Below are 72,089 nucleotides of genomic sequence, written 5' to 3' on the forward strand. Positions count from 1 at the left end.
AAAGTGAAATAAATAATGAAAAAATAAATAAATGAATAATGAAATAAAAAACATTATTTATTTCACTTATTCATTTTTTTTTATTTCATTATTTATTTCACTTTTTCTTTTTGGTGGTTTAATCTGAACCCCTTATTTCATATATATGTGTGCGTGATCACATTTATTTAGTAATTGTACTGATATGAGTAGCACAGATTTCACATTAGTGTCATAACTTAGTCCATGGCCAGTCCATCCATCCATGTCCATGTCCCCGTCCCACTCCCCTACCTTAGTGTCACACAAGTCAAGCCGGGAAGCAGCATGGCACATCTTCTCCACCCAGTGTGCTTGCCAGAGCCCAGAGCACAGCGTGACACGTCTCCCCGCCTCAGCGCACTGACTACAGAAGTCAACACGCTGAGGCGGGGAGGCGTGTCACGCTGTGCTCTGGGCTCTGGCAAGCACACTGGGTGGAGCAAGATGGCCGCCGCTCCGGAGCTAGGACAAAGCCGGGGACTTTCCTAGGCTCCGGAGCGCTCCGCGGATCGATCGCGGGGTCCCCTACAACCGGGACAAGTCCCGGCAGTCTAAATTAGCAGGGACTAGGTCCCAAATAACGGGACTGTCCCGTTAAAAACGGGACAGTTGGCAAGTATGCATGAGCAGATGTGTGCACTAGGTTGTCCCCGCAATCCTCACACGCATGTCCCACCACATCATCAAACCCACCCATGAGCATCTGCGGCAGAAGGCAATGCAGGATTTCTACAGAATTGCCTGATTCCCACGCACCGTTGGGGCCATTGATTGCGTACATGTGCAATCGCAAGCAGTGGCATTCCATCAACGTACAGGTGATAGCCGATGCCCAATGCCTCATATGGCACGTCCGTGCCAAACACCCAGGGGCCAGCCACGACAGCTACATATACCGTCAAAGCAACATCCCAACAAAATTCGAACAGAACGTGTACAGGGACAGCTGGCTGGTTGGTGAGTGACATGGGTGTCAGGCATGACTGTCCGACCCCATGATGCAGACATCACGAGGGGCACATGCACGACTAACATCCTCCTGTCTTTTGCCTTCCAGGTGACTCTGCATATGCACTTGGGCCCCATCTCCTGACTCCATACTGGAATCCCCAAACCAGAGGAGAGAGAAGATACAATGCTGCACACATAAGCACCTGTGGAGCGCAAATTTGGCATCCTGAAGTCCCGTTTCCGATGCCTGGATAAGTCCAGGGGGGACCCTGTTGTATTCCCCAAACTTTGTGGGCCAGATCATCGGTGCATGTTGTGTGCTGCACAACTACGCCATGAGAAAGGGCCTGGAGATTGACATATGCGATGACTTGACCCCCGAACCAGACAGTCCCCCCCTAACCAAGGCTACCCCGTCTGCTGAGGAAACAGCAGTCAGGAGTTGCCTCGTGGAACGCATCTTTGCACGTTAAACACACACATTCATCATGGCACATGGACAATGCACGCATGCACACCACTGTGGTCCCTAGCTCACACACACCACATCCAGCCCAAGTCCACTGTGCAGGACTTGGGAGCAGCAATGCCACGCCACGCCAAGGCCCCAATGGTGTTGCTGTTTATTCATACCACATTCACACGGTCGTGGGGATAACCTCTCCCCGACGACCCAAGGTGACACGCCTTGCTGGCAGAAATGTCACCCACACATTCACACACCAGTCACACTGTAGCCTGCACTACTGACCGTGTGCAGTGACTACAAAAAAAAATAAAAGGGATCATGCCATTGGCCGACATGGCATGCCCTTATAGGAGGACGGCACATCCTTCTGTGCACGTCTCTACAAAAAAAAAAAAGCTCATAGTCTGCGCAAAAAAAAAAAAAAAGAGCACTCATTTGCCCTCTCGTGGGCCAGGCCTGGTGCCAAGGGTATGGCTCCTCAGTTGTCTGGGGGGAGCCTCGGGTGGGTGGGTGGGGCATCAGGAGGAGGATCATCCCCTGGTCTGTCACTCCTGGCAGATGCTGGCTGCATGCCCTCCAACGCAAGGGCAATGCGGGTTAGGACAGAGTTCGTCTCCGCCTGCATCCACAGCTGGCGGGTGGTGGTCTGCCGCTGGTGGCGCCTGGTCTGCCTTCCCTCCGCCTCGATGGCAGCAGTGTTGGCCTGTATAGCCACTCCCAGGCTCTTCATCTCTGCCACGAGGCCTGCTGCTGTGGCCTGCAACTCCCTAATGGCCAGGGTATGTCGCTCCAGGCTGGCCTGCACATTCGTGCCCTGGTCACCAGATGGTGAGGGACTATCAGGAAGCGTACTTACCGAGACCGAGATGCTGCGGAAGGCTCACCTTTGCGAACTGGCGCTAACCTCCCTCTGAGGGTGGAGACAGAGAGAGGGAAGCACCAGAAGGCACCGGTACCGGAAGCGGGTAGCTGGGTTGCGGACCTGGTGATGACCACAGGTGAGGGATCAGGAACCACAGGATTCACTGGGAGCTGGAAACCAAATGCCAAGTCAATCAGGAGCAGTGATTGAAGAGGGGAGCAAGTCCAGGAAGCTTAGCCGGGTTCAGGGGTCGGAGACAGCAGCAAGTCCGAGATTCAAGCCGGGATCAGGGGTAACAGAGAGAAGCAAGTCCAAAGTCCAGAGCCGGGGTCAGGGGTTGGAGAATGCAGCAATCCGTTAATCAAGCAGAAGTCAGGTATCCAATCAAGAAGTCAGGCAATCCGGGTCAAAAGGGTAAGTTCAACAGGTAAGGCACATACAGGAGCTGATGACAAACCAGCAACCTGTCATGTGTCAAGGGCAGGTTTAAATAGGGCGGTCAAAGTTCTGATTGGCCCCGAGGGAGCCGCGTGCGTGCCCGTGTGCGCTACCGTGTGCGCGTTCCTGTACCCGACGTCGTCCAGGTGCTGGCGAAATATGTCATTGACTAAATGTTGGAAGGTGGCAGGGGCGTTACAAAGCCCGAAGGGCATGACTAAGTATTCGAAATGTCCGAATCTGGATCTGAACGCCGTCTTCCACTCGTCTCCTGCCCTGATCCGGACGAGTTTTGAGAAGATACGGGCCAAGCGAAAATGTCGAAACAGCTCTGGGATGAGTGGTAGAGGATACCTGTTTTTAATGGTGATCTTATTGAGCTCCCTATAGTCTATGCAAGGTCGGAGTGAGCCATCCTTCTTCTCGACAAAGAAAATCCCAGCCCCGGCGGGAGAGGAAGAGGGGTGAATACATTTTTTCTTGAGATTCTCGTCTATGTAGGCTTTGAGAGCCTTCAATTCCGTTTCGGAAAGGGGAAAAATACGGCCGAAGGGGATCTCAGAGCCAGGCAGGAGGTCAATAGGGCAGTCGTACGGCCGATGTGGGGGTCTGCTTGCTGTTTGTCAAAAACGTCTCTGAACCCCAGATAGGCAGAAGGGACGTGTAGAAGGTTTTCCGAAGGGCTAATGAGGGTGGAGCAGGAATCAGGAGGAGGTAGCAGGCAATGCTGGGAGCAGTAAGAAGACGTGAAACTGATGTCTCTGGTGAGCCAGTTAATACATGGTTAATGGAGCTGAAGCCATGGAAGCCCCAGGATGATAGGGAACATGGGGGATGGGATGAGGTCCAACCGAAGATGTTCTTGATGTCCAAGATCAGAGATGACATGCAGGGGAAGTGTCTCGTGAGTGACCAATCCGGAACGGGGGAGAGACCCATCTGCCAGGTGGACTTGAAGGTGAGTATCTTTAGTGCGGCGGGGAATGCGCAGCTTCTGGGCCAGGGCTGAGTCCAAGAAGCAGCTGCATGCTCCCGAGTCAATGATCGCCGGTAGGCGGGTTGCCCCTTCCGGAAGCTGCAGAGAAAGGAAAAGCACAATGTAAGTCTGTGATAGATGCGCAACATGGTAATTGAGGGTTGGTGCAGGTTTCAACTTACAGGGTCTCACCGGACAGTTGCGCAAGAAGTGGCCGTCCCCACCGCAATAGAGGCAAAGGTTTGCTCGACGCCTGCGTAGTCTTTCCTCAGGAGTGAGGGATGGACGTACTAAGCCAAGTTGCATAGGCTCTGGATCAGGTAATGAAGTAGTTGGTGGGACAGAAGGAGGTGCAGGCACTGAAGGCAGTCGTGGCGGAGCCCAGCTGAGACGGTTGGACTGAAAACGTTCAGAACGCCTCTCTCGGAGGCGTCGGTCCAACTGGGTGGCGGACTGGATCAAACCCTCTAGTGTAGCAGGGGTTTTAGATTGTGCCAATTCATCTTTGAGGGCCTCGGAGAGACCCTCGGTACTGATATTTTAGGGCCACCTCGTTCCACCCGATATCGGCGGACCACTTCCTGTACTCGGCGGTGTAATCCTCCACAGGGCGTCTACCCTGGTTCAGATTGTGGAGGGTGGATTCAGCAGTGGAAGAACGCAGAGGATCATCATAGAGCTTGGCCATGTGAATAAAGAACTCGTCAATGGTGTCTAAAACGGGACTCCTCTGCTCCATTAGACCATGAGCCCAGGCCTGGGGTTCATCCGAGAGGAGGGAAATGACAAATCCCACTTTTACCGCTTCAGAGCAAAAAGTCCTGGGCTGTAAGCCAAAATAAAGGGTACAGGCGTTTTTGAAAGCTCGGTACTTCCTACAGTCACCAGAGAAGCGTTCAGGAGTGGGTACTCGGGTTTCCGGGTTCGTGGTCAGCACTGCTGGAGCCATAGTGGCCTGAGGAGCGGAATGTCCCGTGAGAGGGGCTGTAGGTCCAGCAGATGGTCCTGGTGGGGCGGCTAGTTGTTGCAGGCGGCCATCCATCTGGAGATAGCCTTGTTGAAGTTTTTGCACTGCATCGGTTAAGGCAGAGACCTGCTGGCACAGGGTCTCAAAAGGTGAGCGCACCCGGTCGGTCTCAGACATCTGGCTGGTTTGTACTATCAGGAAGCGTACTTACCGAGACCGAGATGCTGCGGATGGCTCACCTTTGCGAACTGGCGCTAACCTCCCTCTGAGGGTGGAGACAGAGAGAGGGAAGCACCAGAAGGCACCGGTACCGGAAGCGGGTAGCTGGGTTGCGGACCTGGTGATGACCACAGGTGAGGGATCAGGAACCACAGGATTCACTGGGAGCTGGAAACCAAATGCCAAGTCAATCAGGAGCAGTGATTGAAGAGGGGAGCAAGTCCAGGAAGCTTAGCCGGGTTCAGGGGTCGGAGACAGCAGCAAGTCCGAGATTCAAGCCGGGATCAGGGGTAACAGAGAGAAGCAAGTCCAAAGTCCAGAGCCGGGGTCAGGGGTTGGAGAAGGCAACAATCCGTTAATCAAGCAGAAGTCAGGTATCCAATCAAGAAGTCAGGCAATCCGGGTCAAAAGGGTAAGTTCAACAGGTAAGGCACATACAGGAGCTGATGACAAACCAGCAACCTGTCATGTGTCAAGGGCAGGTTTAAATAGGGTGGTCAGAGTTCTGATTGGCCCTGAGGGAGCCGCGCGCGCTACCGTGCGCGCTACCGTGCGCGCGTTCCCGTACCCGACGCGCCGCTACGCCGCGCGTGCACGCGCGCTGCAATGATGTGCCCGAGAGCGCCGTTCTTCTGCGCGTGTGCGCGAAGCCGTGGGCAACTGGACTGGTGTCCTGACAGGGACCCCCTGCCATCATTTAGTGACGCATGGCCTCCAGGGTCTGGGCTTGGTCACCCATGGATGTCACCATGGCAGCGCAGTTTGCGCTCACATCCTGGAGGCAGTCAGAGATCGCGCTGCTCTGCTCAGCCCAACGGCGGATCCAGGGGGGGCAACAGGGCAATTGCCCCCCCCCCCGAGACAATCATGTCACATTGGCTTTAAAATTGTCTTGAGGCTTCTTTGAGCTGTAGCTGACTGCAGCGCTCCCCCTCTCTCCTGCGTGTATGACACCGGGCATCTCTCGCTGTGTGTGAGAGCTGGGTCTGTGTTCGGCTGTGCTGCCTGTGCTAGACCTGCTTGTGTGCTGCCTGTGCTACACCTGATTGAATCAGTGTTTTGCCTATCACACAAGCCCGTCTGGGGGGGGACCTTGCTAGAGCACACTGCCCTGCCAAACACAGACCTACAGCTCCTGTTTGTTCCATGACACACGTCGGTAGAGGAGATACCTGCTGTGTGTGATCGAGGCAATGCCATGGTGAGTGCCATGGACAGTGAGGCTTCATTCATATACAAAAGTGGGGCTGCATTAATATACAAAAGTGGGGCTGCATTAATATACAAAGTGGGGCTGCATTCATATACAAAATGGGGCTGCATTCATATAAAAAGTAGGGCTGCATTCATATACAAAGTGGGGCTGCATTCATATACAAAGTGGGGCTGCATTAATATACAAAAGTGAGACTGCATTAATATACAAAAGTGAGACTGCATTAATATACAAAAGCGAGACTGCATTCATAGACAAAAGTGGGACTGCATTCATAGACAAAAGTGGGACTGCATTCATAGACAAAGTGGGGCTGCATTAATATACAAAAGTGGGGCTGCATTAATATACAAAAGTGGGGCTGCATTCATATACAAAAGTGGGGCTGCATTTATATACAAAAGTGGGACTGCATTTATATACAAAAGTGGGACTGCATTTATATACAAAAGTGGGGCTTTATTTATATACAAAAGTGGGACTGCATTTATATACAAAAGTGGGACTGAATTTATTTACAAAAGTGGGACTGAATTTATTTACAAAAGTGGGACTGAATTTATATACAAAAGTGGGACTGCATTTATATACAAAAGTGGGACTGCACTTATATACAAAAGTGGGGCTATATTTATATACAAAAGTGGGGCTATATTTATATACACAAGTGGGACTGCATTTATATACAAAAGTGGGACTGAATTTATTTACAAAAGTGGGACTGAATTTATTTACAAAAGTGGGACTGAATTTATATACAAAAGTGGGACTGCATTTATATACAAAAGTGGGACTGCATTAATATACAAAAGTGGGGCTGCATTCATATGTACAGTGAGGCTGCAATGATGGGCACTGATGAGGCTGCATTGATGTCTTGTACCATGTCTTCAGTCTCTGACCATCTCTTGTACCATGTCTCCAGTCTCTGACCATCCCTTGTACCATGACCATCACTTGTACCACGTCTGCAGTCTCTGACCATCCCTTGTACCATGTCTGCAGTCTCTGACAATCCCTTGTACCATGTCTGCAGTCTCTGACCATCTCTTGTACCATGTCTGCAGTCTCTGACCATCTCTTGTACCATGTCTGCAGTCTCTGACCATCTCTTGTACCATGTCTGCAGTCTTTGACCATCTCTTGTACCATGTCTGCAGTCTCTGACCATCTCTTGTACCATGTCTGCAGTCTCTGACCATCTCTTGTACCATGTCTGCAGTCTCTGACCATCTCTTGTACCATGTCTGCAGTCTCTGACCATCCCTTGTACCAAGTTTGCAGTCTCTGACCATCTCTTGTACCATGTCTGCAGTCTCTGACCATCTCTTGTACCATGTCTTCAGTCTCTGACCATCTCTTGTACCATGTCTCCAGTTTCTGACCATTCCTTGTACCATGACCATCCCTTGTACCACGTCTGCAGTCTCTGACCATCCCTTGTACCATGTCTGCAGTCTCTGACCATCCCTTGTACCATATCTGCAGTCTCTGACCATCTATTGTACCATGTCTGCAGTCTCTGACCATCTCTTGCACCATGTCTGCAGTCTCTGACCATACCTTGTACCATGTCTGCAGTCTCTGACCATCTCTTGTACCATGTCTGCAGTCTCTGACCATCTCTTGTACCATGTCTGCAGTCTCTGACCATCTCTTGTACCATGTCTGCAGTCTCTGACCATCTCTTGTACCATGTCTGCAGTCTCTGACCATCCCTTCTACCACGTCTGCAGTCTCTGACCATCTCCTGTATCATGTCTGCATTCTCTGACCATCTCTTGTACCACGTCTGCAGTCTCTGACCATCTCTTGTACCACGTCTGCAGTCTCTGACCATCTCTTGTACCACGTCTGCAGTCTCTGACCATCTCTTGTACCATGTCTGCAGTCCCTGACAATCGTCTACAAACTATGGGATAGATTTATGGCATTTATATTTAAATATTTTTTACTAGTAATGGCGGCGATCATTGATTTTTTTGCGGTACTGCAACATTGCAGCGGACACACCGGACACCTAATTGATTTCTGAAAGCAACACCTTATTTTCTGGCAGTGCCCCTCCCGAGACTAGACTCTGGATCCGCCCTTGGCTCAGCCTGCTGAGCGAGGCACTGCTGCACAGTGGCTGCGGTGCCCTGCACAGCCAGTGTGCATTCAGCCTGGGTCTTGGCCGAGGAGGCCAGGCTGTCAGCCACACGGCACAGGTCACTGGCTAGAGCACCCATGTGGCGTGTCTGCTGGGCCTGCTCCCTCTGTAGCCCTTCATGGAGGGATCCAGCTACACCCCTGGTCTTCCGTAAAGCCTTCCTGGGGGATGGAGAGGCTTGTGCCCATCTGGAAGGGGTAGCCCTGGAGGGGGTTCCCCTGGATGGAGTAGCCCTGGAGGTGGTTCAGAGGGTCCGGGGAAGGTGGAAGCCTCCTCAAAATAGAGGCATTCCTCCTGGTGGACATCCACCGGCTCCTCCTCAACTATCTCTAGAGGAGAGGTGTGGGCACTCCCCTCCACCGATATTACCAGGCTTCCCAGGGGGTCAGACTGAGGCCGAGGATGTTCCGGGGATGGCATAGGTCCGGCACCGGCAGACGACGGCCCAGCTCCCTCCAGCACATCTGTGGATGACACAAAACATTCACATGTTGGTGGACCCACACACTTGTCACATGTTCCCTTCCACCCCCTCACATGCTACACACCGGATGGGGGATAAAACACACTTACCTCTCCTTAAGTCCTGATCAGTGGAGTCAAAGCCCTCCATGCCCTCCACCTGCTCCCGCTGCAGACAGCTGGCGATGACCTCCTCCTCATCAGTCAACCTCAGAGATGAAGCTGGTCCTCCTCCCGTGCCCCTGACGTACCTTCTCATACTGGCCAGCTTATCCCGGACCTGACGTCTCATATCGTTTATCTTCTTCTGGATATCGTCGGGGGTCCTGGTCTCATGCCCAAGGGCATTGACATCCAGGGTGATCTTCTCCAGGATCTTCCTCTTGCGTGCCTTGCTGGTCTTGGTACTGTGGGCACCATGGAGGTACGCATCATATTGGGCTATTGCAGATGTCAGTATAGCCCCCTCTTCCATGGAGAAGTTTCTCTTCCTCCTCTCCTTGTCCACCTTAGAAGCTGCCATGGCTCCACAAAAGTACTTTGCTCCAGGGGGGAAACAAGCAAACGGATGTACTTTTGCGCTGGACAGGCGTATGGCTGGGCGTATTTATGCGCTCGGCGTAAGCCGGTGGGCCGGCGTATCTCAGGAAGTTGCGCCGGCGTAGTTGTGAGCATGCGCACAGGGGTGTTGGGCAGGCGTCAGCATCACTGCACATGCGCTGTTCATGATACGCCGGGTGGAAAACACTGCACCCCGCTCGGACCATCATTTGCATGGGGTCACACCCACTTCCACCTACGCCGGCTTACGCCTTTGAAATCTAAGCCACGCCGACGCAGCTTTGAGAGCACTGGCTTCCTGAATTTCAATGCTTGCCTCTCTGCGCTGCGTCGGCATAGCGTAAAGGATATATGCTACGGCGGCATAAATATGCGCCGATGTATGTGAATCCGGGCCAATATATATAAATTGGGAGTCGGTGTAAAACAAAACCTGACCAAGAACCATTTTGGTGTGGACAACAATGTCCAAAACTTACATAAGGAGTCCTATCTATTAAAACAATAGATAACATGTTCAGTCGCATAAGAATCGCTGTGGACTGGACAATATTTTGGGATCCCATTGTGAGTAGAGGGACAAACTAACTGAAACAGTGCAGATCAGCCTCAACAAAGAATCTATAAAACAAAAAAGTGCATGCTGTATATCATATAGTGAAAAAGAAAAATATATATATTCTTATAAAAGGTAATATAAAATATCAACTAGTGTCCTTTTAAAGGAGTAGATCAGCTATTAACTTTAAGCTTAAACTTGCAACCTTTCATAACCTTAATAACTTCTCTTTTAGCTTGATGGAAAAAGTGGAAATCTTTGATCCTTATTTGCTTTTAGTTCCTATCTTTTTCTTGATGTAGTATTTTAGAAGACGGGAAGTCATGTTAGCCGAAGGAATTAGACATCTTCAGGCGTGCATATTTCTGAAGGATTGACGCCCAAATAGGTGAAGTGTGGGGAGAAGTAGAAGGTCTTGCTTCTGCAACCGAATCCAAAAGTCCTAACTTCACCAAGAGATCTTTACCTTCCAAGACATTAAAGACGGTGTATATAGTGCCATTGTGGGGCACTGTTAATTTAAATGGAAATCCCCACCGTTATCTTATGTGAGTTGATTGTAACACCAAGGTTATTTCCATCATTTTGCGCCCTCTTTCTAGGGAAATGTCAGGAAATATTTGGATTTTTGTGCCATCCAATTTGATGTTGTGCATGTTTCTGGATGCTCTCAATATGCTTTCTTTTGTGATGAAATCTTTCATGCACAGAATGATGTCACCTGGGGGCTTGTCTGGAAGGTGGTTTACACAAAGCCCTATGGATTCTGTCACAAGCAAATAAGGAAGGTGGTGACTCAGGAAGGAGATTGTGACAGTTTGAATACTGCAGGCATCAGGTCAGAAACTGATTCTGGGATACCGCATATCTTTAAGTTGTTCCTACGGTTCCGATTATCCAAATCTTCCACTTGCGATTGCAAATGAGTAGTTTTCAGCCAGAAGTTTAAAGTATTTTCTAAGATCATTGGCCCGGATTCAGAAACGTGCGTCCGCCTGGCGCATTTTTTTTACGTCGTTTGCGTAAGGCTTTTTCCAGCGTATAGTTACCCCTGCTATATGAGGCGCAGCCAATGTTAAGTATGGATGTCGGGACAGCGTAGAATTTTCCGTCGTTTGCGTAACTCGTCCATGAATGGGGCTGGGCGTAAGTGATGCTCACGTCGAAAGCATTGACTATTTGCGACGTTTGCATTTCGAGAATGCGCACTGGGATACATCCACGGACGGCGCATGCGCCGTTCGTAAAGAGCGTCAATTACGTGGGGTCATGATAGATTAACATACAACACGCCCACTACTAGCCAAATTTGAATTAGGCGGGCTTACGCCGACACATTTACACTACGCCGCCGTAACTTAGGGCGCAAGTTCTTTCTGAATATGGAACTTGCGCCCTAAATTACGGCAGCGTAGTGTATCTGAGATACGCTACGCCCGCCTACAACTTAGATTATTCTTTCTGAATCCGGGCCTCTATGTGCAACTGATAGCTCATGATGCTTAGTTTCTGAATGTCTGTGTGACCCCCGAGGGTTGATATTTCTTGTGAGAGTGTGCGTGTTGATTTTTGGAGCTCATATTCTGCAGTCGTGGGAGCAGAAAGATTCTTCTGGTTATAACTACTGGTGTTAGTCTTTCAGGCTAGATAACTTGGTGTCATGAATATGCAGTAATGTCTGGCAGCTTACCTTCCTCTCCATGTGTTCACCTTAGAGGCCAGACCCTCTCACCTGGCTGCCTTTATCATCTCTTCTTCCTCTATGGCTCCACCCCAGGCCATATCAGGAACTCTATATTAACCAGTGAACTGCAGGTCTGCCTTGCTGATCAACGTTGTTTGTTAAGCATTGTGTGTTTGGGTTCCAGCTTGCCGTGTGCTACGTTTATCTCTGTGTACCGATCTTGGCTTGTCCCCGACTCTTCCTGTGTGCCTGTGACCCTGACCCTTGGCTTGTCCCTTGTTTATCCTTGTCTGCTTGTTGACCCCAACATTGGCTTAATCTCTTGTGACCTGAGTGGCTGCTTCCCCTCTCTCTCTACGGAGCTTGACTTAGGGGACTCGACCTGGATTCAGTTGCAGCTAAGGCCATCCTCACCACTAGAGGCTCTGGTGAATACCAGCTGGATCTTAGACACCATGCCCTGGGGAATCTTGGGCTAAAGCTTCTTGTGGGATCCCTGCTTGTGCTCCAGTGGACCTGCCCTCCATATACACTCTGTGTTCCATCCGCAGCAGTCTGCCATAGGGTTCACTACCATAAGGGAGATCCCAGCAACACTATGGCCAGGTGCAGCAAGATGGCCGCCACACGTGTCTATGGGATCAGGGACGCTGCTCCCATCTGCCCCACAAATAGGGAAGGGATCCCTCTTTTATTCACTACTGGAGCCTTGCTCTTTCCGATCGGGATGCTCCGGTGGTGGGATGGGGCCTGAATCAAGCTCAGAGGGGATGGGAAGGCCTCGAGCATCTGCAAGGGTGCAGCAAGACAGCCACCGTTTACCTGCTGAGTCCTGTGAGAATTACCCGGCCAGTATGCAGATGCTGTATTACCAGGACCACAGGCTGCGGATGTCTTGTTGGTGAGCCTGTGAGGAGGCAGCCAGATGCAGAAGATCCAGGAAGGCCGGGAGGGAGTAAGGCACAGTTGCTGGGTGGAGCAAGATGGCTGCCGCTCCCCTGTATATAGGCTGGAGCCGCGGACCTCAAGTGGCTAGCGCAACGGCCTCTGGTGGTGAGTAGCTTGCCCAAGGGAGATAACAGTCTGTGGGGATGTCCGATGTGATCTGTTGGGGAGTGATCAAGGACGATCTTGTCTAAAACAGCTGAAGCTCTTCCCAGGCACGTCTGTGCAGTCTGATTTCTGGACAAAACACGTGTTTTTTAATCAACTGTTATTAAGAAAATATCCGGTGCTGGGTCCCAGGACACGTGTATCACCATACACAACCTAAAAGAACCAGCGCTGCTACCAGCAGGAAATTGGTAACTTATTCATATTGCTTCTTTTGCACAAACTTGGATTTTTGTTACTCAGGTTCAATTACTGTGGAACCGAGTAAAAAATCCCCTGTTTTACTGGGACCCTTGTGTCCTGGGACCCCCACCTCCTTCATCTGTGTACACCTGTTTAAGCACTTGGGTTGCCCCAAGAAATTTTCTTGGCTTTCTGGGAGCATATATTACCCACTGTCTATCTCGGATCTTGTAGGGACCATAGGACGATGTGCCGCTAGACTGTCTCCTGACGAAGCGACAAATTGAGGTCGCGAAACTAGTAGAGACCAAGAGACTGTTGTCTCATGACCCCAACTGCCTCACTATGACCCGCATGCTTGGCCAATCACAGCATGCAAAAAATGGAGAGCCATAATTGGCCAAAGCCAGGGTGGCTTTGGCCAATTATGGCTCAGGGCTTTAGTACACGCGCCCACACTATAAAAGGCCGCCTGCAGTGTGTTGCGGCACTGGTTAGAGATCTGTCAGAGAGAGAGAGAGTGTCTATTTTTCTAGGTAGATAGAGCAGGCAGGCTAGTCAGTTAAAATTAGTGTGTAGAGGATATATACATCCCAGGTGTTGTACATATATTTATACACTGTATAGTTTAGCTAGATCGGTTCTTCCTAATTTACTGTTAGGCAGTTGATTGTGCTAGCTGCAGTATTCTCACATGGTGTATTGCCCGTGTGCTCTGTAGTTTGCACCTAAAGCTACTTGGTGTGTGCTGCCCGTGTCCTCTGTAGTTTGCACCTAAAGCTACTTGGTGTGTACTGCACGTGTCCTTTGTAGTTTGCACCTAAAGCTACTTGGTGTGTACTGCACGTGTCCTCTGTAGTTTGCACCTAAAGCTACTTGGTGTGTACTGCACGTGTCCTCTGAAGTTTGCACCTAAAGCTACTTTGTGTGTACTGCACGTGTCCTCTGTAGTTTGCACCTAAAGCTACTTGGTGTGTACTGCCCGTATACTCTGTAGTTTGCACCTAAAGCTACTTGGTGTGTACTGGCCGTGTCCTCTGTAGTTTGCACCTAAAGCTATTTGGTCGGTACTGCACGTGTCCTCTGTAGTTTGCACCTAAAGCTACTTGGTGTGTACTGCACGTGTCCTCTATAGTTTGCACCTAAAGCTTCTTGGTGTGTACTGCAGTGTCCTCTGTAGTTTGCACCTAAAGCTACTTGGTGTGTACTGCATGTATCATCTGTAGTTTGCACCTAAAGCTACTTGGTGTGTACTGGCCGTGTCCTCTGTAGTTTGCACCTAAAGCTACTTGGTGTGTACTGGCCGTGTCCTTTGTAGTTTGCACCTAAAGCTACTTGGTGTGTACTGCCCATGTCCTCTGTAGTTTGCACCTAAAGCTACTTGGTGTGTACTGGACGTGTCCTCTGTAGTTTGCACCTAAAGCTACTTGGTGTGTGCTGGCCATGTCCTCTGTAGTTTGCACCTAAAGCTACTTGGTGTGTACTGGCCGTGTCCTCTGTAGTATGCACCTAAAGCTACTTGGTGTGTACTGGTACTGGCCGTGTCCTCTGTAGTTTGCACCTAAAGCTACTTGGTGTGTACTGGCCGTGTCCTCTGTAGTTTGCACCTAAAGCTACTTAGTGTGTACTGCACGTGTCCTCTGTAGTTTGCACCTAAAGCTACTTGGTGTGTACTGCACGTGTCCTTTGTAGTTTGCACCTAAAGCTACTTGGTGTGTACTGCCCGTATCCTCTGCAGTTTTCACCTAAAGCTACGAGGTGTGTGTACTGCCTTTGTCCTCTGCAGGCCATTAGTATGTCTGGAAGGACAACAAAGAGAGGCAGAGAGTCAAGAGGGCAGGCAGGCTCTTCGTCTAGAGGCAATAGTGCTGGTCGTAGACACGGTGCATCCTCACACGCTCGTCCTTGTTTTCGGCAGCTGGCCCTGTTGATCTGCAACATGCCGAAGACTTGGTAGAGTGGATAACCAAGCCATCCTCATCCTCTCTCACCCAGGCTCAGGGTACTTTGTCTGGCAAAGTAGCTGCCAAGGCATCCTCTTCCCTCTGCTCAATGGCATCACTCACTCCTTCCCTAGCCCCACCATGTCCTCCTGAGAAGTTCCCCGAACTGTTTGACCACAGTGTTGGGTACATGCTGCATGAGGATGCGCAGCGTTTTGAAGGCTCCGATGATGGTACACAGATAGAGGAAGGCAGTAACGTGAGCTCAGAGAGAGGGGGTGTCCAAGAAGGACAGCAATCTGGCAGTCATGTTCCCCCAGCTGCAGCATACTGCCAGGTTTTCTACAGTGATGAGGTCCCTGACTACGTGGGTGCCTGATAGGAGAGAGGAGGAGGAGGAGGCACAGGCACATCTCCAACGAGGCAGGATGCCCTCCAGTGGCCAGCTTAAGGGCAGCACACTGACTTCATCACAACGTAGAGCTACGCATGTGCAGGGCGCTGCTGTGTCTCAGCATTATTCCAAAAGTTCTTTGGTGTGGGCCTTTTTTGAGACAAGTGCATCAGATCGCACCGCTGCTATTTGCAACATATGTCTCAAGCGTATCTCGCGTAACCAAAACATCACCCGCTTTGGGCACCAGATGCTTGACCAGACATATGTCGACCTGCCAAGCAGTTCATTGGCAAGCGTACCTCAAAGACCCACACCAAAGAACAAAGCGGACCTCCCCTTGCCCCTCATCTCCAACCCCACTATACTCTCAGGCCTCGTACACACGGCCGAGGAACTCGACGTGCCAAACACATCGAGTTCCTCGGCGAGTTCAGCCCTGAAGCCGCCGAGGAGCTCGGCGGGCCGAGTTCTCCCATAGAACAACGAGAAAATAGAGAACATGTTCTCTATTTTCTCGACGAGTTCCTCGGCGGCTCCATCGGGCCGAAAGTGTACACACGACAGAGTTTCTCGGCAGAATCCGGCTCTGACCGAGTTTCTCGCTGAATTATGCCGAGAAACTCTGTCGTGTGTACGGGGCCTCAGTCCTCTCTGAAGCCTGCACTGATGGGACTGAAGGTGTAGAATTAGGTGTGTCACAGCCTAGCACATGCGGGCAATCTACTATCGGTACACCGATGGCAGATTGTACCAGGCAAATTTCCCTGCCCCAGCTGCTGCAGCGCCAAAAGAAGCTCTCTCCCAGCCATCCACATGCCCAGCGGTTGAATGCTAGCTTAACTAAATTGCTAGCACTTCAACTGCTGCATTTTCAGTTGGTAGATTCTGCCCCTTTCCGTGAGTTTGTGGAATGTGCAGTACCTCAGTGGCAAGTTCCAAAACGCCACTTTTTCTCATGGAAGGCGGTTCCGGCTCTCTACCGCCATGTGGAAAGCAGTCCTGAAAAAAGCGACAGTTTTTAAAACTTTTTTTCCATTGATACATGTTCCCTGGGGCAAGACCCAGGTTCTCAAAGACGTTTTCACAGGCATACTATAGCTTTAGGTGCAAACTACAGAGCACACGGCCAGTACACACCAAGTAGCTTTAGGTGCAAACTACAGAGGACACAGGCAATAAACCATGTAAGAATACTGCAGCTAGCACAATCACCTACCTGCCAGTAAATTAGGAAGAACTGATCTAGCTAAACTATACAGTGTATAAATATATGTACAACACCTGGGATGTATATATATCCTCTACACACTGTAACATTAACTGACTAGCCTGCCTGCTCTATCTACCTGCAAAAAATTACACTCTCTCTGTCCTCTCTTAACCACCGCAACACACTTCACAAGGCTGACCTGCAGGCGGCCTTTTACAGTGAAATGAAATAAGTGATAATAGCTGTGCTGTGTGGATATGGAGGGATAGAGCGAGAAACAAAAAAAACAATAAACAAAAAAGCAAAACAAAACAGTGATCAATAAGTCCCACCAATTGGGCGGGGTGGACTGTACAAGCAGTGTGCAATCTGAACTGTGAAGGTGGGTGATCTGGAAAAGGTTAACACTATGCAGCAAAATCCTTATAAGGAAATATAATAAACATGGAAATAAGTAAACACAATTATCAAAATAAATGTCCAGGATTGGTACTAAAGACCAAAGGTAAGTGATCCCAACACATAATAAAGGGTAAAAATCCAGTGAAATCAAGTGCAAATAAAAGTCTCGCATCCAAAAAGCATATATTTAAAGGTGCAGTCCTTGATAGCTGTGAATAGTAAGTGATGAGAAACCAGGAAATCCAATATTTCAGAGAAGAGCAAGCTTCGGTGCGCACACCTCTAGTGGTATAGAATGCTCACCTCAAGGCCATAGCACGGATAGCCTAGATACCACTCAAGATGTACTCAAAGATCCAGCAGGATGAGGGCTAGATATAGTCTCCACATTAAATGACCATATTGGAAGAAACAAGAAAGAGAGGAAGATATGGCGTAATACTGGAAGCAAGGGTCTAAAAAACGATGATCAATCACATGCACTCACATGGAGGCCGTGAGCAGTGGGCCTATCTCCTACGAACGGCGAGTTCGTGCGACCCAGTCTGTGATCTTGATTGTATGCTGATCCTCTCTCTTTGACCTCCACCTAAACGTCCACGGATACTGGCACTAAATGCTCAGCAGGTATAGATGGGCAAAGAGAGAAGAAAGCACATAGTACAGCTCCGCTTCAAAAAGTGTTTAATATAAAAACATATAAAAAACTCACATTTAAAATGTCAGAAATATCCAAACAAAACGAGCAGCGAGCTCATATCTCTCCCTTCAGAGTGTGTGAGGTCTGGTACTTCCTGTCTCTACGCGTGGCGTCATGTCACATGACTTCATCAGGGGGGCGTGTAACATAACACACATTTATTAGAGAAAAAGATATTAGTCTATCTAATATACTACATACATTTACAGTCTTTAAAGTAAGGGAGTAAAAGTTAGTTTCAAATACAAGATAAGTACATCACACTAAAAGTATTAAGAAAACTAATTATGACAACGTATATGGTAAGTGCATGGGAGATAGATTCTGATAATTTACCTTGCTACTGATGTCCCGGGCCCGGGAGATCTCATCACCTCCCTCTCCTCACTATTAATGAGAACCCCTGATTTTATAGCCCAGATGTCACTTCTGATTGGCTAAAGTTGGCTTTTCCAAATATGGGCAACTTCCTTCTATCTTTAGGGATGCATAGATTTGAAGTTTAAACTAATTACATCTTAGCTTGTTAACTTCATGTCTATTCATGGAAGAGCACAGCCACTCAAGTCGACGCTGTATAGTCTACCGATTCCCGCTGTGAAGTTACATAGTTACATAGTTACATAGTTAGTCAGGTTGAAAAAAGACACAAGTCCATCCAGTTCAACCACAAAAAACAAAAAAACAAAATAAAAAACACAGTAAAATCCTATACACCCAACTCCATACCCACAGTTGATCCAGAGGAAGGCAAAAAACCCCAGCGGAGCATGATCCAATTTGCTACAGCAGGGGAAAAAATTCCTTCCTGATCCCCCGAGAGGCAATCGGATTTACCCTGGATCAACTATACCTACAAATCTTAGTACTCAGTTATATTCTGTACATTTAGGAAAGAATCCAGACCTTTCTTAAAGCAATCTACTGAGCTGGCCAGAACCACCTCTGGAGGGAGTCTGTTCCACATTTTCACAGCTCTTACTGTGAAAAAACCTTTCCGTATTTGGAGGTGAAATCTCTTTTCCTCTAGACGTAAAGAGTGCCCCCTTGTCCTCAGTGATGACCGTAAAGTGAATAACTCAACACCAAGTTCACTGTATGGACCTCTTATATATTTGTACATGTTGATCATATCCCCCCTTATTCTCCTCTTCTCAAGAGTGAATAAATGTAGTTCTTCTAATCTTTCCTCATAGCTGAGCTCCTCCATGCCTCTTATCAGTTTGGTTGCTCTTCTCTGCACTTTCTCCAGTTCTCCTATATCCTTTTTGAGAACTGGTGCCCAAAACTGAACTGCATATTCCAGATGAGGTCTTACTAATGATTTGTACAGGGGCAAAATTATATCTCTGTCTCTGGAGTCCATACCTCTCTTAATACAAGAAAGGACTTTGCTCGCTTTGGAAACCGCAGCTTGGCATTGCATGCCATTATTGAGCTTATGATCAACTAAAACCCCCAGATCCTTCTCCACTACAGATTCCCCCAGTTGTACTCCCCCTAGTATGTATGATGCATGCATATTCTTAGCCCCCAAGTGCATAACTTTACATTTATCTACATTAAACCTCATCTGCCACTTAGTCGCCCAATCAGACAGAGCATTGAGGTCGGCTTGTAAATTGGAGACATCCTGTAAGGACGTTATTCCACTGCATAGCTTGGTGTCATCTGCAAAGACAGAAATGTTACTTTTGATCTCAGACCCAACATCATTTATAAATATATTGAAAAGTAAGGGTCCCAGCACTGAACCTTGGGGTACACCACTGATAACCTTGGACCATTCAGAGTAAGAATCATTAACCACGACTCTCTGAATTCTGTCTTTCAGCCAGTTTTCTATCCATTTACAAACTGATATATCCAATCCTGTAGACCTTACCTTACACATGAGCCGTGTGTGCAGAACTGTATCGAACGCTTTTGCAAAATCCAAATATATCACGTCCACAGCCACTCCTCTGTCCAGGGTTTTACTTACCTCTTCATAAAAGGAAATCAGGTTTGTCTGACAACTTCTGTCTTTCATGAATCCATGTTGTCTGCTGCTTAAATAGTTTTTTTCCTGCAAAAACTCATCCATGTGGTCTTTTATTAAACGTTCCAGTATCTTCCCAACTATAGAAGTTAAACTAACAGGTCTATAGTTACTTGGTAAAGACTTTGTTCCCTTTTTAAATATGGGCACCACATTGGCCCTGCGCCAATCCAGTGGTACTATTCCTGTCTTTAAGTTCTTCCTTGATTGTTTGTATACCAAAAGGTGTACGAGACTGAGCGTCTCTGTGATACCTTTTCACAAAGCAATCATGCATATCAAACACGGAGAGTGCTGATTAGATATATTCAAGCTCTAACTGTCAGCCTATTTAAATTATCAGAAATTCTTTCTCACTCACGACACATTTACCCTTATCGTAGAATATATATATATATATATATATATATATATATGTACAATTATGGCGATTAGACATACCAATTTCTCCTCAGGCAACAGATGACCCCTTGGGGCAAGTTGAGACAGATGAGACGAGGCCACACTTAAGTGAGTAATTGTTTATGTCTAATCTCCATTAGAATGCTAAGTTTCTCCTTCTGCCATTTTAGAAGTCGGCTCAGATATATCACCATGCCCGTCATGAAAATCAATACCCCACATTGCAATATGAGAAGACCTTTTATTCCCATTTCCATCCAGGTCCTAGTGGTGACTAAGCTAAAATCCCCATCATGTAAAAGTTCATTCAACCTTTCCTCTGTTTTCACCATATCATTACTAATTTGAATTATATGGGTATCCTTCCTTGCAAGCAGATTGTGGAGGTTTACTGACAAAGTATACTTTTTTACATCAAAATGGGGTATGTATGTGCTAGGATCTGGGACATCAGGGGTACTCTCAATGATATAGTCTTATGTTAACACTGGTATGGGGGTTACTATAGTTTCCCAATAGTAGTGTACTCATGTGGAATGAAGCAAAAATTTGGATAGGGTATTGGACACGACTGACCCCCATAGAGAAATGTCTGGTGATTGGTAACGAAGCAGTACAGTCCATCCATGTGGTAGATGACCTTTGTGCTGGGTGTTCTCCATTTTGACAACTTCACTGGGCAGTTAGCCTCCATTTCACTTGGAATGGTTTCTCGAGGTGGTTAGCGTGGACTTTCCAGTTGGGGGTCCCTTGCTACGTTGGCTGTGGGATCCGGGTCATTGTTTAGACCACAGACTGGAGTGTCAATTTCAAACACATCACAACGGCATAAGTATCTATTGTCTTTGACAGTGCAGCAGGCAGTGTGCGGTGCTTTCCATCGCCCTTGAACTTGAATGAGCATTTCGGGGAGGTGCAGCCTTTCCTTGTACACGTCATTCTCGAGGTATCCGAGGGAGTGTATGGACGCCATTGTGTTAAAGTAGTCCTCTTGTGGATGGAACACGGGCAGCGACATTGTGAAGGATATGTACATTAGGTCACCGTAGGTGCACAGTGACTGGCTTTTCTTGCAAGCAAATGGCCCTCTATTTGGGTGTGGTGTCACTATCCCTATACTTCGAATTGTGGAAACTGGCAAAGGTTTGCACTTGTCTCCAAAATGTACATTCATTCCATCACTAGTATTAGTGTGAGTACAATAGCATTGGGTAAGATCTGTATCTTTTAAAATAAAATTTCTATACGCAGTGCACATTACCTCTTGGCCCATACCATCCTCTCTAGCTTTATGTTATAAACCGTAAAAAAAATAACAAAAACCTTTCCTCCTCTGCAAGCCCCTCAACACCCTGCATATCTGGTATCAGCACTTGCCAACCCTCTTCCTGTTCACAATTTCCGATATGCCTGCGAATCGCTGACAAATCGGCTTGGTTCCAAATTGACATGTCAGATCCAAAAAAATCTGGGATGGATGCAAGTATGCTGTCCGTGCCCTTTAACTTTCTGGATCTGAAAATGCCCCTGTGTGGAGGAAGGTTTGGTTCTGCAAATGGATCCTGAGTTTGGCTTGCATGAGAGACAATACAAATCTACTAGCAAGGAAGAGTAAAACAAAGATACATTTGTCCGGGCACATGAGCCGAATTCAGCCATGTTCCACTGGGACAAATTAAGTACCACCTGCACATGAATAAACTTAACGTTATTAAACAATATTCCAGGGATTGAGGTTTCCGTTAGGCCACTAGGTGGTCCCTCTTGCAGTGTTGGTAATTCCAAGGAGGTTGGTTTGTAATAGGGGAATGCAGCTGTATTTTTGGGAAAAATTGTAGGAGTAGGGGTGTTAGTCTTTGGGGACACCTGCAAGGTAATTTTCCCTGGGATGTACTAAGGAGTGGCAGAAGTATACCAGGAAGTATACCAGGAAGCTAAATATCAAAAAATACATGATGAACCAACCCACTAAAGGAGCACAGGATCAAAATCTCCTGGGGAGAGTCCAACACAGCCAACTGAGGAATAAATCATTATTTAACCCTCAGGTTCATAATAATGAACATGTTGAAGTTTTTAATAAATTGGTACTTAGAGACCTGGATAAATTGAAAATAAAAAAAGTCCCTGATTCCAAAAGTATACACAAAGGAATAAAAGAATTAGAGGAAAATAAAAAGGGTCATAATTAGACCTGCGGATAAAGGAGGAGCTATAGTGGTACTTTCAAAAGAATATTATTATGAAGAATTGGAAAATCAACTGCAAGATTCTAGTACGTACATCAAATTGAGAGGAAACCCTACGAATGAATACAAGGAAGAACTAATTGATCTGGTACAAAGAGGAAGGGACAAAGGAGTACTTCATAAAAGAGAATTTAAGTACTTAGTCCCTGATAATTGTAGGGTGCCTATTATATATACAATTCCGAAGATTCATAAGGACCCTTTGAGACCTCCAGGTAGACCCATCATTAATGGTATCCAGTCCATAAATGCAAGATTAGGAGTTCATTCAACCTTTGGTCCCACATACAAGGGCCTACCTAAGGGACACCAAACATCTGATTCAGATTTTGGACACTGTAAAAGTTGAAACATCGGAGAACTACCTACTAGCAACTGCTGATGTGTCCTCGCTCTATACTGTTATCAATCATATAGAAGCAATCCAGGCATCTAAATGGGCTCTAAACAAATTTGGGTCACTTGTGTCTAAACAGAATAGATTCGTGTTGAGATGTTTGGCATTCGGCCTACAACATAACTATTTTTGGTATAGACAGAAGTATTACCGGCAATTAAATGGCATTGGCGTGGGGGCAAAATACGCACCTAGTGTTGCCAATGTCTTTATGGCCGAGTGGGAGGAAGTTGCTATTTATCAGAACTTGCCAGATCAATTGGTTCTGTATAAAAGATTCATTGATGATTGTATTCTCATATGGAAGGGAGATGCTGAATCATTAGTCCAATTCTTTGAGAAACTGAATCTTAATCAGAAAAATATTGTACTTACTTATACTATCAATGATAAAAAGATACAATTTCTGGATTTAGAAATTACACTTGAAGCTCATAAGATTATTACGAAAACCTTTTTCAAACCGGTAGAACGGAATAGTTATATTCCGGTAGATAGTTGCCACCATGACCCATGGCTCATTAACATACCGAAAGGTCAGTTAGTAAGAATTCACAGGAATTGTACCGATCCCCAGACCTATTTGGAACAAGCCAACTGGATTGGCGAGAAATTTACCAAAAAAGGATATGATAGTAGCTTCATACAGATGCAAATAAAAAACGTGTTGGACATACCCAGAGAGACATTAATTGAAGATAAGATAATAAGTAAAACCATGGACGACCATATACCAATTATTTTGAATTATAATGTCCAACATAGACAATTGGAATCGATCTTCAAACGGCATTGGTCCATATTGCAAGCTGATCAACAGCTACAATGTATACTTCCAAGTATGCCAAGGGTAATCTATAGACGTGCTCCCTCTTTGAGGGATTTGGTGGCAAAAAATGTACCCGATCCTCCCACCAAATCAAACACCCTAACCTTTTTTCAAGGAAAGGGTTTTTTCCCTTGCAAAAGGTGTTTTGCCTGCAAGAAGACCAATTTTAATGGCCAAAAATGTTCCAGTTTCACGTCCAATGTTACACAAAAGGAATACCAAATAAAAGATCTAATAACATGTAGGACGGAGGGAGTTGTCTATGCTCTACAATGTCCGTGTTCTTTGCAGTACATTGGCAGCACTAAAAGACCTTTATGGAAGAGGCTTAGGGAACACGTTCAAAATATCGAAAAGGGCTTCCCGAATCATAATGTGTCGCGCCATTTCGCTTCGTGCCATAATATGAACCCCAAAGATCTTACATTTTGGGCAATTGCTAAATACAATCCTCACTGGAGAGGTAGCCATATGGTACGGACATTAAGTCAGTCAGAATCAAGATGGATACATGAAATGAGGTCTTTATCGCCCAATGGGTTAAATATAGAATTCGACCTCAATTGTTGCATCTCTGATAATTAATTAAGTACTTGAATAATGTTGTGATAATGCCTATATAAGGATCTGGTTTTACACATACATATATAATTTTTTTCCTCTCTGCATTTTTAATTCTAATTCTATTTGCATTTTTTAATTTTATCTAAATTTTAAATGAATTTTAGAATATCTATTGATTTTTTCAAGGTGCGCTATATTGGGATTTTTAATTATATATATTTTTAATTATATATATTTTTAATTATATATGAATGATGCGATTATGTCTGTGTCTATTTTTCATATTGTATTGATATGTTTTTGCTACATAAGCTGTGATATTCTTTTTAGCCACTGGAGGCTGCTATGCCTTTGATGCATATCCCCAGTGTTTGTTTAAACAAATGCTAATCGCTAAAGTTTTTAAACAAGTTTTAAATTGTTCTTATGTATTAAAATTGCTAACATGCATTTTGCACAGTGCGTGTTTAATCCTTTTACGCCAGCAATGATGAAGATGTTTAATCACTTCCTCGCTCCCGTCTCTGCCTGATTGCCTCACTGACTATAAATAACATCAGCTGAGAGCGGACGGGGAGTGACCCATGATTAAGTCAAGTGACCATTGACGTAACGCGTGGGGGAAGAGTTACGAGCGGGACGGATAGTGGATCCGAATGAGGAGTTGAAACATCAGCTGAGCGGCTCTATGAAGGATTGGTGCACTGGTTATCTATGCATTGTTTGAACGGCAGTATCGTGAGTGTGCTATTGCTAGAGAATCATCTTGTGTTTCTTTGGTGCCCTACCATCTGCGCAATGAGTTGTTTCTTTTCTTTTCCATGAGCGGTGTCTGTGTGGAGGAGATCCCTTATCTGTGAAGCAGGAGTGTGTCTGTGATCACATCGGATTTTTTATCACTGCACTGAACTGGGTGTTGTTTTTCATTTGAACCACTGGTGCACATCTTAAGCACAATTGGACATATTTTGTGGATTTGTTCTTATTGTTTTTTCTGTGTTATTATACCCAGAGCTTTAATCACTGTTTAGCACGGTTGGCATCATTATTTAAGTTAGTAATTAGCGCAATTATTTATATAATTCACTTTTTCACTTTGTTTGACCCACTACAATATTTTTGCAGCTTTTTATTATTTGGTGATTTATTAATGGTATATTTTTGATTATTTAATTTAGCGCTGTAGTATCATTTTTCACTTTTTGATATCTTTTAAAAAGTCCTCTCTAGAGAGGAATTTGCCATTTTTAACAAAGTGTTTTGCCAGGATCTCTTTGTATGGCCATTGATGTGTTGGAAACGATTTTTCCATGCTTGGGGGAAAGTCAGGGTTGTGTCGTAGCGGTGTAAGGGGGCTGAGCCATGGAGACTGATTTTTTACTTTAAAAGTATTACGGAAGCTTTTGAGTGTAGGTCCAATAAGTGGATGTGTTTTTATGAAGTTTGGGTGGTACTTAGGGTTGATCCATGGTAAAGTTTTTAGCTCATGAGGGTATTGCGCTTGTTCTAGGGAGACCCAGTCTTTCACTGTGTGATGTATATTCCAGTCTACAATTCTCGTCAGTAGGGCAGCTTGATGGTACTTCCTAAGGTCGGGGTAGGGTATATCCACCTCTGCTCTTGGGTAAATTATTCGCGAGAGTTTGATTCTAGGGGATTTAACCCCTCCGAAAAGAATAAGGAGCAAGCTTTTCTAGAATGCGGCCGAAAAATGACAAGGGATTTTGATGGGATTGTCTGCCATAATATAGAGAAACCTTGGTAGGATGGTCATTTTAATCAGGGAGGCTCGAACCGAACCAGATACATTTAGGGCGTTCCATGCTTTTCAAATCTTCCTGAGTTCTCTTAGAACGGGTTCGAACTTGAGATGGAAGAGGTCTTCATGTTGATGAGATTTCAATTCCTAAATAGTGTGATACTGTGTCTGGCCCCGCACCCCACCTAAATGGAAGCTTTTTTCTTGCATCAGTTCTACCTTATCATTGGTAATGAGATGTTTGAGGGCGTTGGATTTTGGAGTGGTTGATTTTAAAATTTGACAGTAAATGGAGGTGATCTATAATCTTTAGAAGGATTAGGTAGGAAATATGAGGATTCGAGAGAAAAAGAAGCATATCGTCAGCGAAGGCTGTTTTGTCATGAATCTCGATTCCCACAATGTCTCTTTTTGATCTAATTTCATTAAGCAGGGGTTCAAGTGTTAGAACAAATAATAGTGGAGATAGGGGACATCCCTGTCTGGTTCCGTTGCAAAGGTTAAAGGCGTTCGATAGGTGGCCATTGACCCCGACTCTTGCTGTTGGATTAGAATACAGGACCTTAATATATGATCTCATTTGGGGCAAAAAACCTATATGTTTTAGTACTGCATCGATAAAATCCCAGGCCACTCTATCGAATGCTTTTTCGGCGTCTAGGGACAAGAAGAAGCCTTGTTTCCGCTTAGAGGTTAGCCAATGGTTTATGTTAAGAGCTTTTATTGTATTATCGCGACCCTCCCTAACCGGGATAAATCCCACTTGATCTAAGGAAACCAAAGAAGTTAATAAGGGGAGGATCCTATTTGCAAGGATTTTAGCGTAGATTTTCACGTCTACGTTTATTACGGAAGTAAGGCCGGTAACTTGGTAACCTGGGTCGCGTCTTTACCTTCTTTGGGTATCACCGTAATATGTGCTTCTAAAATGTTGTATGGGGGGGTTGTTGTTCTGAGTGAAGAGATTGAAACGTCTTTAAGAACCCTCGGTTTCAGTATTTCGGGTGAAAGTTTTATAGTATTGTGGGTAGGCCGTCCGGGCCTGGGGCCTTGCTATCTTCATTTCCTTTGAAAGCTCTGTCGAATTCTGGGGCCTGAGAGGGATTTTCTAGTTCTTTTGCAGCATTCCCTGAAATTTGGGGAGGGCCATATGTTCTAGGAAGTCTTGTATAAGTTTCGCTCTTTTATCTGATTTCTGCGGGCATTTAGGATTGGAAGGAATGTTATAGAGGTTTTGGTAATAAAGTTCGAACTGCTTTGCAATCTCATCATTCGAGGAACGCATCTCGCCTTGTTTGTCCCCTATCTGATGAACGGTGTGAGCGGTTTTCTTGTTTTGAACTGCTTTTGCAAGTAGTCTGCCGCATTTATTTCCTTGCTCGTAGTATATCCTGTGTCTCAATATATACTGTCTTTTAATTTTCATGTTTAGCTCATCAGACAGGAGTGCCCTAGAGTGCGTTAGCTCGTCGAAGTGTAGAGATTGCCAAGGTTCGCTTGTGTGTAAGTTCTAACTGGTGGATGCGTTCTAACAGGGATCTTATTTTGGATTGTTGTTCCTTTTTTATGCTGGTCAGTTTTTTAATAAACTCTCCCCTTATGACACATTTGTGAGCTTCCCATTGTGTAGTCAGTGAAGTATCGTCATTTTCGTTGCGCAAAAAATAATCGTTTAATGTCTCCTTAAACTCTAATGTGTCAGAGGGGTTTTTCAGTACCGCCATGTTGAGTCTCCAGGTCTTAGTTATGTTGTTCTTTTCTGGGAAAGTCAGAGTCATGGTTACTGGGTGATGATCTGAGAAAGTCATAGGTTCAATTATTGAGTCCGTCAGAAGTGGAAGGTCAGGCTGTGAGAGGAGGAGGTAGTCAATGCTGGAATATTTTTGGTGTATATTGGAGAAGTATGTTTAATCCTTAGTCTGAGGGTTCAGGATTCTCCATGTGTCATGAAGCATGAGGTCTTGAAATTGAATCTTGATTTGTTTAGGGCCCTAAATGGTAAACTCGATGAACCATTTGAGGTATCTATAAGAGGATTTAAAGGAGTGTTAAAATCCCCTCCAAAAATAAGGGTTCCTGAGGCAAACGTTGTTAAGAGATCTTTGATTTTGCGGAAGAAGGCTACCTGCCTCACGTTTGGGGCATTAGACATTGGCGATAGTAATGGGGTGCTGATTCAGCTTCCCTTTCAGAAAAATATATCGAAGTTCGGGGTCAATCAAAGTGTCCACATTTTGGAATGGAGTCTGTCTGGATATCAATACCGAAACGCCTTTTGTCTTACCTATCGGATTGGTAGCGTGGAATGAAGTTGGAAATCTTTTATCTCTTATTATTGGAATCTTATCAGATTTAAAGTGGGTTTCCTGTATAAGAATGATGTTGGCTTTTCGTCTGGAAAATTTGTTGATAAGTTTAGTTCTTTTTTCAGGGATGTTGAGCCCTTTTGCATTTATGGATGATATTTTAAGTGATAAAGGAACAGAGTGAGCTTTGTCAGGAGACATTTTGTTGACTTGTGAATATCTAGCTTGGTTGTCTGAGAGACAGACAAAGACAAAAAACAAAACAAAAAAAAACAAGGGAGAGTGGGGGTAAGGGGATAGAAGCGAGGGGTAGGATGTGGGGGGAAAGAACCGGGATAGATGTAGTCTCACTAATCTATCCTAATTTGAGGGTCCGGTTGGATCAAGGGTGAAGTGGTATTCACCCCTTTGTGTGGGTGCGAGGACTGTATAGAACCTGCTGGAGCTATATTAAAGATCGTTTTTTATCCTTTCCTTTCTTTTTTCTCTCCTATCTTTTTCTTCTAAATCTTATCTACTTTCTTTTTCTATAACTCCTGATTAGCCTGGCAGTAATTACAGGCACTTTGGAGCTGCAAGCATAAATAAAGCAATTGGCCGTTAATTAAACATCTGGGGCATATATAGAGAAGATGTACTAGTAAATATTCCCGTAATCTATTTCTATTCTTTATCTGTGTTTTAAGTGCAAGTCTTGACAGATACTCATGTTTAAGGTGTGAGGTACATATGAATCCTATTGTCGTGCAAACATTTCAATAACTTGAGAGATAACTTATTTTAAATTAACTATGCAGTAATGAAGATCCGCCACTAGATGGCAGTATTGTAACAGAGACATCAAACTTGTCTATAAGGATGTGAACACCAAATCTTATACTATGGACTCAAGATAGAGTGCCTCTTAGTATCGAGCGCGAAGCTCATCCCTAGTGAACAGCACTTGGATGTTTCTGAGCATGCTCATAGAGCGTGTTTTTTGGGTTAGTAATTTAAGGACATCCTTAACAGGTGTACCCACTTTAAAGTTCAGTCTCTACATTGGGTTTTGTGTGTTTCATGGGCTGTCCATGTGTTTTCAATTGCCTCATTAGCACACAAGCCTATGTTATATAAAGCTTGCATAGAGCAGCTGTTACTTGCCCTGAAAAGAGGGCAGATTGTGTGTGTGGGGGCCGGCAAGCAAGAGTAAATTTGTGTCCTTATTGAATGTCTTTGCAAAACAGATATGTTTTTGATAAAGGGTTTTTTGACTGGTTTATTTATTGATTTTGGGTGGGGGCTATCTTTGCCTGAAATATTTGTGAGGTTGTCAATGTATATTTTTTTTAGGGTGTTCACTTTGATGTATTTGTCTGTGCTGCATTATTTTGCTAAATATTTCTCAAGATGTTGTGACTAATGTTTCCATCTGTGGGTCTATTTATTCTGTTATATTTCCAAAGCATAAACCATATTCCATTTACTGTCTCAAATGAACCTATGTTTATTTGTATTTTTTATATTTATTTATTTTAGTTTTTTTGTTTGTTTTTTGCTTTCCTTGTTTTGTTGACCAATAAAATTACTTTCAAATTTTGAAGTTTGTTTTTTGTTACTTTTTCATGCTACAGATTTTGATAGCTGCAGCTGAAATATGCCTGATTGGCCTAACAAAACAGGTGTGAATTTTGTCTCGAAGCTCCTTTCCTGGTGCCTTCATGCATGAAATGTTTGCTGCTATGTAGTCACCAGGAAAGGAATAATACAGAGCGGTAAGTATTGTTTCCTTTTTACTGCAGTGGTTCTCAGCCTCAGTCCTCAAGTACCCCCGACAGGACATGTTTTGTGGATTTCTCTTATCAAGAATTGCTGTTCAGACTGTCTTTTAAAGCACATGTGCAAGATGAAGGAAACCCTGCAAACATGGCCTGTGGGGGGGGGGGGGGGGGGTATGGTATTGGCGGACAGGCTTGAAGTGCTGATTTACATGTGTTTAAATCTAGCGCAAGGCAATCCTATTCTAATTGTGGGTGTTTGAGGGAAGCCAAGTGAGTGTTAGAACCCCTGCTTGTGTTTTTTGGGTTGGGATTTGTGTCCCTTTTCTTAAAATTGGCTTCACTTCCTGTCACACAGCTGAACAGGAAGTGAGGTTAAAACCCTACCAATGTCTTTTCTTAGGGACACACAGGTCAATCTAACTAAGTGTCCCCATTAAGCAAATTTCACTCCAGCACTGCTGTGTACAACCCAAATGATTAGTTAGTTTTGGGTTTAGTAAAGGCAAAGCCACTCTGCAGTACAAGTGTAGTCGCTGAAAATCTGAGGGGAAGCACTGATTATTTTAACATCCAATCCTGTAGAAGCAAAGTTTTTTTTTATTGTTCTTTTCTTCCTTGCTTGTCCACTTGTAGTGCAAAGTGGATTTGCCTTTAGTAAATGGACCCCAAAGTCCAAGATCCCTAATAATTTGGGGTGTACACAGCAAAATGCTAGAGTGCAATTTACATAATGGGAAACTATTTAGATTGATCTGTGTGTCCCCAAGAAAAGACATTAGTAAGGTTTTACCCTCACTTCCTGTTTGGCTATGTGACAGGAAGTGAATGAATTTGAAGTAGAAAGTGACAACATTTGTGAGGTGTGTTCACCCTATCAGGGGTGCAGACGTCCCCAAAAAATTAGCAGATGATACTTATTCATCAGTGTTTTTTTTTCCGATCTCATGCTTTCCAGCCTGGAGGACAGATGTGGGGTCTTATTGACCCCGCCTCTCTCCATAAAGAGGACCTGTCACACACTAGTCCTATTACAAGGGATGTTTACATTCCTTGTAATAGGAATAAAAGTGGTCAAAAAGCGGATCGTCCGGGCAAGAAGAAGCAAGATGCGGACGAGAAGGCTGACAGAAGGAGAAGAAGATGGAGGAAGAAGCTGGTGCAAGATGCGGACAAGAAGACCCAAGAAAGAAGGAGAGGAAGAAGAAGATGGAGGAAGAAACCCGAATGAAAGCAGAAAATAAGAAGATGGAAGAAGAAGAACCGCGGAAAGAAGACATTAATTAAGGAATTGTCAAAAACCGGCTATTGTCTTTTTTTTACATTTTTTTACACTTTTTTTGGGTGAAATGGTAGAGGTACAATGTACCCCATTACCATTTCACACAGGGGGGGCAGGATCTGGGAGTCCCCTTTGTTAAAGGGGTCTTCCAGATTTCAATAAGCCCCCCGCTCGCAGACCCCCACAATCACCGGCCAGGGTTGTGGTGATGAGGTCCTTGTCCCCATCAACATGGGGACAAGGTGCTTTGGGGGGGACCCCAAAGCACCCTCCCCATGTTGAGGGCATGTGGCCTGGTACGGTTCAGGCGAGGGGGCCGCACTCTGTCCCCCCCTCTTTTCTGCGGCCGGCCAGGTTACATTTGGGGTAGAGTTCCCCTTAAAATCCATACCAGACCTGAAGGGCGGGCCTGGTATGGATATTTGGGGGAACCCCCACGTCTTTTTTTTTCTTTTTACGGCGGGGTTCCCCTTAATATCCATACCAGACCTGAAGGGCCTGGTAATTGTATTTGGGGGGATCCCACGCTTTTTTTTTATTAGTAAATTTGCTCAGAATTGCCGGGAGCCGACAATTCATTATAGCCGCGAGTGATTCTTTAAATTACTTTTTTTCCTTCAGAATGTAATTTTGTGCAGGGACAGTTCTAAGTACGGGAAACATGCGCTATTTCACATGCTTATTTTAAACCCCCCCTAGGTACGAAATTTAAAGGAAGATTTCACTTTTATTGTTGCACTTTAAGCATTATTAAATTCACTGCTCCCGAAAAAACGGACGTTTTAAAAAATAAAAAAAGCATAGATACATGTCCTCTGGTGCAGAACTCAGGTCCCCAAACAGTTTTTAGGACAAAAACTAGCATATTAACCTTTAAAATCAACACTTTTGATTTCTCCCATAGACTTCTAAAGGGAGTTTGGCAGCGGGTTTACATATTGCATTGCAGCCGCTGCTACGCCGGTTCATGCACCTAATTAAAGATTCATCCGGCGTGCCAATTAAGCCATGAACCGGCGCAGCGCATTGCTTTTAGTAAATCAGCCCCTTTGTGTGTTTGGGACCTTTACATGGGCACCCAAATTATTGTTTAATAATATATATAAATATTTTTTTGGCGCTGAATTGTTTTTATACATGTACATTAACCCCTAACATGTATTTCCTATAAGAGTATTAACGACACGCTCAGAAGAGCATAAGGATACACCGTAGTCATATCCAAAACAAAGTACAATGGCCAACAGTTTAAGAAACACTTCGAGAACCAGGGTCCCGCCTCAAGACTAAAGCTCACTGGGGGGGGGGGGAATTCGTCCCGGGTGCCATATTCCCTCTCCCACCTATGACCTGGCCCTCACGCAAGCAGACGATCCATTACAAGATCAACCGGGGCTAGACCCGGAACCACCAACCACCTTGCCCAGATCTTTTCAAATTTTTTCACACTCCCTCTATGTTGATATATGTATTTCTCCTGTCTAATTGTGTCTCCCATGTGATTCCGTCATTCCCTCACAGTGGGGGGTTCCTCCAACTTCCAGTGCTGCAGAATACGTTTCCTCGTCTGGAAAAGGGCTCTTGCTATCCCCAACCTAACTGAATCCTCCACCGGCACATTATCAATAATTCCCAGCAGACACAGCTTAGGATGTGCAGCCAGCTGCACCTGAAATACACAGTTGACAGTGTCCAAGACCTCTGTCCAGTAAAGATGTAATTTGGGACACCATGGTCCCTCATGCACCTAGTGCAGGAAGGGTCCTCTCTTAATCTCATTGCCACCAGTCTAGCCGGTGTGTAATGCACATGCAGCAGAATGTACAGTTGCGACAGCCTTCGGGCCACATTCAGAGAACTCAGGGGAACCGCCAAAAGAGCCTCTTCCCATTGATCCTCCTCAAATGCTCCGACATCCCTCTCCCACTTTGCTATAATGCCTGCCGTGTTGTCAGGAAGGAATTTACTGAGGAGCATGGAGTAACTGCAGGATATGAAACCTTTAAACAAAGTCACATCTCTCATGAAGTTAAAAATTGGTGTGGCGCTCTGTACCCACTCCCCCCCCCCACCTGGGTCCTGACAGCATGTTGGAAATAATAAAACTGCATAGAGGCAGGGAGCTGGAAGTCCGCCCCCAGCTCCGAGAATGGGCGCAACTTACCATCCCAGAAAATTTGTAAATATTTGTAAATATAAGTAATCCCGTACTGTTGCCATGTCTTACCGTAATGTATTTTTTCCAACTCCAAGTAGCGTTTGTTCCCCCAAATGGGGCTAAATCTAGTGAAGCCTTCCACCTGTTGCAGTGTTCTAGTATATTTTCTGCATTAAATTATAAGTAGGGAACAGCTTATTTGACTTGGCAAATCTCAGCGCCTCCAGGCCCTCCTCTACCTCCCCACCAGTCACAGAACTAAAAATTGTGCTACCGAATCCACCAAATTCAACACCGGTTTGCCAGGGGGACTCAGCACCCTAGCAATGTGCTGGAGCTGGCAAGCCAAATAATATAGCCACGGATTCGGGAGAGTAACCCCTCTGGCCTCCTTCGGGCATTGAAGCTGTTCTAATTTCACCCTCGCTGTCAAGTTTAACCATATAAGGGACCTCAACATCGAGTTAATAACCCTAAACTGCTTAAGGGGGACAACCATGGGAGAGTTGTGTAGTATGTATAGGAGCTGTGGCATTAGGATCATCTTTATCAAATTGATCCTCCCCACCGGGGACACCTTCAATCTGGACCACACCTTCACCCTGTCCCTGCACCGATTCAACAGTGGGGACAGATTCAAGGCAATATACTCCAGCGGGTTAGGAAAAACCTGGATCCCTAGATACTTGAATTCCGTGGACACTGGAATATCCAACAGATTTGTCAACTGCAGGCCTGGCTTCCTGTCTAAGAGCATGAGAGAGGACTTGGTCCAGTTAATCACCAGACCAGAGTACCGGCCAAAGGTCCGGACCACCTCCAGAGATGACTCAGTGTCACCCAAAAGAAGCATGGTGTCATCGGCATACTGCATTTTTCTTGCTGTTCCCTGTACTAAAACCCTCTAATATCTGCGTGGGCGCGAATCCGGGGGGCCAATGGCTCTATGGCCAGCGCAAATAACAGAGGGGACAAAGGGGCAACCCTAAAAAGGTCAAAATATGGCGATACCCTACCGGACTCTCTAATAGCTGCTTTTGGGGAACTATACAGTAACTATACCCAGGCTATGTAGCTTGCCCCAAATCCAAATTTATGTAGAATGGCCCACAGATAAGACTAGGGGTGCAACGGATCGTCACCGATCCGTGATCCGAACGGGTCACCCCGTTCGGATCGGCACACCCCGCAAACCGCGGAGTGCTCCGGAGCCTCGGCCTAGGAAAGTCCCCGGCTTCGGCCTAGCTCCGGAGCGGCGGCCATCTTGCTCCACCCAGTGTGCTTGCCAGAGCCCAGTGCACAACGCGATACGCCTCCCCGCCTCAGCGGGCTGAGTCAGCCCGCTGAGGCGGGGAGGCGTGTCACTCTGTGCACTGGGCTCTGATCCGTTTTTTTATCCGTTGCACCTCTATCCAGGAGGAATCGGTATGGAATCTCTCCCGCTTGCTCTGTTACCCTGCTCTGTTACCCAGAATGCACTCTGACTCATGCTTGTGTTATTATTTTTGGTTACAGGCATAATGACCCTCTATTGCAGAAGTAGGCAAATGTACAGTACATCCTCTAGTTGTAGAACAACAAGTTCAATCATGCCTCTGGAATAGGTTAAAGAAAAGCTGTTGTTTTGCCCTAAATGTGCAAGCATAGGTTTGCTTTAAAGGCTATGTTCACCTTTAAAACAAATATTAAATCACATGATTTTTTTTTTTTTTTTTTTAATGAGCCTGCAGAGCATTGCACTTGCCTTTAGCAGATCACAGGTGCAATGTCAGGCTCTGGTTTTGTGCCGTATTCCCATTGGGCTCTCTGGGGCAGATTCAGATAGATTTGCGGAATTTTAGATCCGCGTAATCTATCTGATTTTCGATCCACCGGTCCAATTTTGCGAGGCAAGTGCATGATTCACCAAGCACTTACCTCAAAAATTGCACCGTCGGATCGTAACTCCCCCGGCGGAATTCAAATTCAGCGGCTAGGGGGAGTGTACAATTTAAATCAGGCGCGTTCCCGCGCCGATTTAACTGCGCATGCGTCGCCGGCGAAATATGCCAGTGCGCATGCTCCAAATGACGTCGCTAGGACGTCAATGTTTTCGGCGGCTACGTAAATTCCGGCCATCCGTATTCCCGATCGACTTACGCAAACAACGTCAAAATTTGAATCTCGGCGCGGGAACGACGGCCATACTTAACATTAGCTACCCCTCATATAGCCGAACGCAAACGACGTTAAAAAAAAGCGACGGGCGGGCGTTCGGTCTTGAATCGGCGGTTCTCCTCATTTGCATATCCGACGCGTAAAAAACTGCGACGACACCTAGCGGCCGGCGGTAGATTGCAGCCTTTGATCCAACTGGTGTAAGGCACTTACACCAGTCGGCTCTAAGGGAGATCTATGCGGAACTGATTCTTATGAATCAGTCGCATAGATCCGACCATCAGATCGCAGAGATACGACGGCGGATCAGGAGATCCACCGTCGTATCCCCTTGATGAATCTGCCTCTCTGTTACAAAGTTAGAGGAAGAATGAATGAACTACAAGCGTGCTGAATAATGCACTTGCAGCCAATTCAAACTACAAGCATGTCTGCAGACTAAAGTTATTTTCATCACAAAACGGAGCTTATTTGCTTAAATACAGTTAGGTAGATTCAGAAAGAGTTAGGCCGGCTTATCAGTAGATAAGCCGACCTAACTCAGAATCTACGCCGACTTATGTTTAAGCGTATGCTCAAACAGAGATACGCTTAAACATATCTAAGATACGACGGCTTGCGCCGTCCTATCTTAGATTGCGCTGTAACGGCTACCCAGCTAGGGAGAGGGTCTCAGCCGTTGGCTTATATGTGGTTACAACAACTTACAGGGACAATGACACTCTCCGCCCCCCCCCCTCCTCACACAGGGGGAGCTTCAATACACATGCTTTGAAATAATGACATCTCCTTGAATCAATCAGTCTCTAGACGTTCCGGCACCGAAATCCACTTAACATGACCTGGCCGGGCACATTCCTTTCTCAATAGAATTCAATTAACCTTTAGAACAATACACTTACAGATCATCACGTTAGCATACACCTGACAGGAGGCTGTTAACTGGTAATACACAACAGAGCATCAATTAGCATTTAGCAGTGAAAAGTCACTCTACAATTAACCCTTTGAGCTCAGTAACAAGTCATGCAGTCCTCTGTAGGCAGAATAGTTCATAAGTCCGTTACATTGCTCCCCTTTTGTGGAACACTCCGGCAGACCCGGATTGATCCTTTTCGGGTCAACTTGGGGATGTCTGGTCTGCTGTTAGGGTAAAAGTTCCGTTTGCCTGGACAGTCCGTCGGCATTCCCATTGGCTTACCAGGTCGGTAGCTGAGGGTGAAGGTGAATAATGGAATTCAGTTCTGGAACAGTCACTAGCTTTGCTCTCTCAATGGCTCCCAAAACCTGTTGCTGATGCTCTTGGGACAGATACGGCACCACCTGGATGCAAATCCCATTTAATCTTTTGACAATTTCCGCCTGTTTGTGCATTTCAATGTTCAAGCCACGGGACATCTCATAATACATGACATAGTGTTGTTGCATCTCTGATTTCTCGCTGGCCAACTTGTCACATTCCCATTTTAGACTTTGATATTGTGCCGGATCTACAGTACATGTCGGGGAAGGTAGTCTTACCCGGTTCTCAGCAGCAAGCGGGTTGATTCCAGCAACGCGGGTGGTCCCGGGACAAGCAGCAGCAGGTGTATAAGGTAGGTATAAGCCGAAGTCAGAGGGCCAATGTCGTTGCCCAGCACCACCTCGGCAGGTAGGTTGTCCATGATACCAACTGTGGTCTTTCCTGACCCGGCTCCCCAGTCTAAGTGCACCCGGGCGGTGGGTACGCGAAATACAGCACCCCCTGCGACCCGGACGGCAACTGTGCGAGTGGACACGTTCTCTGGCTTTACCAGATGTTTTTGAATCAGAGTGATAGTAGTCCCGGAATCTCTTAGGCCTTGTGCTACTTGTCCATTCACCTGTACCTCCTGACGGTGATGCTGACGGTTATCCGGAGAGGCAGCTTGTATTGGGTCTGCCTCATACCAAATTCCCAGACATTCCTCAGGGCCCCCCTCGGTCTCCAGGCAGTGGGCCGCAGGGGGACGTGATGGAGTGACCTCTGTGTTGGGTGTTGTGCGTCTCCAGTTGTTATTTGTGGCTCTCAAAGGGCAATAACGAGCAATATGTCCTGTGTCGCTGCAGTGATGGCACGTCACCCTAGGCGAATCCCGGGGATAGTTGCTAGGCCCCTGAGGACGTGGTGGGACTGGAGCCCGGAACTCTGGGCGTGGGGGGAGGCTGTTGGAGTACGCGGTTCTACCTTCTGAGCCAGCCGCGTAGTACCCTGGCTTACTTTCCTTGTCTCCGCGTACTCATCTACTAGCCGAGCCGCCTTGTTTAAGTTAGCGGGACGGCGATCTCGTACCCAGTCTTGTATGTCTGCGGCCAGGTCTTGGAAGAAATGTTCCATTAGGAACAGCTGCAATACTTCCTCCCCGGTGTTGGCCTTGCACCCTTGGACCCAAAGGGATGCCACCCTTTGTAACTGGTTGGCCCATTCCATGTGGGAGTCCACAGGCTTCTTCTTGGACTCCCGGAAGCGCCGGCGGTAGGCTTCTGGCATTACGGCATATCGGGTTAGCAGCGCCTTTTTAACTTGCTGATATTGTAAAATATCCTCTGGAGCGAGAGCCCGAAAGGCTTCAATGGCTTTGCCCGACAATTTCCCAGACAAAATAGTGACCCATTGGTCTGGTGGTACCTGGTGTGAGCACTGCCTCTCAAAATCCGCCAAATATCCATCGATTTCCTCCTCACTTTCTACAAAAGCTTTAAATGCAGTGAACGGTATTTTCTTTCCTGTAGCCGCGGGTGGGGGGGTAGGAACTGCATGTGTAATGGGCTGTCTCGCTCTTACCAGTTCCAGTTCTTGTCCCCTCTTAGTTTGTATCTCTTCCCTTGCTTCCCGGAACAGCTGGTTGATTAGTTGCACGGACGTTTCTGGATACAAGGATAATCTCCGCTGTACAATCCCAGTAATTACATCTTCCTCGCTGACCGGTACAAGGGGCTCAGTTCCTTCCATAGATCCATCCATTTCGTCCAGCTCCAGCAGGTCAGCTATCAGCTCCCTCCGTGGTCTGTTGCTGGCGCTCCTACCACGACTCTCTAATAAATCTTTTAGTGTGGATCTTTTCAGCCTGGCATACTGCGACTCCATTCAGCTCTTGCTCTTTGGATAAAAGGACCATCCCACTGCTGCCAACCAATGTAACAGCTACCCAGCTAGGGAGAGGGTCTCAGCCGTTGGAGAAGTCCTTTTCCCTGGCAAGCTGCGATATGCAAGTACCGCCGGTGTCCCCGTCCAATAGATCCAGAGAGAGAGAGAGAGGCTTCCCCTTCACGAACGAGACAAGGCTACGTTGAAGGGTCAAACAAGACTGCCTTAATTGGCACATTTTACTTCACTTATATGTGGTTACAACAACTTACAGGGACAATGAAACTCTCCGCCCCCCCCTCCTCACACAGGGGGAGCTTCAATACACATGCTTTGAAATAATGACATCTCCTTGAATCAATCAGTCTCTAGACGTTCCGGCACCGAAATCCACTTAACATGACCTGGTCGGGCACATTCCTTTCTCAATAGAATTCAATTAACCTTTAGAACAATACACTTACAGATCATCACGTTAGCATACACCTGACAGGAGGCTGTTAACTGGTAATACACAACAGAGCGTCAATTAGCATTTAGCAGTGAAAAGTCACTCTACAATTAACCCTTTGAGCTCAGTAACAAGTCATGCAGTCCTCTGTAGGCAGAATAGTTCATAAGTCCGTTACAGGCGCTTCCATTGCGGTCGGCGTAGAATATGTAAATGAGTTGATACGCCGATTCACGAACGTACGCCCGGCCGACGCAGTACTTTTACGCCGTTTACGTAAGAGATAGGCCACGTAAAGTTAGAACTAGGCCCTATTGGAATAGTAATGTCAAGTATGGCCGCCGTTCCCAAATCGAAATTCAAATTTTTTACGTCGTTTGCGTAAGTCGTCCGTGAATCGGGATTTACGTAGTTTACGTCCACGTCAAAATCAATAGGCCCATGCAGCGTACTTAGCCGCAATGCATACTGGGAAATGTAGGCACATGCGCAGTTCGCAAAAAACGTAAAAACGTAGGTCAGGCCCCATTAACATACAACACGCCCCCCTCAAACACATTTGAATTTGGCGCCCTTACGCCCGCCCGCTTTAGGCTACGCCGCCGTAACATAGCAGGCAGGTACATTGTGAATCATGTACTTGCCTCGCTAACTTACGGCGGCGTAGCTTAAATTCCTTAAGCTACGCCGCCGCAAAGTTACGCCAAAGTACCTGAATCTACCTAAGGATATGTAAATCTGACGGACTGTTTACATGTTAAATTTTAAAAGCCGCAGCAAACCTGACCTTACATGGTTGCTAATGTGACAGAACAACTCTGATATTCACATTTAACTAAATCTGAAAATCAGAGGTGTTCTGTCACATTAGCAAATAGCAAGCATGTAAGGTTTGCTGCTGCTTTTAAAATTTAACATGTAAACAGTCCGTCAGATTTAAATATACTGGGGTAGATTCAGGAACAATTTCCGCCGGTGTAGACTGAGATGCGCGGCGTAAATGCCAATTTGCGCCGGCGTATCTCCGCGCCGTATTCAGCAAACAATATTACGCCGTAACGTAGATTTTTTTTTTTCGTTTGGACCTTTCCACGCCGGTGCGGCGTGGGCGCCCATTTACGCTGGTCTGAACTAGCGCGGCCCTGGTTTTTCTATTTTAAATATGCAAATGAGGGAGTTGGTCCGATTCAGCAAATTACGAATTGCCGGCGCAGGCTACTCCCGGTGCGTGTAACTCTGGTTTGCAGCGGAAAGTTACCCTTTATAAAGCAGGGGTAACTTTACACCACACTTGCACAGGTCAGCTGGAGAGCAGCTAAAGCAGCAGCGTTACAGACGACCTGAGCAACAACACTTGCTGGACAACACATAGAGGCGGTCCCCATGTTGGGAGAGGCCCTCAATAATTACAGCCCTCTCCTCTGGGCTGAAATTGGTCATCCGCCCACCTGAGGATTCCTCATCAGCCATAACTGCCCCACCACAATGCAAACGACCTAGCTTAGAAAAAAAAAAGCTTCAGTACATTTGCACCTGCAGGGCGGAAGTCTGGGCTGATTCATGGACTGGGCTTTGGTAGTGGGTCGGCGTAGCTCAGGGATCACGCCGGGGCGCAGTTCTGAGCATGTGCAGATTGGGGCATTTACCCCTGGATGTCACTGAGCATGTGCGGTCTAAGATGCGCCCCGCCGTGACCCCTGCGCCACGCTCCCCGCTTCATTAGCATAGGGAGCCACCCATTTTATTCTACCCCGCCTTACGCCGCGCTACGCCGCCTTACGCCGTGTAAAATCCGCCACGCCGGGGCAAGAGACAGGAAAAAAGTTTCCTGAATCACTAGCATGCCTCTCTGCGCTGCTCCGGCGCAGTGTAAAAAAGATGCACTGCGCCGGACCAAAGATCCGCTGATGTTCCTGAATCTGGCCCACTGTATTTAAGCAAATAAGCTCAGTTTTGTGATGAAAATAAATGAATCTAAAACTCTGTTAGGTGTAACAAGATTAGTCTTTTTTTTCTTTATTGCTGATCCAAAAATGATCCGATCCATGACTCCTGATCCGAGGATCGATCCGATCCGTGACTTTTTTGATTTGTTGCACCCCTAGATAAGACCATTCGATACTGTCAAAGGCCTTATGTGCGTCCAGGGAGAGCAGAGCCCTGTCCCCCATGTTGTCGGAGATAGATTGCATATTCACAAACAACCTGCGTAAATTAATAGCCGTGGATATCTGAGGCATGAACCCAGCCTGGTCCGAGTGTATTTTGGACGAGATAGCAGTGTTTAGCCGCAGGGCCAGGACCTTGGCCAATATTTTCACAATCGTTTGCAAGAGGGATATTGGCCTGTAAGAACCCGGATCTAAAGTGTCCTTACCTGGTTTCAGCAGTAGGACAATTATGGCCTTGGTCATAGAGAGAGGTAGGCAACCGTTTAACTTAGCTTCATTAAACACTCCCAGCCAGGCCCGGACTGGCCATAGGGCACACCGGGCATATGCCCGGTGGGCCTCGGCAGCCAGGCCGACAGTTAACATGTCCCCATGCTCAGCTGCTTGGCCGGCCTCTCTGCGCTAAAATCGCGGCCGAATTCGCGGCCGATTTCCGCGGAGACGGCCGCATTTCTATTAGGAAGGTGTCCGGCCGGGTCCCCCCCCCCACACTCTGAGGCAATGTCTGGGCTTCTCCCTGTGCTGGCATGGCTGCGCCGCTCACCACGGCAGGCTCCACAGCCACCTCCACGGCCGCCGGCCAGCCTTCTGTTCTAGGCTTAGAAGGAAGAAGCAAGGAGGGCTTCATTACGTCAGGCCGGTCATGTGACTGTGAAGGGGGAGGAGCTGCTGGAGGAGGCCTGGTGTCTTAAAGGGAGCTCGACGTCTGATTGGCAGCTGTGGAGAAATACCTCCTGCTAGTAAATATATATTTAATTTCATTGATATCATGAGACTTTCAGACTTCATCAGCTTCTTCTTGCTAGTTGGATCACTAGCAAGAAGAAGCTGATAAAGTGTCTGCCAGTCTCATGATATCAATGAAATTATATATATATTTACTAGCAGGAGGTATTTCTCCACAGCTGCCAATCAGAACTTGCTACTATCACACTGGATCGGTGCGCTGTCGGCGGTAAAACGCCGCTGTTATTAGCGGCGCTTTACTGTCCTTTTTGTGGCGTTATTCGGCCGCTAGCGGGGCACTTTTAACCACTGCTATCAGCCGAAAAAGGGTTAAAACCGCCAATGGGCAGGAGCGCTTTAGGAGCGGTGGATACACCGCTCCTACAGCGCCTCAAAAGATGCAGCTGGCAGGACTTTTTTGAGCATGCTTCCAGCGCACCGCTACAGTGTGAAAGCCCTGGGAGACGCTTTTTCAGGGCGCTTTGCAGGCGCTATTTTTAGCTCTTTAGCGCCCTCAAAGCACCCCAGTGTGAAAGAAGCCTAAGTGCAGAATCATGAAATCTGGTTGTTACAGGTTACGAAACTCTCCAAACCAACCAGAAATGCTCTTGTACCCCTTTCACACTGGGTTACTTTGCAGGCACTATACCGCTAAAACTAGCACCTGCAAAGCGCCCTGAAAGAGCCGTTCCTTTCACTCCAATGTGAAAGCCAGAGGGCTTTCACACTGGAGCGGTGCACTGCCACTCCTTACTGCTGCTAGCAGGACACCGCTCCTAAAGTTCCCTTGACCATTGAAATCAAAGGGGCAGCGCTTTGCAGCCGGTTTTAACCCTTCCGCGGCCGCTAGCACTTTTCAGGCACTATTTTTAGTTCTAAAACGCCTGAAAAGGGCTGAAAAGCGCCTCTAGTGTAAAAGGGGCAAAGTGATGGTGTCAGAGATTGTGTGAGAGAAGGACAGTTCTTGTACCCAAAAGGCGTCCTGCATTCACATTGGGCCGATTTGGCATGCGATTTGACATGTCAAATCGCATACCAAATCAGCGGCTATAGCCGGCAATAGCACTGTCCGAATCAGTGTGTCATCGACTTTGCAGCGCCGCACCAATTCCCAAAAGAAGTTCCTGTACTACTTTTGCCGACTTCGGGGGCAATTTGAATAGACAAATCTTCCCCCAAAGTCAGACTGCATTGCCGGTTTGAAATTGTGCGAGTTCATCTGAACTCGCATGATTTCAAACCGGCAATGCAATGCAGTCCGACTTTGGGACACCTTTTGGGTATATATATATATATATATATATATATATATATATATATATATATATATATATATATATATATATTATATATACACACACACATACATATACACACATATATATACCCCCTCCCACCGCCGCCTTCACCAGGCTCTCCTGTGTGAGTGGGCAACCCAGTAAGGATGCAACTGGTGGCATCCAGCTCTAGGCACACAGTGAGGCCCCGTACACACGGCCGAGGAACTCGACGTGCCAAGCACGTCGAGTTCTGGGATGAAGCCGCCGAGGAGCTCGGCGGGCCGCCTTCTCCCATAGAACAACGAGAAAATAGAGAACATGTTCTCTATTTTCTCGACGAGCTCCTCGGCGGCTCCATCGAGCCAAAAGTGTACAGACGACAGAGTTTCTCGGCAGAATCCGGGTTTTGACCGAGTTTCTCGGTGAATTCTGCCGAGAAACTCTGTCGTGTGTACGAGGCCTGAGAGGAACTGATCTTATTCCTCTTACCTTGTGACGTCAGAAACAAGGAGCGAGGGTTTAGTCACTTCCTGTTCTGGCTCTTTGGTTACCTGGCCATTACCGATCAGACTGATTGGCTCCATTGGAGGCCAGAGGTCAGATTTGATGTCTAATAGACCCCAGATCTCTCCATAAAAGAGGAACTGTCACGGCCCATGCTATTACAAGGGATGTTGTTCATGCCTTTGTAATGCCATTTTAACAGCAATAAAGTTGATCAAAAAAAAAAAGTTGAAAAAATGACAAAAGGAAAAATAAATAAATGCCAATAGCACCACACATGTAAGGTATCGCCGCAAACCTAGTGAGAGCAATCATTCTAGCACCAGACCTCCTGTGTAACTCTAAACTGGTAACTGTAAAGACTTTAAAAGCGTTGCCTATGGAGATTTATAGGTACTGTAATTTGGCCGTGTTCAATAGGCGGACGCAGGGAAATTGCCACTCCCAAGAGAAATTAGTTTTAGTTGCGGAATTTGGCACCAGAGAGTCTGAGCGGGCGGTTCAGCAGCGAGTGAGAGTCAGAGAGTGGGCGGTCAGCTGGTCGGCTCTGTGGGTGTGTGGGTGGCTGGCCAATCAACAAGCCAGCGGCCGGGGGAGCAGAGAGATGACATCATCTCTCACCGCCCCGTGCCCGCCTTGCATACCGGCAGTAATTTTCGCCCTCACTGTGCAGGCAGCAGGGAGATTACATCATCTCTCTGCTACCTGACTCTGACAAGCAAAACACCACCTTAGCAAGTGACAATCCGCAAGGTGTGGCAGGTGAGGTGGCAAGTGACAATCTGCATCTGGTGGCAGGCAAGTGACATTCCGCAAATTGTGGCAAGTGACAATCAGCAACAAGTGGCAGGTGACATGGCAAGTGACAATCCGCAACATGTGGCAGGTGACGTGGCAAGTGACAATCAGCAACAAGTGGCAGGTGACATGGCAAGTGACAATCCGCAACATGTGGCAGGTGACGCGGCAAGTGACAATCCGCAACTGGTGGCAGGTGACGTGGCAAGTGGCAATCCACAATGTGTGGCAGGTGATGTGGTAAGTGACAATCCGCAACTTGTGGCAGGTGACGTGGCAAGTGGCAATCCACAATGTGTGGCAGGTGATGTGGTAAGTGACAATCCGCAACTTGTGGCAGGTGACATGAAAGGGACAATCTGCAACTTGTGGCAGGTGATGTGGCAAGTGATAATCCGCAACTTGTGGCAGGTGATGTGGCAAGTGACAATCCGCAACTTGTGGCAGGTGACGTGGCAAGTGACAATCTGCAACATGTGGCAGGTGATGTGGCAAGTGACAATCCGCAACTTGTGGCAGGTGACGTGGCAAGTGACAATCCACAATGTGTGGCAGGTGATGTGGTAAGTGACAATCCGCAACTTGTGGCAGGTGACATGAAAGGGACAATCTGCAACTTGTGGCAGATGATGTGGCAAGTGACGTGGCAAGTGACAATCCGCAATGTGTGGCAGGTGATGTGGCAAGTGACAATCCGCAACTTGTGGCAGGTGACGTGGCAAGTGACAATCTGCAACATGTGGCAGGTGATGTGGCAAGTAACAATCCGCAACTTGTGGCAGGTGACGTAGCAAGTGACAATCCGCAATGTGTGGCAGGTGATGTGGCAAGTGACAATCTGCAACTTGTGGCAGGTGACGTGAAAGGGACAATCTGCAATGTGTGGCAGGTGACGTGAAAGGGATAATCTGCAACTTGTGGCAGGTGACGTGGCAAGTGATAATCCGCAACGTGTGGCAGGTGATGTGGCAAGTAACAATCAGCAACTTGTGGCAGGTGACGTGGCAAGTGACAATCCGCAACTTGTGGCAAGTGACGTGGCAAGTGACACACTCGGGGCTCCCACTGATTCGATATTATGGTGAGTTGAACCAATTAATTTTATATTACAAGGTAATAATAGAAATAATGCTCTTCAATCATCCTGATACCATAACAACCATGGTGCCATGATCATTGAAGCGCTAACATTAGTCATTTCCCTGATAAATTGCCCCCCCAATTTTGGTTTTTAACAAAATGGGCTGCTCAGCTTAGAATGCCCGGGCCTATTTTTTGTCCCAGTCCGGGCCTGCTCCCAGCAGTCTAGGCAGTAGTTGTTCCCCATATTACTTTTACACCTCTATCGGGAGCCCATCCTCCCCCGGTGCCTTGGAGTTGGGAAACATACCGGTCACCACCTGCAGCTCCTCTAACGTCAGGGGGGCATCCAGTTGTTGTCGGACAGTGTCAGATAAAATAGGGAGATCAATCCCGTCAATATAATCCTGAAGCGAATCGTCATTGTATTCCTGTTGGGAGCCGTATAGGTCAGAGTAGTATGAGCAAAGAATCGCCATAATGTCATCCGAGGAGTTAGTAATTCTTCAATCAGGTGCTCGCAGTGCACCAATGGATTGGGACGTCTGTTGGGCTCGGGACAGTTTTGCTAATAGGCAACCAGTATCCTCACCCTCCTCATAGAAGGCCAGTTTACTGAAAAAGCGTTTCCGCTCAGCTGCAGAGAGGGTTATTCGCCCGAGGGCATCCTAAACAGACACCCAGGCATCCCTATGGTACTCAGTGGGGTCAGCAACAAACTTGGCCTCCAGTTCAAGTACCAATTTCTCCACCCCCTCCCTCTGTGCACCCGACTGTCTTTTAAATACATTGATTTTTGTAATGAACAATCCCCTCAAAAAGGCCTTACACGTTCTCCATGTAACAGTTAAAGTCACCCAAAATGTACAAGGGTACCTCCGGGTGTCCCAACTGAAAGTCCAGGACTGACCGCAGGACATGGTGGCTATACGGAGGTGGGACATACACAAAGGCAAGTATACATTTCAAAGAAAACAAACGGCAATGTAATATAACATATCTTCCCTCGGCATCGACCACACTGTCAGATTCCTGATAATCCAAAGAACTATGTATCAAGACACTCACCCCCTGGAGAAGGAGGTATGGGTGGAGTGATACGCTTTACCTACCCACCAAACGTTAAGGCAGGGCACGGAATCTGGGGTGAGATGAGTCTCCTGCAATGCACAGATGGCCGGGAGATATTTTCTCAACGATGTGGAGACCATCGTGCGCTTGAGGGGGTCACCAAGCCCCCGAACGTTCCAGGACACCACCTTAAGTACATTCCACCCACCTGCCATACTTGACATAAAACTATACACTTAATCAATAATTCGCTCCAATTCACTGTACATCCCATCCCCTTTCTCTCGACTCCATCTCCAGTGACCTGCAGATGAGGCAATGTCCAGAAAGTTTGCCCATGAAAGTGTTGTAAGTTCTGTACTGCACTGTAGAAATACTTCAAAATAATTTGAACCTCTGAGCGCAACGGCACTCTAACTTCAGCGCAAACAATCCCTTGAGATACGGCCTCGATAAAGACCGCCAGCAGGTAATCTAGTGCCCAGGCCATTGCCAAGGCGCCGGGGACCCTCAGGAGTAAAAACCTGGGATTGCATGATAGAAACAGTACTAGGACAACAGGTCCTGTCTCCCGCTGGCATCACAACCACCAGACAGGGGGTCACTGCGTGCCAATCTTGGCACATCGATTACTTTGAAAACACAGGTGTGCTCCGCTCGTTCTCCCAGCAGGGGGGGTCAGAGCGTACCACAAATAAAAGAAAAAGAAAAAGGATCATCTCTTGTTCCCGACAGAACTGTAAACTGTTGCAAAAAAAGAATTGTGCACCGACTAGTCAGCCCCCATCCGGGAGCCGCACTAGCCCGTCAAAGGCCTGCGACAATTAAGGGTCTGGAGCTGGTCATTCCACTTCTGCTGCCTCCCTCCTAGGTGGGCGTATGGCATTCTTATTTATATCCAACCACGCCGATGCGTCTGCTGCATGTTAAAAAACTTGAGCCTGGCCTCTCACGCGCTGAGTACATCATGGCTTAGGGAGCCTGCAACTTCTGCAGCCTCTTTTTTACCTCTGTGAATCTGGCCCGTCGTTTCTGCACGTCAGAAGAAAAGTCAGGGTAAAAGAAGATGCGGGCACTGTTAAACTGCATGTTCTATTTTTCTCTAGCCAACCGCAGAATAATCTCCCTATCTCTGTAGTATAGCATACACATCAGTATGGGCCTCGGAGGATTCCCTGGGGGAAGGGGCCACATTGGGAACTCTGTGAGCCCTCTCCACAGCGTAAAGGGATGTAAACGCCTCCTTCCCAAAAATTTCCAGCAGCCATTTCTCAACAAATTCAGTGGGGTCTCTGCCCTCCGTTTTCTCTGGGAGACCAACTATGCGCACATTATTGCGTCTCATTCTGTTCTCGAGGTCATCAGCGCGCTGATCAATCGCTGCCACCAATCTTGTATTTTGCTGTGTGTCTCTCACCAGGGGGGAAGCTGATCCTCCACTTCACTGATAGGGATGGCCTGCCGGTTCGCCAGGCAGTCGTTTTGCGGCAAACTTTTGTCGTTCGCGGTCCGCCAAACCGGCGGACATCTGGCGATGTTCCCGCTGGCCTGCAATATTACATGGGTAAGAACTTTGACCTATGACCCATGCATCGGGTGGTGCAGGACAGCTAATTGAGACATTTCAGCACATGGACATACCCCCTACCTTATAAATAGACCTGATCTGGCGGCCATCTTACATTCTGCTGTTTGTCAGTGTAGGGAAAGGGTGCTGTGTTTGGAGCAGGGACAGGCTGTATTATTTCAAATAGCTATCTAAAGGTCCACAAAAGGTCTGGTATAGGTGTGCTACTTGCTCTAGTATATAGGTGTCTACCACAAATAAAAGAAAAAGGATCATCTCTTGTTCCTGACAGAACTGTAAACTGTTGCAAAAAAAGAATTGTGCACCGACTAGTCAGCCCCCATCCGGGAGCCGCACTAGCCCGTCAAAGGCCTGCGACAATTAAGGGTCTGGAGCTGGTAATTCCACTTCTTTTTTGTCAGTGTAGGGAGAGGCTGCTGTTTGTAGCAGGGACAGGCTGTATTCATTCAAATAGCTATCTCTAGGTGTGCTACTTGCTCTAGTATATAGGCGTCTAATACATTCATATACTTTTTGTCAGTGTAGGGCGAGGTTGACATTTCCAGCAGGGACAGCGTTTAGTGACACAAATCGCTACCTAACAGGTCCACAAAAGTCCTTTCAAGCACTGGTAAAGGTGTGCTACTTGCTCTGCACTGCAGTACATGATAGTGTGTAATACATTCATATACTTTTTGTCAGTGTAGGGCGAGGTTGGCGTTTCCAGCAGGGACAGCGTTTAGCGACACAAATCAATACCTAACAGGTCCACAAAATAAGTAAATAAATGATTGGCGCTAAAGTTCAAACATATATTTAAATAGTGTTGACACCATGTATCATACTGTCCATACAAAATGGCAAACAGAATACTGCAAACGTGCAAAATCAGATATATATGAATAAAAATAAAGTGACATATAAACAATCCTGTGACAAACAGTGACTGAGATTATGAATGTGCACAGCTTCTGAAATGGAAATGCATATAAAACAACTCTGTACTAAAGTGCTAAAACGTGAACTGTTTTAGAAACAGCTATTCTATAATAAAATGCAATCCGTGGTGCATAGACCATAAATGTCCGTGATGACAATGGTTCAATAGTGCAAAAAATAAAAAAAAAGAAGGTAATATATTAGGGCCAGATTCACGTAGCCCGGGCGCAGCGTAACGTAACCGATTTACGTTACACCGCCGCAAATTTTCTGTCTAAGTGCCCGATCCACAAAGCACTTACCTGGAAATTTGCGGCGGTGTATCGTAAATCCGTCCGGCGTAAGGCGGGCCAATTCAAATGGGGCGGGTACCATTTAAATTAGGCGCGTTCCCGTGCCGGACGTACTGCGCATGCTCCCGACGCAAATTTCCCGACGTGCTTTGCGCGAAATTACGACGCGCCGACGTTTTGTGAACCGCGACGTGAAAAAAAGACTTGCGCCGGGAAAAAGAAACATTTTTAAAAAAATTCATAAGCAACGCGGGAAAGACGGGTGTGCTCCGCTCGTTCTCCCAGCAGGGGGGGTCAGAGGGTACCACAAATAAAAGAAAAAGAAAAAGGATCATCTCTTGTTCCCGACAGAACTGTAAACTGTTGCAAAAAAAAGAATTGTGCACCGACTAGTCAGCCCCCATCCGGGAGCCGCACTAGCCGGTCAAAGGCCTGCGACAATTAAGGGTCTGGAGCTGGTCATTCCACTTCTGCTGCCTCCCTCCTAGGTGGGGCGTATGGCATTCTTATTTATATCCAACCACGCCGATGCGTCTGCTGCGTGTTAAAAAAAGTGAGCCTGGCCTCTCACGCGCTGAGTACATCATGGCTTAGGGTGCCTGCAACTTCTGCAGACTCTTTTTTACCTCTGTGAATCCGTCGTTTCTGCACGTCAGAAGAAAAGTCAGGGTAAAAGGAGATGCGGGCACTGTTAAACTGCACGTTCTATTTTTCTCTAGCCAACCGCAGAATAATCTCCCTATCTCTGTAGTGTAGCATACGCGTCAGTATGGGCCGCGGAGGATTCCCTGGGGGAAGGGGCCGCATTGGGAACTCTGTGAGCCCTCTCCACAGCGTAAAGGGATGTAAACGCTTCCTTCCCAAAAATTTCCAGCAGCCATTTCTCAACAAATTCAGTGGGGTCTCTGCCCTCCGTTTTCTCTGGGAGACCAACTATGCGCACATTATTGCGTCTCATTCTGTTCTCGAGGTCATGAGCGCGCTGATCAATCGCTGCCACCAATCTTGTATTTTGCTGTGTGTCTCTCACCACTGGGGAAGCTGATCCTCCACTTCACTGATAGGGATGGCCTGCCGGTTCGCCAGGCAGTCGTTTTGCGGCAAACTTTTGTCGTTCGCGGTCCGCCAAGCCGGCGGACATCTGGCGATGTTCGCGCTGGCCTGCAATGTTACATGGGTAAGAACTTTGACCTATGACCCATGCATCGGGTGGTGCAGGACAGCTAATTGAGACATTTCAGCACATGGACATACCCCCTACCTTATAAATAGACCTGATCTGGCGGCCATCTTACATTCTGCTGTTTGTCAGTGTAGGGAAAGGGTGCTGTGTTTGGAGCAGGGACAGGCTGTATTATTTCAAATAGCTATCTAAAGGTCCACAAAAGGTATAGGTGTGCTACTTGCTCTAGTATATAGGTGTCTACCACAAATAAAAGAAAAATTATCCTCTCTTGTTCCTGACAGAACTGTAAACTGTTGCAAAAAAAGAATTCTGCACCGACTAGTCAGCCCCCATACGGGAGCTGCACTAGCCCGTCAAAGGCCTGCGACAATTAAGGGTCTGGAGCTGGTATTTCAAATAGCTATCTAAAGGTCCACAAAAGTGGTGATTTTAATGATACTTAAAGTGAAAAAAAAAATTAAAAATTCCTTTAAATATCATACCTGCTGGGTGTCTATAGTATGCCTATGAGGTGGCACGTGTTTAGAACTGTCCTTGCACAAAATGAGATTACTATAAGAAAAAGGTAATTTAAGACTGCTTGAGGCTTTAATTTAATGTTTGGTCCCTGCAATATGGATGAAAATCACTGAGAAAAATTGCATGGGTTTCCCCGCCCCCCTCCCCCCAGGTCATTACAAGCCCCTTTGGCCCTATATACAGCAGTATACAGGCGGTGCAAACAAGACAGGGACAGTATGTTTGTTGTTAAGTAGAATCTGTTTGTAATTTTCAACTGGTACTTCTTTAAAGTGTAGCTTCAGCCATAAAATCTTTTTTTAAAGCGGTTCTCCACCCGAAAGTGGAGTCCCGCTGATCGGAACCCGCCCCCCCCCGGTGTCACATTTGACACCTTTGAGGGGGGAGGGGGGTGCAGATACCTGTCTAAAGACAGGTATTTGCACCCACTTCCGGCCTCACGCTACCGGCGAAAGACGGGTTTTTCTGACTTCCTGTCTGTCGCCCGTTGTGTGCTGGGAACACTCGGCTCCCAGCACACAGCGTGTGAGCCAATCGGCGGGCGCAGCGCGACTCGCGCATGCGCCATAGGGAACCGGGCAGTGAAGCCGCAGCGCTTCACTTCCTGGTTCCCTCAGCGTGGATGGCAGGGGGGAGCAGCAGAGAGACGAGCGATCGCTCGTGCTCTGCTGCGATCAGCGCTGGACTCCAGGACAGGTAAGTGTCCTAATATTAAGAGTCAGCAGCTGCAGTATTTGTAGCTGCTGGCTTTTAATATTTTTTCCCCATGGCACATCCGCTTTAAGCTTTTCTGAAAACATAGAGAAGGGTTATCACCCTTGTAACATTTGTTTTGCTGTCTGTGTGAATCTGTTCAGAAGATTGCACCTCATTTTCTGTCCCAATGACAAATGATTTTTTGAGATTTTTTTTTTTTTTTTGTGAAACAAGGATTGTGATAAAGCATCAGTGGACATGAGACACCTTTTACAGAGGAGAATTTCCCTTCCTATGGGTAGATTTCCTCTCACTTCCTGTTGTCTCCTTCCATTTGCAAGTAAGAGTTGGATGTTTGAAAGTAGGGGCCTGCCGTATATACTCTGCATAAATTTGGGCCCTAGATGTTGGTGTTGCCACAACACTGTAAGCCTTCACAGTTAGTCTTGGTGGGCACTGGAACACCCTGCTGTGAAATATTAGATCAAGAATTGTAATTACATGCCCCTGTTGAACAGGGGCAGAAAAATTGGGCCTTAGGCACTGGTGCTGGTGCCACAACACTGCAACCCCTCACAAATACTCTAGTTGGAGCGCAGAAATGAGCCCGCTGCAAAGTATTGCATCAAAAATTTTAATAACATGCCTAACAGGGGCAGAAAAATTGGGCCTTAGGCACTGGTGCTGGTGCCACAACACTGCAACCCCTTACAGATACTCTAGTCGGATCGCAGCAATAAGCCCGCTGCAAAGTATTGCATCAAAAATTGTAATTACACACCCCTGTTAAACAGGGGCAGAAAAATTGGGCTTTAGGCACTGGTGCCACAACACTGCAACCCCTCACAGATACTCTAGTTGGAGCGCAGCAATGAGCCCGCTGCAAAGTATTGCATCAAACATTTTAATTACACTCCCCTGTTAAACAGGGGCAGAAAAATTGGGCCTTAGGCACTGGTGCTGGTGCCACATCACTGCAACCCCTCACAGATACTCTAGTTGGAGCGCAGCAATGAGCCCGCTGTAAAGTATTGCATCAAAAATTGTAATTCCACACCCCTGTTAAACAGGGGCAGAAAAATTGGGCCTTAGCCACTGGTGGCGGTGCCCAGAACCAACAATGTTCTTACAAGCTATCAGCAAGATCATTGAGGAGGAAAAGGATAAAAAAATTATTCAGTTACATCAGCATCAGGTGCTTGGTAGTGATCCAAGCCTGATTCATTTTTATGAAGGTCAGTCGATTGACCGAGTCAGTGGAGAGGCGCACCCTGTGATCGGTTACAAAGCCTCCAGCAGCACTGAATGTGCGTTCTAAAAGAACGCTGGATGCAGGACAAGCCATACTTTGCCTGCGTACCTGCGAAGCCCCTTGAACGCCTACGGAACACTGCTGGTTCCGAGGACACATCAGCACAGGAAGAGGCCACAGAGGAAGAAGAAGAGGAGGGGGTGGAGGAGAGAGGTGTGTCACAACCAGTAGTAGCATTTTGGAGGCGTGTTGGCGGAACAACCTCCAACACTACTGTACCTTGTCCTGCGTCCTTAGCTGCCAGCAGTCACCCAATGCGCCGTGAAAGATAGGTAACGTCCCTGTCGATGTCTGCTGGACCATGAGTCAGTGGTAATATGCACCTTACCACTGACCGCCCTGTCCAGCGAGGCATGGACATTGCCTTCCGTGAGAAAAAGTGGCGTTTGGGAACTTGCCACTGAGGTACCGCACATTCCACAAACTCACGGAAGGGGGCAGAATCTACCAACTGAAAAGGCAGCAGTTGAAGTGCGAGCCATTTAGCTAAGCTAGCATTCAACCGCTGGGCATGTGGAGGGCTGGGAGAGAACGTCTTTCGGCGCTGCAGCAGCTGGGGCAGGGAAATTTGCCTGGTACAATCTGCCATCGGTGTACCGATAGTAGATTGCCCGCATGTTAGTACACACCTAATTCTACACCTTCAGTCCTATCAGTGCAGGCTTCAGCGAGGACTGAGGGTATAGTGGGGTTGGAGATCACAGCTGATGAGGGGCAAGGGGAGGTCCGCTTTGTTCTTTGGTGTGGGTCTTTGAGGTACGCTTGCCAACGAACTGCATGACAGGTCGACATATGTCTGGTCAAGCATGTGGTGCCCAAGCAGGTGATGTTTTGGCCACGCGAGATACGCTTGAGACATATGTTGCAAATAGCAGCGGTGCGATCTGATCCACTCGTCTCAAAAAAGGCCCAAAGAACTTTTGGATTAACGCTGAGACACAGCAGTGCCCTGCACATGCGTAGCTCTGCGTTGTGATGCAGTCTGTGTGCTGCCCTTAAGCTGGCCCCTGGAGGGCATCCTGCCTCGTTGGAGATGTGCCTGTGCCTCCTCCTCCTCCTCTCTCCTATCAGGCACCCACATAGAGTCAGTGACCTCATCATCCCCTCCCTCGCCTTGGCAGCTAATTTGCCAGACAAAGTACCCTGAGCCTGGGTGAGAGAGGATGAGGAGGATGAGGACGGCTTGGTCATCCACTCTACCAAGTCTTCGGCATGTTGCGGCTCAACACGGCCACCTGCCGAAAACAAGGACGAGCGTGTCCAACGGCCACGTGCTGATGAGGATGCACCATGTCCACGACCAGCACTGTTGCCTCTAGACGCAGAGCCTGCTTGCCCTCGTGACTCTCTGCCTCTCCTTGTTGTCCTTCCAGACATACTAATGGCCTGCAGAGGACAAAGGCAGTACACACACCTTGTAGCTTTATGTGCCAACTACAGAGGACAAGTGCAGTACGCACAAAGTAGCTTTAGGTGCAAACTACAGAGGACACGTGCAGTACACACCAAGTTGCTTTAGGTGCAAACTACAGAGGACACGTGCAGTACACACCAAGAAACTTTAGGTGCAAACTACAGAGGACACATGCAGTACACGCCAAGTAGCTTTAGGTGCAAACTACAGAGGGCACGTGCAGTACACGCCAAGTAGCTTTAGGTGCAAACTACAGGGGACACGTGCAGTACACGCCAAGTAGCTTTAGGTGCAAACAACAGAGGACACGTGCAGTACACACCAAGTAGCTTTAGGTGCAAACTACAGAGGACACGTGCAGTACACACCAAGTAGCTTTAGGTGCAAACTACAGAGGACAGGTGCAGTACACACCAAGTAGCTTTAGGTGCAAACTACAGAGGACACGTGCAGTACACACAAAGTAGCTTTAGGTGCAAACTACAGAGGACACGTGAAGTACACGCCAAGTAGCTTTAGGTGCAAACTACAGAGGACACGTGCAGTACACACTAAGTAGCTTTAGGTGCAAACTACAGAGGACACATGCAGTACACACCAAGTAGCTTTAGGTGAAAACTACAGAGGACACGGGCAGTACACATCAAGTAGCTTTAGGTGCAAACTACAGAGGACACGGCCAGTACACACCAAGTAGCTTTAGGTACAAACTACAGAGGACACGTGCAGTACACACCAAGTAGCTTTAGGTGCAAACTACTGAGGACACAGGCAATACACCACGTGAGAATACTGCAGCTAGCATAATCAACTGCCTGCCAGTAAATTAGGAAGAACTGATCTAGCTAAACTATACAGTGTATAAATATATGTACAACACCTGGGATGTATATATATCCTCTACACACTGTGGGCCATATTCTCATAGAAGTTACGATGGAGTATCTCAGGATACTCCATCGTATCTTCTTTTTTTGGCCCGTGTATCTATGCGACTGATTCTTAGAATCATTTTCGCATAGATACACTTAAGATCCGCCATCTGTAAGTCACTTACACTGGCGGATCTTAAATGTAATGACGCGGGCCGCCGCTAGATGGCATTTACGTGAAGGACTCATTTGCGTATGCAAATGATCCTTCTACGCCGATTCCTGAACGAGTTCGCGTCGCATAACCGTCGCTAACGTTGTTTGCGTAAGCGGAAACTTACTCCTGCTATATGAGGAGTAAGTTTCCGCAAGTCCCACGTAGGCCATGTTACGGATGGCGTCGGGTCCGCGTCGTGTTTTTTCGTCGGGTACGTCGTTTCCGTAAGTCGTTCTTGAATACGACTTTACGTCAATGACGCACACGTCGGCATCATTGACGTTTTCCGCCGAGAACTGGAGCATGCGCACTGGGCTTTTTGAAGCCCGGCGCATGCGCAGTTCATTAGAATCGGGGGCGCGCTTAATTTGAATACAAGCCGCCCCCTTGGAGATCCGCCAGGCTATGCCGGGGCATTTACACTCCGCCGTCCCAACTTACGGAGCAAGGGCCATATTCTCATACATTTCAGGCGGCGGAACGTATGTACTTTACGTTACGCCGCCGCAAGTTTAAGTGGCAAGTGCCGGATTCCCAAACCACTTACCTGTGAACTTGCGGCGGCATCGCGTAAAGTCCACCCGTGTAAGCCATCCTAATTCAAATGATCCAGGCAGGGGGCGTGGATCATTTAAATTAGGCGCGCTCCCGCGCCGATCGTAATGCGCATGCTCCGTCGGGTAAATTACCCGACTTGCATCGCGCTAAATGACGTCTCACGGACGTCATTTGTTTTGACTGTAACGTAAATGGCGTCCAGCGCCATTCACGGACGACTTACGTAAACGACGTTCAATTTTGAAATTTCGACGCGGGATCGACGGCCATACTTAACATTGAGTACGCCACCTAGGGGGCATCTTTATCTTTACGCCGCGTATCGCTTACGGAAACGACGTTAAAACACTACGGCGGGCAAGCGTACGTTCGAGAATCGGCGTGAGTAGTCATTTGCATATTCTACGCTGACCGCCACCTAGCGGTCAGCGTAAATATTGCAGTCTAAGATACAACGGCGCAGGCTGGTGTATCTTAGGCATGTTTAAGTGTATCTCATTTTGAGAATACACTTAAACATAGGAAAGGGACTTACGTAGGCGTATCTGTTGATACGCCTACGTAACTTGTTTAAGAATATGGCCCCAAGTGTTTGGGGAATACAACACTTGCTCCTGTAAGTTGGGACAGCGGAGTGTAAGTGCTTTAAGCGCAGCCTGCGGATTTTTAGAGAGAATATGGGCCTGTAACTTTAACTGACTAGCCTGCCTGCTCTTTCTACCTAGAAAACACTCTCTCTCTCTTAGACAGATCTCTAACCACTGCCGCAACACACTACACAAGGCCGACCTGCAGGCGGCCTTTTATAGTGTGGGGCGTGTACTAAACCCCCTGAGCCATAATTGGCCAAAGCCACCCTGGCTTTGGCCAATTATGGCTCTCCGTTTTTTGCACGCTGTGATTGGCCAAGCATGCGTTTCATAGTGGAAACAAAAAAACTGCGCTAATCAAAAATACAGAGGCTGCAGACAGACGTGTGATAACACAATATAGCAAGAAAAACAAAATAAAGCTGCGCCAAAAAACATTTGTTTGATCGTAAGGGGTAACCCCTATATTAGTGAAAATCAGTCCGTAAGGAGAAAAATAGTCCACAATAAATGATATCACAGAAAAAATCGTGGTTAAAACGAATCCAGCAGACACACTGATGTAATTAATCTTTATCAGACCACCACTAAGTGAGGAAATACATTGTCTGAAGTGATCCCTTCACCAATAAAAAGTGGCTGCTTACCAGAGGGTAAGCCAAATGTGCATGTGGCTATAACCCAGCCGCGGCCTTTTAATCCACCAGATATTAGATCGCAATGGAGGAAGCAGCACTCAGGAACACGCCAGATGACACTCTCCCATATGCAAGGTTAAAAAACAAAACAAAAGAGGGGTGCACCATAGCGTAATTCAATTTATAAAAAATTTAATGAAGTACAATTGAAAGGTACTTACACAGCATCAAAGTAAAAACAGCTTAGCAGCGTACAGTTTAAAATCAGAACAAGCCGGCCGGCAAGTTTAAACGGAGCCCTTCCTCCTCAAAACGTGGTGACGATACTGCCTGTCCTTCCCAGACGCGTTTCGTCATCAAATGACGTTCTCAATGGGGGTCGCCATTGAGAACGTCATTTGATGACGAAACGCGTCTGGGAAGGACAGGCAGTATCGTCACCACGTTTTGAGGAGGAAGGGCTCCATTTAAACTTGCCGGCTGGCTTGTTCTGATTTTAAACTGTACGCTGCTAAGCTGTTTTTACTTTGATGCTGTGTAAGTACCTTTCAATCGTACTTCATTACATTTTTTATAAATTGAATTACGCTATGGTGCACCCCTCTTTTGTTTTGTTTTTTAACCTTGCATATGGGAGAGTGTCATCTGGCGTGTTCCTGAGTGCTGCTTCCTCCATTGCGATCTAATATCTGGTGGATTAAAAGGCCGCGGCTGGGTTATAGCCACATGCACATTTGGCTTACCCTCTGGTAAGCAGCCACTTTTTATTGGTGAAGGGATCACTTCAGACAATGTATTTCCTCACTTAGTGGTGGTCTGATATCGATGCGTTTCATAGTGCATGCTTGGCCAATCAGCCAGCAATGCCGCAGTGAATTATGGGCCGTGACGCGCCACTTGAATTTGGCGCGAACGGCCCGTAACGTTCGTATTTTGACGAACGATCGAACATACGATGTTCGAGTCGAACGTGGGTTCGACTCGAACACGAAGCTCATCCCTATACACTTATAATATACTTTAGAATATAGAAAGCATATTATAGTGGATTTGTATTGTGCAGCATTGTGAATGGCGGTGTATTTGTTTACTGCCTCTTTCGCTGCGTTTCCTCTGCTACACACATTAAAAAAATGTCCTGAAAAAAAAGTTTCATAACTGGTGAAATAAACCAGTGGCCCCCCAAAACGACAGATTTTGTTATATATCTTCTTCCACATATACTGTGCTTCTCTAGAGACTTTTGTCACAGGGTCATTTAAAAAATGACAGGCAGAAGAAGAGGCAGGCCCTTTCGCAGGGGTGGTAGGGGTAGGACACAATGTTTGTTTGATTACGTCAAAGGACGCACCAGACTTGGTTGAGTGGCTCGCCACCAACACCACCACCACCATATACCCTCCGCTTGAGTCACAGGAATTATTTTCCGATCCATCAGAAGACATTTCGGATGCACAGCCATTCTTGGCATTGGATCAGGAAGAGGAGGTAGCAACAGCCGGCACTCAGCAGTCTGACGACAGTACTCAGATCAGCCCAAGCAGGTTGGTGCCTGCTGTTGCTGCCTACTCCGAAATCTCTACTGTTAGTGATGGGGAAGGTTATGTCGATGATGATGTGTCTACAGACGTCACGTGGGTGCCCACAAGAGAGGAAGAGGAGGGGAGTTCAGAGGGAGAGATGGGCCAACATATAGGGAAGAGAAGCAGGCCGAACTTAAATTGCACAGGAGGGACAAAGCAGACTCCTAATGTATCAGGAGCGAGCCATCAACCATGTACGGTCACATATGGCGCTCCCAGGACGCCGGCCCATGGCTCCGCAGTGTGGGCTTTTTTTAACGTGTCTGCTGCAGACAATAGTGTTGCCATCTGCAGCCTTTGCAGTCAACGCATAAGTAGCGGTAAGCCCAACACTCACCTAGGGACGACCGCCATCAGAACCCACAAAGCCACCCTCTTGCCCAACGGTTGACCGCTGGCTTGTCGGAACTGATAGCCCGCCAACTACTGCCATATAAACTGGTGGAGTCGGAGGCCTTTTGAAAATTTGTGGCCATTGGAACACCACAATGGAAGGTCCCAGGAAGGAATTTTTTTTCACAGAAGGGCATCCCAGAGCTACAGTATATGGCCATGTTCAGGGGCAAGTGAATGTATCTCTGGCACACAGTGTCGGTGCCAAGATACATCTGACCACAGACACGTGGTCTAGCAAACACGGGCAGGGAAGGTATATGACTTTCACTGCCCACTGGGTGAACCTTCTGACAGCCGTCAAGCATGTAACCTGTGGCACCCATGTAGATTTGGTTTTACCGCCACTGATTACATGCAGGTCTGCCTCTTCTTCTCCTCCTCCTACCTCATCCTCCCTCTCCTCCTTGGCTGACTCCTCATTTTCCGATGCTACCGTCTCTTCCGCTGCGCCGCCCAAGATCCCCAGAACCTATTCGACATGCCAGGTGAGACGTTGCCATGCTGTGCTGCGTCTGTTGTGCCTGGAAGACAAGAGCCACACTGGTCCTGCACTCCTTTCAGCTTTGCGTTCACAGGCAGATCAGTGGCTAACACCGCTTAATTTGACAGTTGGTAAAGTGCTGTGCGACAACGGTGCCAATCTGCTGAGTGAGCTGAAACAGGGTAAAATTACACACGTACCATGCATGACACACGTCCTGAACTTGGTCGTGCAGCGATTCGTTGCCAAATACCATGGGCTCCAGAACGTCTTGCGGCAGGCCAGGAAAATCTCGGCCCATTTCAGAAGATCTTACACAGCCATGGCTCGCCTTGCTGACATTCAGTGGCGACACAACCTGCCCGTCAGATGTCTTATTTGTGACTGCCCGACGCAATGGAACTCAACATTGTATATGCTTGATAACTGCACGTTTCTGCTAGAGCAGCCTAACGACTACCTGTACGAAATCTGCGGCAGGACAGGTTCTGGGGAGCTTGGTTTTTTCGCACTGCGCCAGTGGCTGCTCATGCGCGACTCATGCAGACTTCTACGGCCATTTGATGAGATCACCAAACTGGTCAGTGGCTGCCAGGGTGCCATCAGTGACATCGTACCCTCGCCTTCTTTCTGGAGCGTCGTGTCATTGATCAAGCCATTGAGGAGCAGGAGCAGGAAGATGAGGAAGTCGCAATGCTGGATGAATTCCCAGGGGGGGCTACTCCACCCGAGTCAAGTCAACAACGGGAGTCTGAAGAGGAGTCAGAGGAGGATGGTCTTGGGGCGGAGGAGGAGGAGCAAGAAGAGCATGCTTTAAACCTTTCTGGGATCCCTGGTGTTGTCTGTGGATGGTGGGAGGAGAACGTGGACGACATTATCCTGGATGATGAGCAGGAGCCAGTACAGCGCTTCCAGTTTAGTGCAAATGGGGGTCTTCATGCTCCGGTGTTTTAAAAGGGACCCCCGTCCCCAGGGCAAAGACCAGTACTGGGTGGCAACGTACTTAGACCCCCCGGGAAAAACAAAACATGGCGGAAATGTTACCACCATCACAGAGGGCTATCCGAATGCAGCACTTCCAGGCCTTCCTTCGAGAAATGCTGCATTCTGCTTTTGCGTCCGCTGAGGAATTTCCACTCACAGAGAAACAGTTTCCGGTACCAATCCAACAGCGCCTGCAAGAAGAGGGCGGTTTGAAGATGTCTTAGTCACTAATGATATGAGATCATTCTTTCAGTCGACCCATCGACAACTGTCCTCCGGATCCAGCATCAGGGAACGCCTAGACTGACAGGTGTCCGACTACATCGGGTTAGCGGCCGATGTGGACGCACTGAGAAGTGATGAACCCCTGGACTACTGGGTGGGCAGGCTTGACCTCTGGCTAGACCTTGCATAATTTGCAATGGAACTGTTGGCTTGCCCCACATCCAGTGTCCTGTCCGAAAGGACGTTCAGCGCAGCAGGGGGGGGTCATGACCGATAAGTGCACTCGCCTAGCTCACAACAGTGTTGACTACCTCACATTTATAAAAATGAATGAGGCATGGATCTCGGAGGAATTCAACACATGTGACCAGTAGACCATGTTTCATTCAAATTCTGGTGAACTGAAAGTGTGAAAGAGGGCGCTAGAGGGATATTGACTCACTGGTAAGGATACCCTCACACGGAAGGGACCTCTCAGTAGGTCTAATAAATTAGATATAATAAACACTCCTGTGACAATTAACAAAAAAGTAACGAAAATATCACAATACTATAAATAACTATATAAAGACAGTATGATAAACTAGATACTGTGAATATTATGCTGAAAATATATATATTTCACGAATCCGTGAACATGCACAAAAAATGCTGTGAAAAGAAAATATTAAAGTGTCTCTATTTAGCACTCTAATTGTTGCAGTCCATTATGTGTAGTTTTCCCGATAGGATGAGTGATCATACGATAAGAGGTGAATATTCATGCAGCCATCACCATCTATTACAGCTTCACCCGATGTGTTCTGATCTAGTAATGCTCTTACCGGAAGGTGTGGACCCCTTTAATTAAAAAGAAAGGTCTGCTGAGCTGAGCAGGTTTTAGTGCCTGCACACTTGGACACCACCTATTCAGACTGCTGTGATGATTGGCTCAATCATATCTCAGGAATCCAACAACCAAAAGACAAAGGAGAGCTAATAGTGCATTATTGTTTATTAAAAATATATAAAAACAAAGTGGCTGAATGGCCCCTTACTTTGTGGGTGCCTGCCCGGCACTAGGATGGCATGCGCTGGATAAGACTCTGGCTCAAAGTGCAGAGATCGTCCGTAGTGCGGGGAGTCCTATTGGCAGCTGTAGCGTCTATGTGCGGGATCAGCTGGGGAGCAGAGAAGTCAGACTGCCTCCGACATATGTTTTGTGGTTCTCCACGTCATCAGGGGGGCGTGTCTGACCGCCGAGGATTCTGGTATATGTAGGCTTGGGAAAGCCAATGGGAACTGTTAGTGGGCGTGTACTTTCGACGAATGCAGTCCTAGCACTGCGCGGCACTTCCACCCACACTTCCACAGGTTACATGCATATTATTAAGTATTGACATCAATTATCAGGAACAGGGACATTAAAACCATACTCTGGTCATAATTAGACTGTTCAACTATTATTACTATATGTCAGTGAATACTCATTGGTTGCTTTAGATATTTGCATATCGCTACTGACTAATAGTATATTTTTCGACTGATTACATTTTACCAGAGATTATAATAATAAAATATAATAAATTCTAAAACTAATAAAAAAGATTAATAATGGGAAATTAATTCTTGATAAATAAGGGATTATATTCGTTGCAGAGAGTGTTATGTTTAATATATGTTACTGCCATCTTGTGGAGGGGATATATATTGTTCCTAGTTGAATTTCTATGTGGAGATCATACTATTATTGATTCATATAAGAATCAAATGACTATCTTGCAAATATATTGGTGGATCTTGGTATACAATAAATTTCAGCAGATTTTTGGTAATTGCCAAGATAGGCTGATAATTGGCAATGGACATTTTCCAGAGGATTTATACTTAAATGCATTGAAAGGATCATTATTCATTGGACAGGAAACAGTTTAGATCCAATTCGATATTTAACCCTGTGGGGTGCATGGCCTGTAATTTGTGTATCCACATGGTTTCGTTTTGTGAAATACTCCGGGTCATATGTGTTCCTCTCCAGTGTTTAGACACTTTATCTATCCCATAAAATATACACACTGTAGGATCACTATTGTGGTGGCTGGTGAAATGCCTTGATACGCTATGGTTCAGAACGTCATTGCGTATATTGGCTAGATGCTCATTAATACGTGTTCTCAATTTTCGTGTCGTTCTTGAGAACACGTATTAATGAGCATCTAGCCAATATACGCAATGACGTTCCGAACCATAGCGTATCAAGGCATTTCAACAGCCACCACAATAGTGATCCTACAGTGTGTATATTTTATGGGATAGATAAAGTGTCTAAACACTGGAGAGGAACACATATGACCCGGAGTATTTCACAAAACGAAACCATGTGGATACACAAATTACAGACCATGCACCCCACAGCGTTAAATATCGAATTGGATCTAAACTGTTTCCTGTCCAATGAATAATGATCCTTTCAATGCATTTAAGTATACATCCTCTGGAAAATGTCCATTGCCAATTATCAGCCTATCTTGGCAATTACCAAAAATCTGCTGAAATTTATTGTATACCAAGATCCACCAATATATTTGCAAGATAGTCATTTGATTCTTATATGAATCAATAATAGTATGATCTCCACATAGAAATTCAACTAGGAACAATATATATCCCCTCCACAAGATGGCAGTAACATATATTAAACGTAACACTCTCTACAACGAATATAATCCCTTATTTATCAAGAATTAATTTCCCATTATTAATCTTTTTTATTAGTTTTAGAATTTATTATATTTTATTATTATAATCTCTGGTAAGATGTAATCAGTCGAAAAATATACTATTAGTCAGTAGCGATATGCAAATATCTAAAGCAACCAATGAGTATTCACTGACATATAGTAATAATAGTTGAACAGTCTAATTATGACCAGAGTATGGTTTTAATGTCCCTGTTCCTGATAATTGATGTCAATACTTAATAATATACATGTAACCTGTGGAAGTGTGGGTGGAAGTGCCGCGCGGTGCTAGGACTGCATTCGTCGAAAGTACACGCCCACTAACAGTTCCCATTGGCTTTCCCAAGCCTACATATACCAGAATCCTCGGCGGTCAGACACGCCCCCCTGATGACGTGGAGAACCACAAAACATATGTCGGAGGCAGTCTGACTTCTCTGCTCCCCAGCTGATCCCGCACATAGACGCTACAGCTGCCAATAGGACTCCCCGCACTGCGGACGATCTCTGCACTTTGAGCCAGAGTCTTATCCAGCGCATGCCATCCTAGTGCCGGGCAGGCACCCACAAAGTAAGCGGCCATTCAGCCACTTTGTTTTTATATATTTTTAATAAACAATAATGCACTATTAGCTCTCCTTTGTCTTTTGGTTGTTGGATTCCTGAGATATGATTGAGCCAATCATCACAGCAGTCTGAATAGGTGGTGTCCAAGTGTGCAGGCACTAAAACCTGCTCAGCTCAGCAGACCTTTCTTTTTAATTAAAGGGGTCCACACCTTCCGGTAAGAGCATTACTAGATCAGAACACATCGGGTGAAGCTGTAATAGATGGTGATGGCTGCATGAATATTCACCTCTTATCGTATGATCACTCATCCTATCGGGAAAACTACACATAATGGACTGCAACAATTAGAGTGCTAAATAGAGACACTTTAATATTTTCTTTTTTACAGCATTTTTTGTGCATGTTCACGGATTCGTGAAATATATATATTTTCAGCATAATATTCACAGTATCTAGTTTATCATACTGTATTTATATAGTTATTTATAGTATTGTGATATTTTCGTTACTTTTTTGTTAATTGTCACAGGAGTGTTTATTATATCTAATTTATTAGACCTACTGAGAGGTCCCTTCCATGTGAGGATATCCTTACCAGTGAGTCAATATCCCTCTAGCGCCCTCTTTCACACTTTCATTCCATTGCACATTATTCTCTTAATAATTTGACCCAGAGGAGCAGCTTGATACACAAGTAGTTAATTAATTTTTCACTTTGTTGAATTTGTATTAATTATTTAATTTTGGCGCGTAAGCACACCCCTTCACAAATTCTGGTGAACGCCTGTGGGCAATTTTTTTGGGCCTGTACTGGCCGACACAGTATTCTGTATCCGGTGAATGCCTAATGTACCACCAGCCACAGGATACAAAGTTGTTTGCTGTCCGGTAAACTCCTGTGGCTGTGGGCTAATTTTTGGGGCCTGTATTTGCCAACACTTACTTCTGTATCCGTTGAATGCCTAATGTACCACCAGCCGCAGAATACAAGGTTGTTTGCTGTCAGGTGAACACCTGTGGGCAAATTTTTAGGGCCTGTAATGGCCGACAATTACTTCTGTATCTGGTGAATGGCTTAATGTACCACCAGCCACAGAATACAAAGTTGTTTGCTGTCCGGTGAACGCCTGTGGCCGTGGGCTAATTTTTGGGGCCTGTAAAGGCCGACACTTACTTCTGTATCCGTTGAATGCCCAATGTACCACCAGCCACAGAATACAAAGTTGTTTGCTGTCTGGTGAACGCCTGTGGCCGTGCGCAAATTTTTGGGGCCTGTAATGGCCGACACTTACTTCTGTATCCGTTGAATGCCTAATGTACCAAGTGTAGCGGGGTCATCATGTCAGAGTCTAATGACAGGCCTGAATTCCCGCTGGAACTTTATTCACGTTTGTAAATATGTAAGATGCCTTTAAGAAGTTATGCATTGTGGGACTGCGAGTAATGGGAGATATGGACTCCATTGACTCTTAGGAGAAACAGACTACACTTCCCACAATGCCCTGCATTATCGGAACATGTGACACCTCCGCACAGACTTATGGGGGAGGTTACTTAAGGAAAATGAGGGGCTGATCTCTCTCTCTCTCGGGACCTGCATCTTCTCCTCTGCGGAGCTGTGGAGGACAGCACAGCCGAGCTGCTAGGCCTGAAGCCTGGGCCTACATCCTCCGAGAGAACAGCCATCCGGAAGGAAGCAAGACCCCAGTATCCAGCTCATGTTCCCGGAGATCGGAGAGGCCATCCAGCTGACAACTGAAACAGTGGAGAGCCTGATGCCGGGATCCTTATGCTGTGGAGCAGTGATCTACCAGCGCGCCTTTTGAGAAGAACTCGGCGGATCGGGCCTGTTGGGTGAGAGTGCACATGCTCACTTTCCAACTCTCCCTTTAGACAGTCAACCTAGTGCCACCCTACAAGCCGGAGACACGTGTTTGGCCTCTAGCTGAAACTTAGAGGCTCTCTAACTTGATAGCTGTTATACAGAAGTGACTGACGCTGACGAGCGATCTGTTCACCAACGTTACTGTTCAGGATACTTTGTTTGATTAACTTCCTCTTATAGTTTAGCACTTGCGGATCATAAACCTAACGTGCACCAACTGGCCGCAACGTGGACTTTAAGTCTCGAGACGTTCTTTAGCTGTTTTGCAGGACTGCCCGCTAGAGGGAGCTCGCGAGCATAGACTGCCTACATTAGTCTAACTGAATGGTACCATTCCTTAGTTGAGATCTGTTCATTATTACTATTACTACTGATTCCCGCAAGGGCCCTTGCAGAATTATATTGTGTTATTGCTTAACAGTTGTCTACTTATGTTTTAAACCCATGTTTGCTTTCTCTAATCTACATAAAGTAAACTTATCCTCTTTGGTTTAAATATATTGACTGTGTGGAGTATATTTTTCTCACCTGGATAGGACCATCCATAAAATCAGGCAATACCATTGATACATTGTCATTGCATATTGTATGCCTGCTATTGTGACTTCAGCCAAGCAGAGCTCACAATACACCCACCAGGTTTCTGATGTGTCAAGGGAGGGTGAGCCAAGCAAAGAGAAAGTAGATCCCAAATCAATCAGCGGCTCCTGAGGGGGTAGCGCTACACGTGGGGGCTCGCCCGGGATTCTACTTCTCAACAATCAAATTTCCCCTCATACTGAACCTCACCCTTGCCAAGATCAGCCATGGATGCAGTCGATGCATCCAAGTGGTGCATAGAAGAGAATGTTCCTGTAGAGAAAGGCCTAGTGGTAGAAGTGCAAAAAGAAGCTTGGACCGAAGAGGTACTCTTAGTCCTGAAAACTTTGTCCCCAGATCAAAAATTCTGGGTGACGAACACGAGGGTAAATGATACCAACCCACACACATATGCCCTATGTGAATGGAAAAATGGTGTTCCAGACTGTTTAAAAAAAACTAGTGTGGAGACCACAGAGGGCACAGAACTTTTCCTGATAAAACCTGAAGAGGAGTCAGCTGTTCCTACTTCTTCTAGTGCTCTGGCACCCACTGGGGCTTTAGGAAAAACAGTGAAGGGGTCTGCAAATGCACCACTCAAGGCCCTTAACCCAGAGTTATGTGCTGTCATGGAAGAAATTGTAGCCCAGTGCAAGAAAGATTCCCCGGATTACTTGATGACGGGATATAGAAAACAAAGAATCTTCTCCGGGAGACACCCTGTACCATCCTCGTAGGATGGTTTTGAAGAATGGATGGATCATGCTGCTTAAGCTCTAGAAGAGTGGGAAGTCCCAGAGAAGAATAAAAAGGAAAGGATTATGGAAAGTCTCAGAGGACCAGCTCTAGAGGCTATACGCAACCTCAAGCTTAGTAAAGATAATTGCACTGCCCAAGATTATCTAGACGTTTTACAGAATGTGTTCGGAAGGACTGAAAACATCAGTGAGCAACCTTGCCAATTAGAACACTGCTTCCAAAAGAAGGGAGAAAAGCTATCTGAATTAGTTGGCCGCTTGGATAAGATTCTGCACCGGATGTTGTTAAAGAAAGGGATAGATGCAAGACAAGGGGATAAAACTTGCTTCCAACAAGTGATAAGGGGAGCCCAGCCCATGGATCCCATTGTTTTTCAGTTCCGAACCCAACAAGGAAGCAGGATGCTGAGGTATCCTGATCTGATCCGGATCATTCGACAGGAGGAGGACCTCCTATATCAGAAGAGCAAGTACCAAGCCACAGAAACTCCTGCACGAGTGCGTGTTGTGGCCACCGAGGACCATGATCCCCAAGTTGAGCTCCTAAAGACACAAGTGTTTCAATTGACGGAGATGGTAGCTGCTTTAACCGGCCACGCAGGGTTTTCCCCTTACCAGACCAGAAGGGATAAAACCGAGAAGCCCGCCTATGGGCCTTACGTCCAACAAAATAAACCAAGAAGGTTTATTTTCTGTTTCAACTGCGGAGGGATAGGACACACCAGAGAAGTCTGCCCCAGCCCGGTCAACACCAACCAACCAATGTACAGGCCGGCGGAAAACTTCAGAGGCCCCCGGCGAGTCAACCGGGAACCCGCCTATCGTAAACAGAGGGACAGAGGCAGGAAGAGAAACTCCCTCCAAGACCAACTCCAAATTCTCACCCACGTGATTGGATAGGGGCCAAAAGGGATCCTCGCAAGAGAGGAGTGAGAATACAAGTTACAGGAGGAAGAGGGAAAAATACACCTTGAAAGTTCCCTGAAAATTTAGTGGGGCCTTCCCCGCTAGTACCCATTCAAGTAGAGGGGATCTACACCAAAGCTCTCATGGATACCAGGGCACAAGTGACTCTTCTGTATAGAGACTTCTATGATAAGTACCTTTCTCAGTTGCCTTTGCAGAAGTTAGAAGAGTTGGAAATATGGGGCATATAAGTTTCCCTCATGATGGGCTCTACCAATATGCCTGACCTTTGATCCCTCGATAGCTGGAGTAGCAGAAACCTTTGACACCCTGGCGATAGTCTGCCCCCGGCCACCGGGGGCCCACAAGAGCTCCCTCATCATAGGGACGAACACGGCTTTGGTCCGAAGACTCCTGAACCCCTTAACTGAAGTAGCGGGGGCCTCAGATCAAAAGGTCCATCCAATGTTAAGGAGAGTGTACCACCAGCAGGTGAAGGAGAAGAAGCACATGAAGAAGGAGTGGGAAGGATCTGGCGGTTAGGGAAAACCATAAGGATCCTGCAACCCGGAGAAGTGACCTGCCTCAGGGCCTCAGTCAAACTTACCTGGTCTCAGCCAGGCCCATTTCTTGTCCTTGAACCTAACCCAGGTGGACCCTCGGACGGGTTGGAGGTGATACCTGAAGTGATCCCATTGAAGGTATTGGAGAAAAACCGTGGGAGAGTATCCGTCAACATCAGGAATACCACTACCAACCCTGTGAAAGTGCCAGCCAGAGTGCTGCTGGGCCGGGTGCATCAACCCAACCCTGTTGGCCCTTCCGATCTAGAGGAAGGCTGGAAGATAGAAGACTCAGAGAAGAGTCATCAACCTGATGATGCTGAACTCCCACCAGGATGGAAGGAGAGAATGGAAGCTCAACTCCACAGGTGGCAGAAGATATTCTCAAAGACTGAGTTTGATGTCGGATGTGCAAAAAGCGCCACCCACCGGATCCGACTGAAAGAAGACAAGCCTTTCAGGGAGCGGGTCCCAAGAGTTCCCCTGACGTATTTGGAAGATCTCAGGGAGCAGCTTGCAGAGTTGAAAAGGACCGGAACTATCCGAGAATCCAGGAGTCCTTATGCTTCTCCCATAGTAGTGGTAAGGAAGAAAAATGGCTCTTTGAGGTTGTGCATCGACTACAGAACCCTCAACAAGCAGACTATCCCTGACCAGTATACTACTCCTCGGATCGAGGATGCACTACAGAGTCTGTCGGGAGCTAAATGGTTTAGTGTGATGGACCTGAAGAGTGGATATTACCAAATTCCCATGCACCCGGAAGACAGAGAAAAGACGGCTTTCATCACCCCAGTGGGTTTCTTTGAATTTAATTGCATGCCCCAAGGGCTATCAGGCGCCCCAGCCACTTTCCAGAGATTAATGGAGAAAACTGTAGGTGATATGAACCTGATTGAAGTATTGGTGTACTTGGATGATGTTATTGTGTTTGGGAAGACTCTGAAAGAACACGAGCAGAGATTGGAAAAAGTGCTGAAGCGGTTGCATGACGAAGGCCTGAAACTGTCCAGAGAGAAGTGTCAGTTCCATCAATCGTCTGTTCACTACCTGGGACACATGGGGCGCGTCTACGTGAATCTGGGCCATAGTCTCTGCAGAAGGAATATCAAGCTGCAACACAAACAACATGTGATAATCATGTGATAACAATGGAAAAAACGGTAAATTGTTGAGCTAAATAAATTGAAGTAATAATAGTAATGTTATAAGTATTAATAAATTAAAACACCAATATATGACCATATGTGAGTGAGCATAAAAAAAATATATCTCCAAAAATTCAAAATTAAAAAATAAATAGAAAAATGACCCCTAGAGTGGATCATTCAAACACCATAAATATATCGTTGATAGAATATCGACAATAATTATGCATCAAAGAATTATGCACTGAAGAACTTGTTAAGTTATAAAATATATAATGTGAATCAGTGTCCAGTGAGGACAAACCGTGAAGAAAAGTCCAAAAAAACATAAGATGAAAAATGATATATGTATGATAAACCGAAAATTTCACATGTGCACAAATAAATAAACAAAAGTAGTCCTGATTGCAGGAAAAAAAAGAGTCCAATATTCCACAAGAAGCCAGGTAGGTGAGAAGGATAGAGAGCAAGGCTGCCGTACACCACCACCACACTTAGACTTTCTCCGGTGTGACACAGAATATTAGGGTACTCTTACCAGATGGATGGGACCTCGGATAACAAGGTCAAAAGCGATTCTGCAGAAACAAACCTCTACAACGGTTATCGGGCAACTTGGATCGTCCGACCGCTCAGGGTCTCCTCCCTCTGAAGACTACAGCAGGGATAAAATCTCCTCCTCCAATACGGATAGGTCCGTGGGTCATGAATATAGAAAAAATTAGGGCAACAATGTGCATTACCTCTAAAACGTGTATGTTTATTGTAAGGCTCAAAGAAGCATTACAGACAAAATGTACAGATAAAAATATTTAAAAAAAGGCCGGCATAAGCTAAAAAAGTTATTAACGCCCGTGCAATCAGATCACGTGGGTGCGTGGTGATGTCTATGCGTAGCACCGCCCTGACCAGTTTCGTCAGAGATGACGTTTTCAAAGGGCACGGGCGACGCATGGAAGTCACCGCTATTTGTGCAAATGGAGGTCTGACCAAGCCTCGTTTCCATTCCATCATGGATGGGGAAGTTCAAGTCAAGCCTCGATAAGTTACCTCCTGGCCCAGGCCCACCAATGTGACGTAGTTGTGGTCGTTCCTGGGGTTCTGCTCTTACTACAGGAGATTTGTGGAGGGATTCGCAAAAATCGCCAGACCCCTAAACGAGTTATTAAAGACAGAGGATGAAGATGACGCTTCTGAGTCTGTGAGACCGGTGAAGCTCCACATGGGCCCCCGAAAAACCAAAGAATCCATTCGTGATCAATGGACTCCTGAATGTGAGGAGGCATTTGTTGAACTCAAGAAGAACTTGACCACTGCCCCTGTTCTGGCTTACGCAGATACATCAAAACCCTATGAGTTACATGTGGATGCCAGTAGAGAGGGGCTAGGAGGAGTGTTGTACCAAGAGCACAGCGGTTGTCTGCCCCCAGTGGCCTATGTGAGCAGGAGTTTAACCTCATCGGAGAAGAATTATCCCACTCACAAACTCGAATTCCTGGCGTTGAAGTGGGGTGTTGTATTTAAACTGAGAGATTACTTATACGGAGCCGAATTCGTGGTGAGAACCGTCAATAACCCACTAACTTACCTGTTGACGACCGCCATGCTGGATGCAACGGGACATCGATGGCTAGCAGCCCTCTCATGTTTCAATTTCAGCCTGAAGTACCACCCAGGAGCGGGAAACAAAGATGCTGATGCCCTCTCTAGGAGACCCCATGGGTCAGTTGCCCCAGAGATGGAATGGACACAAATAACCTCTGAAGGGGTGCGGGCATTGTGCAAAGGGTCTGAGCTGCAGACAAAAGGAGAGTCCCGAGCTGAAGAGATAGGAGTTCTGGCAGTGGGGGTGTCCAAATTCTATTGTAATGTAACCCAAATGAAGAGTGGAGACTTGTCTTAACTATCGAAGAAAGA

The sequence above is a fragment of the Rana temporaria genome, chromosome 1, assembly GCF_905171775.1.
Source record: "Rana temporaria chromosome 1, aRanTem1.1, whole genome shotgun sequence".
Taxonomy (NCBI): domain Eukaryota; kingdom Metazoa; phylum Chordata; class Amphibia; order Anura; family Ranidae; genus Rana; species Rana temporaria.